The following is a 72,089-nucleotide window of genomic DNA, read 5'->3' as shown; positions in this document are numbered from 1 at the left end:
CTGCGTCGAGCTTAATCTCTTAAAGGGGCAGTACAGAATTTCATTTCACTGCAGGAAGAAAGATCGGTTCTTTACCACCCGACTACACTGAACATCTTTTTTTTCTCTTCTTTCTGTTCATTAGCACAGGTGATGTTTAACCTCTATAACTGTTACGCCTCCTAGTGGCCAGAGGACCAAGGCGCAACATTTACCACAACAGAACAAACCAAATGTGGGTGCAGCCTCACAAAACCACAACTTAAGCAGGATGAACCACAACGTGAGCAGAAAAAACCACAACTTAAGAAATATTTAATACAAAAACACAACACGGGGACACAGGGCGCTAATCAGTGGCACCAAATAAACTATAAACTGAAGAGAAAACCCCTCCCCCCTTAACAGGCGTCAAGCGCCCCTAAATACATGGGTTGGTGCCCACCACTAAACTAATGAAGAACAAACAAACTACGTGTAAAGTAAATGTAGACCCCAGGGTGTCTAAACTTACCAACTTACCCAAATGTCCCCTATGAGCTTAAACAAGAAAAAGAAAAACTAACCAGCAAACAAACAGGCTGATCAGAGGTAAACTAACTCATAGTCTTAATCAAAAACAAGACAAACATAAAACCCAACCAACCAACCAACAAACCGCTCGCCTCCTGATACTGCCACTACCCAGGAGAACGAGAGGGAACAATGGAAAAGCTAGGACTATATATAGGAGGAGGAGCAGGGCGTGGCTAATTGGTGATACGGAGCAGGTGTGTTGATAGACAGTGGCTCCAAGCTGCAGCTTCTGTAAGAAAGGGAATTATGGGGACACTAGGGGGAGACAAAACCACAACACACCAGGACAGAGCGACACATCCATACAACATGCAGGCCTGCATACATTAAACACAAAAACAATACGGGACGTAACACTCCCCCCCATAAAGAGTCAGCCCACGGCTGACGACACCAACACCCCTACCTCCACTACTACTCCATCCAACAACCAAAACTTAAACTCTAGAAAGGGCATCCGCAAACACATTGTCAGTGCCCTTCTTGTGCCGGATAACAAGGCTATATGTTTGCAGCATAACAACCCAGTGCATTAAGCGCTGGTTGTGATTGTACATTTTATCCAAAAAGACAAGAGGGTTGTGGTCCGTAAACACTACCACAGGCTCCTTACTGGAGCCAAGGTACACTTCAAAAAACTGGAGTGCCAGCAGCAGCGCCCACGTCTCCTGTTCAAGGGTCGAGTAGCGCCTTTGGCAACTGCTAAACTTCTTGGAGAAGTAACCAACAGGATGAAAGAGACCATCCGCATCCATCTGTGTTAAAACTGCACCAGCTCCAAGGGAACTGGCATCTACCTCGAGAGAGAAAGGGGCAGAGAAATCAGGCGCACTGAGAACCGGTGCACTGCACAGGAGGGCTTTACAGCTCTCGAAAGCTAACTGGCACTCATCAGTCCAAACAAACGGAACCAAGGGACTAATCAAATCAGTCAGAGGTGCTGCCACTGTCGAAAAGTTCCGACAGACACCCCTGTAATACCCTGACATCCCCAAAAACCGACGTAACTCACGCCTAGTACTTGGCACAGGGAACGCAGCTATAGCCGCAACCTTGTCCTCTAGAGGGCGCACCTGACCCCCTCCCACCTGCTTACCCAAATATGTCACTGTTGCCTTCCCAAACTCGCATTTTGCTAAATTGAGAGTGAGCGAGGCATCAGCCAGTCTCTGGAAAACCGTCTTCAAGGAAGACGCATGGGCCGGCCAGTCAGACGAATATACCACCACATCATCCAAATACGCGGTGCAATTAGGCACACCCGCAAAAACGACATTCACCAGCCGCTGAAAGGTAGCGGGCGCATTTCTCATGCCAAATGCCATTACCGAATACTGTAGAAAAGCATCAGGGGTTACAAAGGCACTTATTTCTGCGGCTCGAGATGAAAGTGGCACTTGCCAATAACCTTTCAACAAATCCAGTTTAGTTACATAGGAGGCGGAACCTATCGTATCAATACAGTCATCGACCCGGGGCATGGGAAAAGAATCAGGGACGGTGATTTTGTTTACCTTACGATAGTCCGTACAAAACCGAACAGTGGAGTCAGGTTTTGGTACCAGCAAACAAGGAGAGGTCCACGGGCTGGTACTAGGCTGGACTAAATCATGTTTTAATAAATAAGCCACTTCCTTCTCCATCAGCGCTCTCTTCGCCGCATTCACTCTGTACGGATGTTGTTTTATAGGCCGTCCCCCACCCACATCTATGTCATGTTCCAGAACCGTAGTGCGAGTAGGCACGTCTCAAAACAGACTGGGAAAATCAGAAATAAGTCTAACAATTTCAGACTTCTGCTCATTACTCAAATGAGGCATCAGAGAAGGCAGATCCCTCAACATCTCCGAATTGCACAGCCGAGGGGTCTGTTGCTGGAGTTTACTCAATGCCAAGCCATCCTCATCCCGCTCGGGAAGAGGAGTGCATATGATTTCGGCCGGCGCTGCAGTGACGGTCGTGAGCACCGCAGCAGGCATAGGCCTACTTAGCGCATCAGGAGACGTCTCGGACGCTCCATCCCCTCTAGCGCAGTAGCGCTTCAACATGTTTAAATGACAGACCCTGGCTTTCCGTCTTCGATCAGGAGTTCTAACTACATAGTCCGAATCACTCAATTTCCTGTCAATGCGATACGGACCTGCGAACCGAGCATGTAGAGAAGAACCAGGGATTGGAAGCAAAACCAAAACGTCATCACCGGCCTGCAATGACCGCTGGATGGCCCCCTTGTCAAACTTGCGTTTCATCCCGACTTGAGCATCAGAGAGACTTTCCCTTGCCATTTGACAGGCCTCATGCAGCCGCTCACGAAAGCGACTCACATAGGTCAGCACATTCTTTTTAACAGGCGAGCTCCCGCCCGTAATCTGGTCTTTCAAAACCTTCAGAGGCCCCCGGACAGTATGGCCAAACACTAGTTCCGCGGGACTAAAACCCAGGGACTCTTGTATGGTCTCCCGCACTGCAAATAAAGCCAACGGGACCCCCTCGTCCCAGTCTCGCTCCGTCTCCATACAATACTTGCGCAGGACGGACTTAAATGTTTGATGCCAGCGCTCCAGCGCGCCCTGTGACTGAGGATGGTAAGCGCTGGATACCCGGTGCGTAATGGACAATGTTTTCATTACTTGTTCAAAAATGCCTGATAGGAAGTTAGTACCTTGATCAGTTTTTACTATTTTCGGCAGCCCAAATGTAGAAAAGAACTTGATCAGGACTCTTACTACTGTCTGCGAGGTGATCTTCCTAATAGCAATAGCTTCCGGGTATCGGGTGGCAACGCACATTATAGTGAGCAAGAACTGGTTACCCGATTTGGTCTTCGGGAGAGGACCGACACAATCCGCCAACACATGCTCAAAAGGCTCCCCTAACGCTGGAATAGGATGCAGGGGAGCAGGTGGAATCACTTGATTCGGTTTCCCCGTTACCTGACAAACATGGCAAGTGCGACAAAACCTGGCCACATCTTTTTTTAACCCTGGCCAGAAGAAATGTTTTAACACCCGGTCGTAAGTTTTCGTTACCCCCAAATGTCCAGCCCAGAGACGGTCATGCGCTAAGGACAGTACGGACTGGCGGAACGGAACCGGCACCACGACCTGGCACACAACACTCCATTCACAATCTGAGTGCAAAGCCCACCTCCGCATCAGAAGGCCATCCTCCATAAAATAAACCACCTCTTTCGTTTTAGCCGTCTCTGGAATACGAGCCATGGCAAAACATTTAGAGAGGCTGTTATCTGCCTTCTGAGCTATAATGAGGTTTTCTCTTGTCATTGGTAGAGACTGTGACTCGGGAGGGGATTGAACACACTCGGACTAATTTTTACATTTAACACTCTCCTCGAAAACATCCAGAGAAGGCACCATGTTGCATTGTTCATATTTATGTCACGGATGTCTAGCTACATACTTGTTTGGTATGTTAATATACTTTTGTAGAGTTAGACTGCAGGAGCAAACATTAGACGTCCAGTCGTACTTGGTGGGGCAGGAAGAGAACTTTATTGCACATGCGCAGAAGTCATACACACACGGATACCCGCAAGGACCAAAATAGCTGCTTATAGCGCAGTAAATAATACAGTGGCTGACTGGCTGTATATGTGAGACTGCACATTATGTTCAACACCCTCACTCAGGCTCACCTTTACAGACTTGCATGAAAAGAAAAACAGGTCTTCCTTAAATGTGTTTGGTACCCCAAATACAGCTCTATAAAAATAATCCACATCTTGCTCGTCAGTACATTCTGCTTTACACTGGTATTCTTCAAGATATTTTGGGGTCTTCCTCTCTCTAGTTGGGTAGCGGTTTCTGCCCTCACTATCCCCCTGGTTATTAGAAAGTGTACCACTTTCACCTCCTGTACCTGTAATCTGGGGCTGCTCATCAGTCCTAACTGGTACTACATCAGGCCCGTATGAGTCTATATCCTCATAGCTGTCTCCATCGTTGTGTGGACCTGTTTGTGTCTGGCAGTCTCTGTTGCTCTTCTGTATGAACTTAACTAATCTATGCTTTGACACTTTTCCTGTTTTTGGATAATATACATTGTATGCAGGGCTGTATTTATCATATCCTATGAAAATGCCCTTCTCGCACCTTGGATCCAGTTTCTTTTTGTCTTGTCTATAGGCATAGCACTCAGTGCCAAAAACCATCATATGGGAAATATTTGGTGTTTTCCCTGTGAAAGCACTGTATGGGGTTTGCTTTAATCGCTTACAATAGCACCTGTTGCGTATCTGTGCAGCTGTCTGCACCGCAAACCTCCATAGCTGTTTTGGCATCTTACTTTCTAGCAGCATACATCGTGCCATGTCAAATAATGTTCTCCAGTTTCGTTCTGCCGTGCCGTTCTGATGCGGCGAGTAGGGGGCACTAGTTTGGTGACTAATTTTATTTTCTCTCAGCAGATCTTGGAAACATCCTCCAGTGAACTCGGTACCATTGTCAGACCTAATGGTTTTCACCTGCCCAAAGGAGGCAGTGTCAGCTAAGAATTTTTCGGTAGCCTTAGCTGTATCACTCTTTGACCTCATGAAATATGTCCATGTCATACTGCTATAGTCATCTGTGAAAGCTATGGCGCATTTATACCCATCTTTATCAGTAGGCTCGATCGGGCCGCACAGATCTGTATGGACTAGTTCAAGTATTCCTTTAGCTTTGCTATCAGCCTGTCTATTTCTAGACTCCACAAATTTTCCTTGTGTACATGTTTCACAGTTGAAGTTAGATTTGTCATTTTTCCCCTTAATCATCATTCCTTCAACTACACATTCTAGTCTTGAAACATCATCTAAGTTACAATGACCAAGGATTCTGTGCCACGTTTCAATATCATGACATCCTTTGTATCCGTCAACATTATCATCAGTATTATTAGCTGTAGACAAATAATACAGTTTCCCAAATACTTCAATGTTAAACTTGGTACCCTCGTTTTTATACCCCATCCAATTTTCACCTTCCTTGAAGTGGATTTCTGCTCCGTTACTTGAGGCTGCTTTAACGGAAAAAATGTCCTGAGGAAACGTCGGGATATACAGGGCCCTCTTCAGTCGTGCTGTCACCTTTCTTCCTTCGCTGTCAATTAAGGTGACTTCAGCTTCTCCTCTGGCCTTGGCAACTCCGGTAGCCTTTGTCCCGTCTGCAAGTTCAATCACGTGACTCTTGGGCTTAAAGCCTTTATCGACTGTTTTGAACTTTGTAAAGTCATTTATCATGTGTGACGTCGCGCCACAGTCGACCATCAAACCTCTGTTGTTCACAGTCCGCCTCACCGGCCTGGTGTCCTCTTTCATCTTGAAGCAATATGACCTGCCTTCCCGGTCATTGGCGTCCGCCTCTATTTCTCGGTGGGTGCCGTCTGTCTCTCGGTGCGCTCCCCAGCGTCCGTCCTGGTCCCCCGCTGCACCCTGCTCTGCTCCGGTCACTCCCGCGATGGCGTCTCGCTGCTTCCCCCGGCCTCGCGCGTCTCTCCTGCGTTCCGCTCTTCTTGGTTCAGGCATGCTCGTACATGTTCGAGACATATGCCCTTTTTTGTGGCATCTGAAGCACTCAATTTCGGCCATGCTCTTTCTCTCTCTACCTCTTCCACGAGAGGTGGTGGCTGCTGTGGCAGCTCTTATCACTGTCCCCGTCATCACCATTACTCGGCTTGTACCTTTCTGTGTCTTCAAAGCTCCTTAGTTTTGCCTTAAATTCACTGAATGTCAGGATGTCACTACTCTGAGTAATATGAACAACGAACGGTTTGAAAGAGTCCAGCAGTCCTTTCACTACCATTCCCACTTGCAACCCGTCACTTATGTTCTCGTCGGCTCCTTTCAACCAGAATGTTGTCTCTGCACGAACAATATACTCCGTGACGGTCTCGTTGCTTTCCATGCGAAGAGCTGAGAGTTCACAATATAAACTCACCACGCGCGGTTTCCCTTTGCCCGCGTAATGTTGCCGAAGTATCTTCAATGCTGCCCTACCGTCGGCTGCTGCATCCCGCATAATTAGTGACAAGCTCTTGTCTAAAACTTGCATCAGCTCCGCGTACGCTTGTTTTTCTTGACGTCTGCTTCTCTCAACTGAACAGCATTTTCGCCCACAGCGATAACTGGCACGTTCAGTAGAGTCTCGCTGAGTCCTCTCAACTCCATGTGGGCTAGGAAGCGAGTTTCCCATAACTCGTATCCTCTCTCGTCGCCGTCGAACAAAAGTCTATTAAATCGCTGACTAGACATGTCACTGGGCCCATAACCTGTTGCATTGTTCATATTTATGTCACGGATGTCTAGCTACATACTTGTTTGGTATGTTAATATACTTTTGTAGAGTTAGACTGCAGGAGCAAACAGACGTCCAGTCGTACTTGGTGGGGCAGGAGGAGAACTTTATTGCACATGCGCAGAAGTCATACACATGGATACCCGCAAGGACCAAAATAGCTTATAGCGCAGTAAATAATACAGTGGCTGACTGGCTGTATATGTGAGACTGCACATTATGTTCAACACACCAGCGGGGAAACAGTCCCCTCAGAGAACACCGGAGAAAACACGGTGTCGGCTAAGTCAATCTCAGGCGATCTCCGTGCCTGTGCACGAGTGACTGCACAAATAGGAAATATTTCTGGAAAGTTTTGAGCCAGCGTATCTGGCTGCAGAACAACTGGGCGATCTAGAACCTCCACAACCGGAGCTACCCTGCCACCCACAATGTCATTACCTAAAAGGAATGAAACACCTTTCAATGGTAGCGAGGAGCGCACACCCACCTTGTGAATACCACTGGCTAAACTGCAGAATAAGTGTATCTGGTGAAGAGGCACGGACTTGTACCCCATTTCAAAACCCTGCACCAATACACTAGACCCACACGAGGAGCCCTCGGAAAACGGCAACACGTCGGACAATATAAAAGACTGGGCAGCTCCGGTGTCGCGCAAGATGCGCACCGAAGGCTGATCAGACTCATCTCCCGAGAGAGAAACTTTCCCGTCCAATAGGAACGGTTTAAACACAGGGTTCACTGGTGAATCACAACCCCTCACCGGAAGAGTAGTCACTAATGACACCTCTTTTACGCGTTTGGTCTGCACCATCTTTTGTTTTAATACTGGGCAGTCTGATTTTATGTGACCTACACGATGGCAAAAATAACACTCCCGCTCCTTATTGGAGGGGGAAGTGGGGCTGGGCAGACTTGACTGCACTTTAAGTGGAGCAGGGGACTTAGACCAGCTCTTGTTGTCTTGACGAGAAGCCCCGAACGTGTGTTTGTGCGTTAGCACAAACTCGTCAACGAGGATAGCAGCCGGAGCTAACGTGGTGACTTTCTGCTCATTAAGATACGTCACCATCCTGCTATTTTCTAAGCGGTTTTTAAAATCCTGGAGGATTAGTTCAGATAATGCATCAAAGTCAGTGACTCTGCTAGCCTTGCACCAGCGCTTATACAGAGCTTCTTTTTCACGGGCGTACTCCACAAATGTTTTCCCGGGTGATTTTCGGTGATTTCTAAACTTCTGTCTGTACGCCTCCGGCACCAGCTCGTAAGCGCGGAGCACGGTAGCTTTAATAGCGTCATATGACAAACTGTCATCCAGAGTGAGTGTGGCTATTACCTCCTGGGCTTTTCCTGTCAATTTGCACTGCAATAATAGCGCCCACACATCTCTCGGCCATTTCAGTGCGTGAGCTACCCGCTCAAACGCACCGAAATAAGCGTCAACCTCATCCTCACGGAACTGAGGGACCAAAGTAATGTTTTTGGTCACATTAAAGGCTACTGAAGAATCCGCGCTACTATACTTGAGCGCACAGGGCTTCTCTGCTGAGGGGAAGACTTCACAGTGGCCGCAGCAGCCTCCAACTCTATTCTTTTTAACTTCACCTCCTTCTCTGCAGGCATTTCTAACGCCATCCTGTGTCGAGACATCTCCAGTCTCTGGAGAGACAACAGATGGGTATATTCCCTCTCCTGTGCCTCACGCTGAAACTGATCCCGTGGTTAAGTGCGCCGTAACTCCTCACACCAGTAGACGAAGGCATGGTGGAAAACCGTGCCATAAATGGTCTCTGTTAATACAGAAGCCCCGCCCAACATGGGCTTCCCAAACAACTCCCCCTTAGCCTCCTCCTACTCTACCTCCCCTTCTCCCTCAGGGCCCTCATGGCTCTCCTTAGAGACATCCCCCGAGACCTCCTCAGAGCCCACTATAGGGTCATTCTCGGACGTAGGGAAGGGGGAAGGATCAGGGTCCGCAACATCGCCGGCGCCAAGCACCTGCTGTTCCACCAACCCATGAACCACTGCTTCCCGCAAAGCAGGTTTACTCAACCTCTTGGACACTGCAATCCCATAATGGGCGGCTATGGCATACAGGTCAACCTTCTTACAGTGGTCAATCAGGTCCACAGATGGACTACTGATAAACCCATCCAGGCTGAATACACTCATGGTCAATACTACACAACCACTAATAGAACAACCACAGCACAAACAGCCAGCACCACCTACCCTCTGCCAGCCTAAACGTACGTGTGCACTACACACCAACATATGGCTCGTATCTGTTGTGGGTGAAAAGGATCAAAGAGATCCCGGACGAGCCCCCATTAAATGTTACGCCCCCTAGTGGCCAGAGGACCAAGGCGCAACATTTACCACAACAGAACAAACCAAATGTGGGTGCAGTCTCACAAAACCACAACTTAAGCAGGATTAACCACAACGTGAGCAGAAAGAACCACAACTTAAATATTTATTTAATACAAAAACACAGCAACACAGGGACATAGGGCGCTAATCAATGGCATCAAATAAACTATAAACTGAAAAGAAACCCCCCCCTTAACAGGCGTCAAGCGCCCCTAAATACATGGGTTGGTGCCCACCGCTAAACTAATGAAGAATAACATAAACAAACTACGTGTAAAGTAAATGTAGACCCCAGGGTGTCTAAACTTACCCAAATGTCCCCTATGAGCTTAAACAAGAAAAGAAACAAAGAAAAACTAACCAACAAACAAACATAGGCTAATCAGAGGTAAACTAACTCATAGTCTTAATCAAAAACAAGACAAACACAAAACCCAACCAACCAACCAACCGCTCGCCTCCTGATACTGCCACTACCCAGGAGAACGAGAGGGAACAATGGAAAAGCTAGGACTATAGTATATAGGAGGAGGAGCAGGGCGTGGCTAATTGGTGATACGGAGCAGGTGTGTTGATAGACAGTGGATCCAAGCTGCAGCTTCTGTAAGAAAGGGAATTATGGGGACACTAGGGGGAGACAAAACCACAACACACCAGGACAGAGCGACACATCCATACAACATGCAGGCCTGCATACATTAAACACAAAAACAATACGGGACGTAACAATAGCAAAAGCTCATCTTTGGTGTTCGTATCTAGCAGGAGGGGCTGCATGTCTATCCTGATACTGTCATTCTGCACACCATTAAGTACTGTGTGTAAACACATGCGCTGAACTAGGGCTGGTTCATACTTAAGCCCAGATTCCGACTCGTGGGATGCAATAGTACTTTCTGCCTCAGATCTAAGACTCGCATTAGGAAGCTTTGAGGTGTGTCTTTGCTATGCTGTGCTTCTGAAGCTAGCTGCTTATTGTGGTGTTCCCAACACAGAATATTAACCAGTGTGGTTTTATTAGTTTTGAATACACACAGATCAATGTGATTGGTACTGAATAAGGTGGAGGTCATCTATTGGTTGTTCCTGAATAGTATATAAGGCAGAATCGCCACCAGGGCGTTCTCTTGGTACTCCGCTCTACTCTGGATAGCTAGGTTGTTACAGTGTAATAATAAATATACTATGTTACTGTCATAAGTCTGCCGTGTGCACTTTCCAGTTATCTGCTTAAACAGCTTAGAACAGTATTCGTGTTTCATACACGACAGTTTGGCGACGAGGATGGGATGTTTAAGTTGGAAGTCACAGAGTTAGCATGTCAAGCAGCTCCAGCGAGGCAGAAGTCAACGACGAACAACCAGAGAGACGTTCGGTGAGTGAAAGGACCGTCGAACAGAAGATGGCATTCGGTAAGCCAGAAGATTTCCACCTCGAGGAAAGTGAGGAAAGTTTTGATAGTTATCGCCAGCGGTTAGAGCAGTACTTCGCAGCAAATGGATTGGACACTCGAGATGAGAAAACCAAAGCGGTATTTCTTACGGTGGTAGGAAAAAGGGCACATAGCTTGCTGATGGATTTGTGCGCGCCAGATAAGCCATCGGGTAAACCATATGAAGTACTGGTGGGAATGCTAGAAAAGCACTACATTCCGAAAACCAACTTTATTGCCGAGAGATGCAAGTTTCACGGAAGAAACCAAAAGGAAAATGAAACAATAAGTGAGTACCTTGCAAGTTTGAGAAAGTTAGCAGCCACATGCAAATTTGGAACATTTTTAGATGAAGCACTGCGTGATAGGTTTGTCTGTGGAGTTAAGAGCAGTGAGCTAAGAGATCGGTTACTCAATGCTGCTCACACAAGACTTAACGTTACAGCTCGCAGTTGAAATGGCGCTTTCTTTTGAGGTAACAAAAGGCAACAGTGCGCAACAGTTTGCACAGAAAGGCTATAAAGCTAAGGTGGTGGAAAAGAAGGCTAACATAAAGCATAGAGAGACTACGGTAAAGTCTACCGCTAACGGAAAGCCCTGGTATCGCTGCAATGGAAAAGGCCACAGACCGGAAGAATGCAGGTTCAAGGACGCAGAGTGTCACCAGTGCAAGAAAAAGTGACACATCGCAAAAGCATGCCGTTCACCTAAAGAAGGAAGCTATGGCAAGGCATCGAAAGGGACCATGAATTTGTAATGCTGCCACGCTCTCAAGCACGAGACATGTACAAACTCCAGCATTATCAAGCAGCAGGGAAGACTTGTTTGCAACGCTCCTCAGCACGTGGACCAGAGCAACGCTCAGTCTTCGGGCAGATGGAGATCCTATCCAGCCTCAGCTCTGCAGTGCCAGAGACAACTGCTGTGTGCCGACAAGGTGCATGGTGGATGCTGTACAGAACATTGACACTGGTCAGACATTGGACAGTGGAAGGGCCAAACTTTTGGCCTGTTGTCTAAAGAATTTAGAAACCCTACTATGTGTTCCTGAATAGTATATAAGGCAGAATCGCCACCAGGGCGTTCTCTTGGTACTCCGCTCTACTCTGGATAGCTAGGTTGTTACAATGTAATAATAAATATACTATGTTACCGTCATAAGTCTGCCGTGTGCACTTTCCAGTTATCTGCTTAAACAGCTTAGAACATTATTAGTGTTTCATACATGACACTTATAGAGCTCTGTGGTGCTCTTCTGGAAGTGGGAGCGCAGGACACACCTGGGTGTAGGAAGAGTTAGATGTGGTTTTCCTTCCAAGTAGCTGCGCAGCTGGGAGCCTGGAGAGATAGCCCTGATTACAGCATCTACTATTTCTACCTCAGGATAACCTCTGTTTAATCCATTTTTGATCTGATGAGCAAGGCTGGAAAATGTCAGCTTATCTTTCTGGCCTGGTTCACCTATTTGATCAGCGATTTTGAAATCCTTGCACCAGTATGGGCTTGGGTGCAGCTGAGCACTGGCTAAGGGCTGTGTGCTTACTTGAGGGCTGACAGTGTGTTGGGGCTGGTGCAGAGAATCATTAACAATGGCATTAACTGTAGTAGTTTGCTTGGTTCCTAATTCTTGTCGTTGATTTACAGTCCTCGATTCCTCCACTTCTCTCCGTGTCCCTGCCATCTCTGTATCCTGTTCAGTTTGTATTGTTTCATTAGCAATGCCGCTGATCATGTCTGTAATTTTGTCCTTCAGTAACAACAACTCTGACATCTTCTAGCTCTGCCAGCTCTTCTCTTTCAATGTACTTCATAATATGAGTCAACAATGATATATGGGATTTCTTTTTAACATCTGTTCTTTGTTCTCCTGATATTTTGAGAAAATTACAGATTCCCAATAAATTGTCTTTATTTAGGTTGTGCAACACATATACTACCTCTTCCTGTAGCTCTTCCATGGTTGTCATCATGTTGACAGGCCAGGAGGGACTTTGACTGTGCAGGAGTCAAGTGAACTGGGAGGTCTTTACTGCCCCCAATGATCTCTGACTGGCCTCAGATGACATATACTCAACCCCCAGCTTCCAGCTCTCCTTAAGCAGCAACGCTTTCCTCGCTGCAGCCTGCCTGGGTTAGTGTGAGGATTTAGCTGGCTCAGAATTCAGGGAACAGGCTGTGGACACTGGACATCTGAACAGCAATCCCAGTGGTGCCGCCAAAATGTTACACCTCTGAAAAAAGGGTGAAATAATCACTTAAGTGATAAGACGGGTGGGGACAAAAGCAATCAATCTCAGACTACCAGATCAAGATGACTCTGTAGATCACAGTTCAACACCATCACAGCTCAAATTGCACAACAAAGAACAAAGCAAGCAATGCAAAACAAACATGAACCCACTGTATTGCTAATTTGCAAGACTTTGAATGCGCCATTCATCCCTCCAACCTGTCACCCAGTCAGTTGTGACTGAAGAGGTCACTTAGATGAGTGATGAAATGTATCTGTCAATAAACGTTATATCCGGATTAACTGATTCAATCTTCTTTGACATTGATATTATCACAGAAAGTTGAATCAGTTCATCTGAACTTATACAACTTTCTGGGATGTAAAGATGAGGTTAGCCTTGTGTACCTGCGCTTCATCTGGTTATGGTACTGCACCAGAAAGTAAATGTCCAAACCGTGTATTTGCTTCAACCATGTTACTAAACCAGCTGATTTCATTAACTAGTTTTTCCTACCTAGTTGAGGAGTGGTGTTGACTAGAATCTGCTGGTGTCTGCATGAGTAGGGCAAATACATGGTTCGGACTTTTACTTTCTGGACTTGGTTTTTACACCTCTGTACTGCACCCACCGGGTGAGGATAGAGGTGTGTTACTAGTGGTTAATGGATACATGTGCCCAAAAACATCATTCACAACACATTCATGCATTCATTCACATTCTCTCTCTCACTCACTCAGAGAAACTACAAAAGCATCTGAGATTGTTTTATTTCATAAGCTTTATTCTTATGTAAACAAAGAATCAGTGACACAGCAAACAGGGTGGAACTGTTGTTACTGTCTTTATGCATGCTCATTAATCCAGGTAAGAAAATCAAAGAAGGTTGAATCAGTTCATCTGTAGACTGCAGGGTCCTGGCCTCTTCACAGAAGAGCTAACGTGTCTACACCCATCTACAGGCCTGTGGCCATTCTTTCAAGGATGAGGATGTGCACATCCTTGATAGGGAGGAACACTGGTTTGAACGGGGAGTCAAAGAGGCCATCTATGTGAAGAGGGAACAACCATCCCTGAACCGGGGCGGGGGGGGGGGGTCTAAGAGTACATCTGTCGCCATCTTACAATGCTGTGATTGCAAACATTACCAAATCCTCTGTGAATAGTACACATGGCCATTGAAACTCTAGTTAATGCTCACACCCATATTTGAATATGAGAGTGATCGTTTGTTTCGGTTGTTATGCGACTGTATTGTACTGTACTGTTTATAAGGGTGGGGATACCTGCAGTCAGTTTAGACTGAAGATGTCACTTAGATGAGTGATGAAACATATCTGTCAATAAACATATTCAGATCAAAGAAAGTTGAATCAGTTCATCTGGATACAATGTTTATTGACAGATACGTTGAATCACTCAACTTAGTGACATCTTCAGTCTAAACTGACTGCAGGTATCCCCACCCTTATAAACAGTGCAGTACAATACAGTGCCTTACGATCGAAACCAACGACCAGTTTCATATGCAAATATGGGTGTGATTACGGATCATGTGTACTATTCATAGAGGACTAGGAAATGTTGCAATTACAACACTGTAAAATGGCGACAACCAACAACCAGTTTCATGATCAAATATGGGTGTGCCCGTTAACTAAAGTTCCGATGGCCCTGTGTGCTATTCACAAAGGGTTGGGGAATAGTCGCATTGTAAGATGGCGACAGATGTACTCTTAGCCCCCCCCCCCCCGGTTCAGGGATGGTTGTCCCCTCTTAACACCGATGGCCTTTTTGACTCCCCGTTCAAACCAGCGTTCCTCCCTATTAAGGATGTGCACATCCTCATCCCTGAAAGAGTGGCCACAGGCCTGTAGATGGGTGTGGACTGCAGAGTCCTGGCCTGATGTGTTAGCTCTTCTGTGTTGTGCCATTCTTTTGGCCAGCGTCTGTTTAGTTCCTCCAATGTACAAGTCACGGCCATCCTCTTGACACTTAACAGCGTACACTATATTGCTCTGTTTGTGCCAGGGGACCTGATTCTTGGGGTGGACCAACTTCTGGCGCAGCGTGTTTTGGGGTTTGAAAGCAACTGAGGGCGTGGGGATACCTGCAGTCAGCTTAGACTGAAGGTGTCACTTAGTTGAGTGAAACGTGTCTGGTTGTATCCAGATGAACTGATTCAGCCTTCTTTGATGTTTTTACTGCGTTCACAAATGCATGCTGACAAGCTTCTGTTTTAAGCAGTTTCTAAAAACGCATCCTTTCAGGCAAGCCTTTTTATAGATCCCCACCCCTGCCGGCTGTTCTGGTTCATTTTTAGCTTGGTCTGTTACTCCCTATGCCATGTTTTATATTCATTCAATTCATTTTATGTATTTATTCATATTTTGTGTATTGAGTGTAAAGCACCTTGTAACTGTGTTTTTAAAAGTGCTATATAAATACAATTTTGCTTGCTTCACCTGTGTACACGCACACACACACACAGACACAGACACACACACACACACACACACACATGAACAAACAATAGATACAGACATGCAGCTGAAATGCATTTGCAAAGGGTTTGTATTTGTTAAGTCATCAAAAAAAACAGACTGAAAATATCCATCCAAGATGTGTCGATGTATGAGGTGTACATTGTGGCTCTTCATTTCGGTATATCCGTCCATCTGTCTCTCATACACACATACTTTTTGGTAGAAATAGCATAGCAGAAGACAAAAACCTCCAATCCCCAAAGTTTTATTGTTCAAATTCTTATTCATCCTCCAACTATTGACAGAAATCTGTACTCGCAAAAAAGTCTTCCCTCTTTCAAATTTTTCCTTTCTCCTCCTCACTTATGGGAAGAAGACATGAAGTTGCTCGGTTGCCATGTTGTCCTCCTTTCTCCTCATTCTGAGATGATTGATGGGGACACAGTTGATTGTGTGCCCATCATAGTCCTTTCACTCTTTTGTTCTCAGACAGGTGTGGTCCTCCTGTTGGCAACACAGTTACCAGGCAGCATCTCTGCATTGTTGTGAGCCACTGCAGAAGTCATATTGTTGTGGGCCATGTCTATTTTATCATCACCGAGAGGTGAGGCTATGGTGTAGAGCATAAACTCAGAGCCCACCGGCACTGGGTTTGCCAAATTAGACATAGGCATAGCAGTGGCCTTTAAGTCAGTTGATAGGGGTGGGTCTCTGTCTCGCAACGAGGATGTACGAAAGATTTGCGGAGTCACCTCACCAGCACTGTGATTGCTCCTGCAACTATATCTACGGCTGCGGTTATGGTAGTAGCGGTTACGGTAGTAAGATGAGCTACGGGAGAGGGGCGGCTTAAGGAGGGAGGGCCGGCCATTAGTGCGCAACTGCCTGTGCTTTTCTATGAACACATGCACTGCCAGCACGCCAACCATCTCAGCCAGCACAAAGGACAGAGCTCCAAAATAGAAAGACCAGCCGTATGAGTAGCTCTTCTTATTGTCACTCTGGCTGGGGTCCCCCGAGTTGGCCGATATGTAGACGATGATGCCAATGATGTTACTCAGACCTGAGAGGAGTGGGAGGGGGCTGAGATTAAATCAGCTGGAATTGTATACAATTGGTATGCATGCACACGCAATGCATGTGAGTGTGTGTTTCTGACCTGCAGAGACAAAGAGTATACCCGCACTGAGAATGACGTTGTGGCGTGACTTGTAGAACTCACTGGCAGCAACACACACGCCTCCCAGGAACAGTAAGCCCACACTGAGGATGGGGAAGAGACTAGATGCACGAACTGCTCCTGGGAGAAGGGCAGAGGAGATGAGAGTGGAGAAGATGGGGAGGGGGGAGATGAGGTTCAGGTATAAAAGGGTGAGAAGATAAAGAATTGAAAAAAGGCTTGAGATTTGAATGCTTGAAACATAAATTTTTTAATTTGATAACTGTATTTTTTCGTTGCACATTTCTAACTCACGTAGTAAGTACTCTGCAGCATCCTGCTCATAGTCTGCATCCTCAGCAAAATGATCAATGTCTTTGCATACACCCCGAAACGTTCCTGCAAAAAGACAAGAAGAAAGGTGAGTGTGTGTGTGTGTGTGTGTGTGTGTGTGTGTGTGTGTGTGTGTGTGTGTGTGTGTGTGTCTATGTGACATGACTGCTGTACTCTCTTCAAACAACAGGACATTTACTACTGTGATGAAGATGTCATGGTGCTGTGCTGGGCACTCGAGCCATGCTGGAGGTGGCTGTGTAGTATGTTTTACACTTAGAAAGTAAATAAGCTGTTAGGCAAGAGCACTTTCAGATATTTTTTAAAAGAATGCTAGACTGTTAATTTTTTTGTTTTTGTTTTTAATCTAGGGTGGCATGGCTCAGGAGGTAGAGCAGGTCGTCCTGTAATCAGGTCATTGGTTCATTCCCCGGCGCCTTCAGAGAGCGTGTCAAAGTGTCATTGAGCAAGACACTGAACCCCTAACTGCTCCGGATGAGCAGGTTGGTGCCTTGCATGGCAGCTTCCTCCATCAGTGTGTGACTGTGTGTGTGAATGGGTGAATGTGAGGTATGCATTGTAAAGTGCTTTGAGTGGTCGGTAGACCAGAAAAGCGCTATATAAATGCAGTCCGTTTTGAAATATCCGTTATGAAATATTTCGAAACTGGCGCTATTTGATAGCTTCATCACATGTAGTTGTTTGAATTTTGCCTGAGGACTAGAGAATTGTTTCCATTCAAAAGCAAAGTGCACAATAAAGTGTCTTTATTGTAAGCTGCTTTGGATAAAAGCATTGGCTAAATGACTGCAATGTAATGTAATGCCTGGGTTTGGCACCAATTTCACTATGGATTCGGAGGTGAGAACAAAGAGATGGTTGGGTTGTTAACTGTTCTATGTGAAATGCATTGTAGTGTTAACATCTGCAGATGCTGCTGCTCTGGAAACCTGACTGTTTTTTTGTTTTGTTTTTTTTTCCCTCAATAAATTATGTCAAAGTTATCGCAGTACTGGTTGGAATCCCCATGTTACCACCGGTTTGGTCAGGTGTTCCTACAGTCACAATTGGCCATGTCTGCGGGTGGGAAGCCGGATGTGGGTATGAGTCTTGGTCGCTGCACTAGCGCCTCTTGGGGGGGTGGGGGGGAACTGGGGGGAATAGCGTGATCCTCCCACGTGCCCTGTCCCCCTGGTGAAACTCCTCACTGTCAGGTGAAAAGAAGCGGCTGGCGACTCCACGTGTATCAGAGGAGGCATGTGGTAGTCTGCAGCCCTCCCCGGATCGGCAGAGGGGGTGGAGCAGCAACTGGGATGGCTCAGAAAATAAGATAACTGGCCAAGTAGAATTGGAGAGAAAAGGAAGAGGAAAAAGCCAAAAAAAAAGTTATTGCAGCTCAACTGAGGTGTTAATGAAGTAGCAGGATGCTTTTTCCTGAGATTTGCAGTGCAACTGAAAAGAAATGAAGGGTTATTGTCGTCTGCCTCGGTGAAATCAAGCAGACTGCATCTAAAACTTGTTCATACAGGTGTCCTCTCAGCCTAGTCAATGGATTTTTGTTGTAGTGGTTTGCCACTTACACTTTAACTTATGAGCTGCTTTCCAAAACGCCCATTCCATGCCATCGGTATGTGTGTGTGTGAGTGAATTAATTAATTGTAAAGCGCTTTGTTGCAGCTAGAGAAGCGCTATAAAAATGCAACTTGATTAATTGTTCTTAACTCAATTTGCAGTTTTTGTTTTTTTTGCCTCTTGCTTTTTCATTTTACAAGGGGGTAATGCTATGTCAAGCATGGAATGAAACTGTCCATTAAGCAACTCTGTCAGTTGACATCGGTACCATACTGAATTATTTTGTTTCTGCAAAGCGTTTTCTTCCCAAATATCAACCTTAAATGCACAGCTAATTAAATCATTGCAGCAGGATCACTGGGATCATACTCTCTGAGCCATGACCATGCCCTGCAGCTCATTAACGTCTAGTCCAAACTTTGTTTAACCTGATCAAACTTTCCTCTACTCTGTCCTCTCTCATGCATTCTCCTCTCCCCTCCTTCCTCCCACCCCTCCCTCTGCTGCCCCACTGTCACGAAGCTTCAAAGTGGTTTTAATGGGGAGTTAACGAAGCATACAGTGTTAAAAGGGCATCGATATTGCAATAGGTTTAAGTGTGCGTCTGTCTGTCTGGCCTACTTATCCCCGTGTTAAAGACAAAGTCAGGCAGACAGATCGTAGGCTCACTGTGTGCTTGTGCTCATTAATAATATCATTATTCAAAGAGCCCATCCGTCCTTCAACCCCCGTAAATTCAGATTTTTAGGGTGTGTGTGAGGGGTGACTACGTTCATATAAGCACTCATTCGGTTTGGTAAAATGGCCCTCAGCTGGTGTCTTTCAATGTGCCTGACCCACCGACTCATGAACAGGCCAGAATAATACGGCCCGCTCTGGCTGGGGTTTGAACAAGAGCTAACCCCCCCCCCCCGAAAAAAAAAGAAGAAAAAAGTTTACTCCTGGGTAAGAGTAGGGAGTTATATATGAGTCATACGTGCCAGGGGTGGAAATGATTTTCATATTTCTGTCACATTTGTATCTCTGCCTTACTTTGTGTTTTTAATACTTGAGCCGATCCATAACCACTTACAATATCTGTTATTCCCACTATTAGCCACATCACTTTCCTCTCCAGCGGTCGTTTCTCTCGTTTTGTTTTTCCCCCTTTTGCTTGCATGAGTGTGGAAGCTGCTCCTGCTGACAAAGTGACTGAATGACTTTTGTATTCGTAACCATGGCGACGCGCAGTCAGCCCATCAATACTGGCCAATCGATGCACCACATAAGGACACATTTATCAATACCTCCCTGTGTTTGTAATGTCAAAAGACACTAGTGAGCCACAGTTTACTGAGAGAGCCAAGCGGAAGTTCAGCTCAGCTCAGTAAGATAACATTTTACCACCGACACCGACAAAGCGCCACTTTACAAAAGGACAACTAGTATTTATTTTCCCCCTCGGTGATAGAAATGTCAGAATGCCCCTGCAGGTCAAATTAAACTGCCAGAGTAGATTATGTAGCCTAGACCCGCGTCAGGTTGCAGACAGCGGTGGAATAAAGTGCAGGTCAGAGGTCGTTTCGAACACGGCTAAGGGCGTTCTCGGATCTCCCGCACGTAAATATAAGTTTTACACAAAAACATATATATCTATATCGTTGAGGGTAAGACATCGGTCGGGGTAGGACCGTCAGCCGCCACCTACCTTCGGTGCAGCAGGTGCGCCATAGGCCGGAGTGGGTCAGGACCTCCTCGTTCTTGCGAATGGTCTCGTTGTCGCCGGAACTCTTGGAGCGGCACATCCCCCGCGAGTAGAGCCAGTAGTCCGTCCCGACGGCTATCGTCATGAGGCTGAAGGCGCAAAAAGCCCCCGCCGTGGTCATCAGCATCATCACACCCCGGTTGCACACCCTCATATCGCCCAGAGACGACCTCTCCCCGCCGTCGCTCCCTCCTGTCGATTCGTAGTTTGTGAAAAAAAAAAAAACAAGACAAAAACAAACAAATAACAAAAAACACCTCTCTTGAAATCTCCAGTGATGAACTTCCGAGCCGATGTGATCGGTTAAATTAAGACACAGCGCGCCCACTAACACCCTGAGCTGCCTCCCCCTGCGTAAATTGTAAGCTGCCTGGGTTTCCGGTGGTCCGCATAACTTTTGCTGGGGTTTTTTTCCGAATTTTTTTTTTTTTTGTGCCTTGCAACATGAGAACGAAGAAGGGCGATTGGGGAAGGGAGAGCCGAACAAATACGAGAAACACGAGAAAGAGACGTTTTTAACCGTGGTTTAAAAGGGGCGCAGAATCTGAGGTCTCTCCACCACGTTGCCAAGCCCGCATCCGCATGCCGCCAACTCTCCGCGCTGCTAGCCAGCCGCCTGTTAGGTTAGCCGGTTAGCCTGTCAAAGTGGGCGTGTCCCGTTCCTCTTAATGGCACATAAAGCACACCAAGCCGTCAGTACCGGCGACCGCTCCAAGCGTGTTGTCCAGATGTTCAGCACCAAGGAGAGCGCATATGTTCTTTGCAACTGGCCGTTTTCTTTCAACTTAAAAAAAAGGACCATACTGGTTTTTTTAACACTTTAGCCCATTTATATCATTTATATACAAATCCGTGTTTTTTCAGTTTTGTTTTTAATGCGTATGCCCTCCAGGTAGCTGTTGTTTTCCATTCATTTCACTTGAAGCGTAATGCAGCACAGAACATTTATTTATTTAGCTATGTATGATTTATTCATATTTCAAAGTTGCGTTATCGTTGCGGGATGACGCAATTGAAAGCGCAGGTTGATTTGAGCAGGAAAAAAGATCGATTTACAAACGAAACTCAGGCGACTTCATCGTGATGACATGATGGATGTCCGCCGGAGAAGCGGAGAATCTGAAGGTGGATTATCACGTGGGTATGTAGGATTAAAAGAAATAGGGAAATTGGGTAATTTCTCAAATCCATAACTTAAAAAAAACCATTATGCTTAAAAAAAGGTATAGGGAGTAAAGTATAATCGATTTGTAATAAATGAGTTAAACATACAAAACATCGTTGTTGTTTTTTGTTTTTCAACAGTTTATCCAGACGTCTTGGCATACTGACATACAAATAATTCCATTCAAATAATCTGTCTTTGTTGTTTCACCGACTTTGACAGTAATATTGGTACCTGTGGAGCCTATTTGTTTTTGATCACTTTGAATCCCAGAGACCCTTTTGAAATAAAGATCCACCCCCCCCACACACATATATACAGTGGTGCTTTAAAGTTTGTTAACACTTTAGAATTTTCTATATTTCTGCATAAATATGACCTAAAACATCATCCGATTTTCACACAAGTCCTAAAAGTAGATAAAGAGAACCCAATTAAACAAATGAGACAAAATATTATACTTGGTCATTTATTTATTGAGGAAAATGAGCAAATATTGCATATCTGTAAGTGGCAAAAGTATGTGAACCTTTGCTTTCAGTATCTGGTGTGACCCCCGCAGCAATAACTGCAACTAAACATTTCTGGTAACTGTTGATCAGTCCTGCACATCGGCTTGGAGGACTTTTAGCCCATTCCTCCGTACAGAACAGCTTCAACTCTGGGATGTTGGTGAGTTTCCTCACATGAACCAACTGCTCGCTTCAGGTCCTACCACAACATTTCGATTGGATTAAGGTAAGGACTTTGACTTGGCCATTCCAAAACATTAACTTTATTCTTCTTCAACCATTCTTTGTTAGAACGACTTGTGTGTTTAGGGTCGTTGTCTTGCTGCATGACCCACCTTCTCTTGAGATTCAGTTCACGGACAGATGTCCTGACATTTTCCTTAAGCATTCGCTGGTATAATTCAGAATTCATTGTTCCATCAGTGATGGCAAGCTGTCCTGGCCCAGATGCAGCAAAACAGGCCCAAACCATGATACTACCACCACCATGTTTCACAGATGGGATAAGGTTCTTATGCTGGAATGCAACGTTTTCCTTTCTCCAAACATAACGCTTCTCATTTAAACCAAAAATTTCTATTTTGGTCTCATCCGTCCACAAAACATTTTTCCAATAGCCTTCTGGCTTGTCCACGTGATCTTTAGCAAACTGCAGATAGGCAACAGTGTTCTTTTTGGAGAGCAGTGGCTTTCTCCTTGCAACCCTGCCATGCACGCCATTGTTGTTCAGTGTTCTCCTGATGGTGACTCATGAACATTAACATTAGCCAATGTGAGAGAGGCCTTTAGTTGCTTAGAAGTTACCCTGGGTTCCTTTGTGACCTGGCCAACTATTACACGCCTTGCTCTTGGAGTGATCTTTGATGGTCGACCACTCCTGGGGAGGGTAACAATGGTCTTGAATTCCCTCCATTTGTACACAATCTGTCTGACTGTTGATTGGTGGAGTCCAAACTCTTTAGAGATGGTTTTGTAACCTTTTCCAGCCTGATGAGCATCAACAACGCTTTTTCAGAGGTCCTGAGAAATCTCCCTTGTTCTTGCCATGATACACTTCCACAAACATGTGTTTTGAAGATCAGACTTTGATAGATCCCTGTTCTTTAAATAAAACAGGGCGCCCACTCACACCTGATTGTCATCCCATTGATTGAAAACACCTGACTCTAATTTCACCTTCAAATTAACTGCTAATCCTAGAGGTTCACATACTTTTGCCACTCACAGATATGCAATATTGGATCATTTTCCTCAATAAATAAATGACCAAGTATAATATTTTTGTCTCGTTTGTTTAATTGGGTTCTCTTTATCTACTTTTAGGACTTGTGTGAAAATCTGGTGATGTTTTAGGTCATATTTATGCAGAAATATGGAAAATTCTAAAGTGTTCACAAACTTTCAAGCACCACTGTATATCGTTTTTTTCTACTGGAAACCATCAATGGTGTTGATAAAAGTGCTGAACAAATGAGGAGTGGAATATTTAGAAGTAGGAAAAAAAGTAATGCATTTCAGTACAAGCTTGTTCCGTGCGTCACGCACTCATCAGCTACCAATGTGATATATATCGATCAGCCAAAACATTAAAGCCACAGACATAAGTGAATAACATTGATTATCTGGATACAATGGCACCTGCCAAGGGGTGGGATATATTAGGCAGCAAGTGAACAGTCAGTGCTTGAAGCAGGAAAAATGGGCAAGTGTAAGGATCTGAGCGACTTTGACAAGGGCCAAATTGTGATAGCTAGACGACTGGGTCAGAGCCTCTCCAAAACAGCAGGTCTTGTGGGGTGTTCCCAGTATGCAGCGGTCCGTACCTACTAGAAGTGGTCCAAGGAAGGACAACCAGTGAACCGGCAACAGGGTCATGGGCACCCAAGGCTTATTGATATGTGTGGGGTGTGAAGGCTAGCCTGTCTGGTCCAATACCACAGAAGAGCTACTGTAGCTCAAATTGCTAAAAAAAAAAGTTAATGCTGGCTATGATAGACAGGTGTCAGCAGTGCATCACAGATTGCTACATATGGGGCTGCATAGCTGCAGACCGGTTAGTGCTCATGATAACCCGTCCATCGCCAAAACCGACTACAATGGGCATGCGAGTGTCAGAACTGGAACATGGAAGATGGTGTCCTGGACTGATGAATCATGTTTTCATTTATATCATGTGGACAGCGAGGTGCATATGTGTCGTTTACCTGGGGAAGAGATGGCACCAAGATGCACTATGGGAAGAAGGCAAGCTGGTGAAAGCAGTGTGATGCTCTGGGCAATGTTCTGCTGGGAAACTTTGGGTCCTGGCATTCATGTGGGTGTTATTTTGATACCTACCACCTACCTAAACATTGTTGCAGATCAAGTACACCCCCTCATGGCAATGGTATTCCCTGATGGCAGTGGCCTCTTTCAGTAGGATAATACACCCTGCCACACTGCAAAAAATGTTCAGTAGTTTGAGGAACACGACAAAGAGTGTTGACAAACAAAGAGTGTTGCTTTGGCCTCCAAATTCCCCAGATCTCAGTCCGATCAAGCATCTGTGGGATGTGCTGGAAAAACAAGTCTGATCCATGGAGGCCCCACCTCATAACTTACAGGACTTAAAGGATCTGCTGCTAATGTCTTGGTGTCAGATGCCAGCGAACACCTTCAGAGGTCTTGTGGAGTCCATGCCTCAACGGGTCAGAGCTGTTTTGGCTGCACAAAGGGGGGATCTACACAATATTAGGCAGGCGGTTTTAATGTTTTGGCTGATCAGTGTGGCTATATATATATATATAATCAATTCATTCCTGTTAATCCACATTGAATAACAGGAATGAATTGGCCAGCAGTTGCAGACGGATATAAGCACCTATTTTGTAATTACAAATAAATCATGACAATAGACAAATACCACCCCACCCTCCCCAAATTGGACCGTTAGCAATCGCGTGTTTTTGAAATTTGAATCGCACCTCCGTTAGCGATCACGTGTTTTTGAAAATTTTGTAAGTTGCACATCTCCCTTCCCTATTGGATAATGTGCATGATGAAGTGCATGACGAAGCAGTAGATGGTATGTCCTTCCTGGAGTGGTTTTATTGGCAGCTGATGATTGCTTATGGCATGAAACAGGCTTGTACTGTCTCAGAGAATTTACTTGACTCACTGGATTATCGTTGTCAAAAGAAACACTCAATGGTAGCGAAAGTGCTCAACAAATAAGGAGCAAAAATAATCCAGTGATTCAAATAAGAATTTACTTGAATCACTGGATTATATATATAAATATATAGACATACGTGTGTGTGTGTGTGTGTGTGTGTGTGTGTGTGTGTGTTGATCTCTCCCAAGTATATGCCTTTATGAAGTTCATCACAGGGTCTTGAAAAAAAAACTATCGCTTAAAAAGGCCGACTGGGCTGGTTCCAGGACCCTCGGCCTTTGTTATTCTCTGTTTCCCTCTCAGTTTTTAAGTCAAAATAAAACACAGGAGGCGAAGTTATTCAAAACAGCATTCATCATAATGAGCTATTTTAATGTAGATATCATAGTACCATCAGGTATATTTTCACATTCAGGTAGACACGGCGCATGCAACACATGACCACTGTCCTGTTACACGTTTCTTTCACTCCCTTCATGAAAGGCTGAACTCCTCCCCTCTTCACCTCCCCTCTACTCCTCCCGGTTTGCTTTCACTCCTCATCTTCCCTTTTGCATAGTAAACACTTTATTCTCTTCTCCCTCTCTTCTTACTCGTGACCTTCCCCTCGCCCTCGCTCCCCCACCTCCATTTCAATCACGCGGGACGGAGATGGACTGAGGATCCCTTTGCCCTTCTCATGGAGGACAGAAGGAGAGGCGGAGGGAAAGAAAGGGAGATGATCATGATCAAATGTAATAGAGGTGTGAGGTAAGGAAACGTTAGAGGACAGCAGTTGAGGAGAGTGGAAGAGAAGTAAGAGAAAAGCAGCAGAAGACAAGACTTTTGTTGGAAAATAAGGATGAGATGAAGCAAGAAGAGGCTAAAAAAAAAAAAGAGAGACTCATGGTTGACGGTATGGAACAAAATTTGTGCCAATAAGAAACGCAATTGAAATGACCCAATATACTGAAATGCAATAATGCAATGCACACGTGATTGTCTTTTAATGCATCCACACAGTTATAGTGCCGCCACGTTTTACTTTGAATTTCCACACAGTGAAATACAAATGTGGCAACATCCTTAATGAGATGCGGCTTCTGTGCCCTTCTGAAATCCAGTCCCTGTAGCCATTGCATTTCACTCCCCAAGTGCTATAATGGTGACACAACTGAGAGAAAAGATCAGTGCAAAGAACACCTGTTTTTCTATTCTGAGGTCACATATTGCGTTTCTGCATAATCGCGCCTAAATTCAAAGTCAATCCACTGTCCACAGGCCAGGGGTGCTTTGGTTAGTAGCATCATCAAAGAATAGCCAGGAAAGTTAAATCAATACACTCATGTGCAGGTGAACCCGACAATTACAAATTATTAGGAGGAGATAAGTTTGCCTGCTTCAACTAGTTGAGAGTGAAAATACACATATGTACATCCCCAGTCTAGGGCGCTGGACTGAGAAGCCTCAACACGCCTTTATAAAAGGCTATTAGATACACAGAAGGCTTTTTAATAACCTTCTATAAAGGCGTGTTGGAGCATATTAGGTGTGCAGATTTTTTTGTTCTTCCGCTGACCACTTGAAGGAGTTAGTGACTATCACCGAGATGTACTTAAGGTGTGAGGTAGCGCTAATGCGACTCTGCATGTGTACGAAGAGAAAATTCTGCTCGGCTAACATGGCACATTTCGGTTTTTGCATGTGTAAACTGCAGCTGATACAGGGTTGCGACCATTTCACATTTCTGACCCGATTGATATGCATTTTTGGGCTATCAGAAGGCACAAAACTTAAGAAGGGTTTAATGCAAATAATCATAATTGCACCCTCTGTTTGATTAACAAAAGGAAAACCCCCAATTTCTCCAACTGGCAAACAGTTTTTAAACCCCAGGGACAGCATATCTTATTTTAGGCACAAACATGGTTGCAGTAATTTGGGCAGAGGGAGATGAAGAGGACAAACAGGACAAGTGTGTTTCATGCACACATTGCCCTGTTTGGCATGTCTGAAGGTGAGGTAAGAAACAAGTATAGGTTGCCAAACCATACGATTCTTTCTCTTCTGGAAGAAATAAAAGATGGGATCGCAGCCCCAGACCAGCAGGAGCCATGCGATAGCTGCACCACCCAGTCCTTTGCCGACTCTACATATTTTGCTTTAGGGTCTTTGCAGTACAGGGTGGCTTATAGAGCAGGAATGTAATTTTGCCTGATAAAACCCAGGCTGATCTCTCAGTTTAGATAGCACCTCTGGAATTTATACTGGAAAATTGCTGCAAAACTGTGGTGGCGCTGCATTTAGTGTGACCTGATAGCTGCCTGCTTGCAAAACTACCAAGAGTTGCCATTAATTTTTTCAGGGGTACTACTTGTTTGTATGACTATGCAAATCTCGGGGGCGTGTGGTTTGTTTTAGAGCGAAGTGGTTGTAGGAAAGAACGGGACAAGTGGTACCTGTCACAAGCAAAAATGGCACAAAAATCACATCTCATTTCAGCATCGTTGGATCACCGCATTTGCATCTCATTGCGTGTAAAAATTCAGAATAAGATAATTACATCTGTATTTTGATTTTACTTGTGGCTTTATAACTGTGTGCGAATGTTGGAAAACAACCACACGTGCATTGTATTTAAAAATGTCGATTGCATACCGTGCTTATATGCACAATTTCTGTTTCGTACGATCAAAGAGAGAACGTGAGAGCTGGAGAAAGGGAGGGCAGAGAGAATCAGAGAGGAGCTGCTATATGGAGGAGAAGTGTATATTAACATGAGAACCACCTCTAGCGCTAGGCGTTGATTCTATTTACACATATGCAAAACACAAATCATACAGAAATATTACACACTATCTTATATTGTCATTTTGTTATCATGTATAGTCGCAACACTCATTCAGTTTAATTTAAGTTTGTGGATTTGAAATATCTCACAGAGCATTTCTGAGTGGAATCGGAGTAAAGCTTGATTTGAGCATGGATTTGTAAGCATTGATTTGCTGTGAAAAATTCAAGACATTGAGATTTATCCAAGACAGCAAAAGCAAATCTTTAAGAACCAACAGCTAATATGTCATGCATAGAAGAATTGCACCACAAAAGTTTGTATAGGCCTACACAGCATTATGTCACTGCATATACCATGCTAAAAAGAAAGGGAGTGAGCAAGACAGACAGAGACAAGACGGGGGGAGGGGGGGGCAAGGGAAAGACATACATTTTAAATCTGTCTAGCAGGTATTTGAAGGATTTTTTTTCTTTTTTTGCATCAATTCGGAAGACACGACTTGCTTGGACTAAGTTCCAAACTAACTTAGACGGCTTATAAACAAGGATCTTCAAAATACATGACATCCCTCCAACCCCAAGCCTACACAGAGACTTGTGTGTGGACACATACATGACCCATTGATCATGGAATGTTCATGACATAACTTTTTACAGGCTGAAGAGAAAGAATCAAGTAAACAGACACACACATCTGTTGGTAATCAATAGAGCACAAACATAGCTACATGTTTACATTGGGTCTGGCTGCTAGCCTTGGTACTGACCTGTTCCCTGCTGGGTACACACATACACACACACACACACACACACACACACACACACACACACACACACACACACACACACACACACACACACACTGCTCGCTGTAATGTTCTTTTGGATAAAGCTCAGTCCAACGGATCAATCAGTAGCTAATTCCATTTGCATTTCTTTTTCAAATATGATCGCTTGTAGATGTGTTTGTGCGGAGGGGACTCGGGTGTGAATCTGTGCTACGCCCGGCAGGCTAAGAGATCACTGTCCAATTGAAGTGCTGGTGTGAGCAAGTTTGAAGTCTGGACAGCTAAGGGGATGCGTGAGTGCTGGGCAATGTTGTGGCTTTAGCTTGGGTGGGTCAGGTCAGGTTAGCGGTGTGGGACAACAGAGGAGGTTTCCATGAACATAATTGAATTTGATGGGTTCTGAGTTAGTCTTGGCAAGGCTAGATCTTCGTGGCGGGAACAATCATACTTGTATAATGAATTCAGGGTTGGTGTAGGAGAAACCTTGAAACTCATTCTGGTCCAAATTCATGATGAAGAGCTTGTCTGTGGGTGTCAGCTCCACTGCCATCTTGGTGAATTCCTTGTCAAAATTTCCAACGTCACGGCGAGATTTCTGACAGTGGAAGAGAAAGAAACAAACAGGATGGTTTGGATCAAGAAAAGTACAAGGCTGTAGGTGTTACTTCATTTAAAGTGCAATTTCAATTCAAAAAGAGACAGAAAAGGTTGGACAATAGGCAAAAGAAAAAGGAAAACCCCTCCACAGAAGCACACTGATGGCAAAGTCTCCATCTTTACGACAGATAGGTGGACAGACTGTACCGACTTGACGATGCGGTGTGGACTCGATAAGACACACTAATGATGTCATAACGGACTGGAGCGGAAAAAAAATCGACAAAAACATGACACACCCTACCGACAAGCCCAGGAAACACAGTTTAGATGGCAAAAGACCCGAGATCCACAACAAACCTTAAGAGCCAGAGATGAAAATGTTCAACAGCAGATAAGAGTCAACAGTACAGGCCGGTTGAGACCAACCACGGCCAGAGAGGATTGGACACTAGACAACCACTACAAGGAGGTGAAGTGGCGAGCCCCAGGCAAGACACACATACAGGTACACACATACACATACACTGTTGTTTCCTACCTCCTCATTTGTCTCCCCGCAGGGACTCAAGCTGCTTTGAGTAGGGGTCTGGAAACTTTTCCCAACTCTAGTCCCTGGTCCACCTGACGCCTAGTCATCTCACTGCCTCTACTTCGGCTCATACGGGGCCATTCGTGAGAGGCAGGTGTGTGTGTGTGTGTATGTGTGTGTGTGTGTGTAACAAAGCAGACACAACAACAGCAGTCTGGTAGGCACCAGTGAGTATATTGTAGGTTTCCAGTCGTACAGGACAATTACACAGTCCACCACAGTTGACAATCTCTCGCTCTCTCATCCATGTAATCTCTCTCTGAACATCACTGATATTATTTCACTGGATTTGATATGGATATCACTTTCTCTCGTGCTGTTATTTTTTTTTTTTATCATTCCAATATCACAAACCACTTCCAGTATCACTTTTACATCCATCGTCATCACAATAATCACTCACTTTCTTTCGCCCGTTTCCCCGTTTAATCTTTATGGTAAAATGTCATTGTAGAAAGAGAGAAGCAGTGATGCTATTTCTCTCTCTCACTGTCATGTGAGTGTACCACCTACATTTGATACAAGCTCAGAGAACGTGATTTGACACATTGTTCCAGTTACAAAAACGACAAGTCACTTTACTGGCAACAAAATGCACATTCTTTTACACTATTCACCTCATGTACTTCAAGACTTTAACTTCCGAGGTAATTGACTTACCAGGTATTCAAACTAGGCTGCATAATTCAAATGCAGTCTAGTTTGTGGTATCCGAAAACAAACTAGGCTTCATTCGAATTATGCAGCCTAGTTTGTTTTCGGATAACACAAAACAGTATTCTATTGTTTTTTTTTGGTTTTTTTTTTATTATCTGAAAATAAACTAGACTGCATAATTCAAATGGCACTAGATGGCTGCCCCTCACCACAGTCATAGTGAAGGACGACGCTTTTTCCTTTCCACATCCCAAAAACCCTGAACCCTGTTTTTGGCACCGTTGGACATACTGTCTCCGTAAGCTTGTAAACATCCCATTAGTTCTAGGGCTCGGCCATGTATAAATAACTAGAGTTGTTGCATGCCCGTCACTTTTTTTTTCTTCCATTGCCTCAAATTTTCAGATACTTACCCACAGTTTAACCCCAAAACCACTATAACAACACAGAGTAATACAGTGAATACTTCCAGCAATGCACTGGGAGGTGTTACGGGCTTTCAGCTGCAAAACATCCTGACAACTCCACAGCGGTGAGTCAGAGGAACGTTCAGTTGAGCGGGATTTGGTCATACGGATAAAAGTAGGACATCAACATGAGGAAATTAATTAGTACTCATACAATCATAGTGATGCGGTTGGTCAGTCCCCCCCCTCCCCCTTATATATATTATCGCACACTTACACTGTGTGACTTGCGCAGATATGTGGTCAAAGTACACTTTTGAATATTACTGATAGGTATTCATGATCAATATATGAACTGAGACACTGTGTCAGAGCAGGTACAGGTTGTCCCTGAGGTCAGACTGGTTCATGCGCCCTGGCTGGCCCAATTGAAATAGGGGACAAAGAAGTGACTCCATATTAGCACCTCAGGGCCTACCTGCACCTGCTTGTGTGAGCAGCAGGGTCGCATTCGGGAGGGAGTGCCGCCAGGGAAGCTGATATGAGGTCTGCACTATCACAACAACAGCACCCTTCTCACATGCTCACCCACAGCCAACAAAAAACTGAAACCCTAGTCTCAGGTGAACACGGACCTCAGTCTGCTTAGAGCGACTTAACAAATGAGTAAATGTTTGCTTTTCATTTATTTTTTATGTTTATCATTCCAGATGAGTTTTATAGACCGCTGTCTGCATTTCTATCTGAGCAATGTTTGGAAATGTCCTACTGCCAAACGTGACATCATGATGAGTCTGGGGGCTGGAACGGGTGGGGGTGCGGTGGTGGTGGTTGTTGTTATTAGAGCAGCACTGTGAAGATTTGGCATGGTCAGTGAGTCGTGTGAGGGTACTCAAGGTTAACAAATGAGAAGCCTTGGAATTCTTCCTGGTCCAGGTTGGCTATAAGCTCCTGGTCTGGGGGGGTCAGCACTGGGGGGTGGCGTGTGAAAAAACGATCAAAGTTCTCCGCATTACGCCCACACTGCCATGGAAAAGAGAGAGAGAGAGAGAGAATGAGAGAGATGGGGAGAAATGAAGGGATGTGGTGAGTATGACGGAGTGATGTAAGAAAAAAGGACAGCAACAATGACAGTGATGACAAAGAGAAAAAGGGAGATAACTAAAACGTGATATCAACCAATTAAATCATTCACAGCCGAGACTGCGGATTTCTATTGGTCCATATGTGAACAAATGACGTCTCAGTTTCATCATTGGTGACTACATCCACAAAATATTGCTCGCCATTTGTTGGAGTAGTGACCAATAGCCAGATGATGGTTAGGTTTGGGAGTAAGGACGAGTGAGCCAATCACTGTCTTACTTACCTGAGGTTACCGGGAAGGCAAGGCTTGCAAATGTGATTAAATGTGTGTGTACGACTGCACTGGACATTTCTTCGCTTTCTGTAACTAGCGCCTGTGGTAATCAGTGTTATTAGATCTCTTTTGATTTTTCTTTTGCAGTCTGAAGTAAACATGTCTTTGTACACAGTGTACTCACAGCTTTAGGTTTGAAAGGAGGTTGCACCTCTTTGTTCTCCAGTTTTTCCCAATCTATATAGCGGAAGAAGGCATGTTCCTTGATGTCTCTCTCACCCTCCGGACCACAGCCTAAACGTTTACCAGGGTGCTTAGTCATCAGCTAAAATACACACACACACACACACACACACACACACACACACATAGAAAAGTAGGATGAGTTGAGATAAATGCATGTGCTAGTTTCAGTGTAATAGAGAATGTGTGTGTCACTTTGTCCTCTTACCCCCTTGCAGATAGCAACGGCCTCTTTGGACATTGCTTTGGGGTAGGAGACATGATGCTCCATTATAGACTGGAACAGTTCGTCTTCATCCTCCCCATCAAATGGTGGCTGGAGAGAGACAAGCACAGTTCATGTTCTTTCGCTGATACAAATTAGGTTCTGGCTGCAGTTTCTCCCTCTCAAGAGGTAAACAAATTAGACATCAATTTGGTTTTCTTTTTCTTTCCCACAGACTTAAAAATACACTCACTCACGCACCTGTCCTGCCAGCATCTCATACAGCAGCACTCCATAGGCCCACCAGTCCACAGACTTTCCATAAGGTTGGTAGGCTATGATCTAAAGGAGAGAAAGTGGGAAGAGGATGTGTCATTTTGTGATGTTAGGTGATGGGAAAGAGTTTTACCTATTTTCCATCACCGAGAAGTGAAATCATCCCATTTCCGAGCCCAGATCAGTAACACACCTCTGGGGCAATGTAGTCTGGTGTCCCGCAAAATGTTTTGGTGGTAACTCCATCGCGCATGTTTTCTTTGCACATGCCAAAGTCAGCGATCTTTATATGACCCTCAGAATCCAGCATCACGTTGTCTAGCTTCAGATCTCTGCATCAGAACACACGCACACGTATGCACGCACGCACACGCACACACATACACACATATGCATGCACACGCACACACACACACACGCACGCACGCACGCACGCACACACACACACACACACACACACACACACACACACACACACACACACACACACGCAGGTGTTATACATACCTGCATCCTGCATCACAAAAACTTTGGTAAGTAAGAAAACACACACTGACTAACCTAGCAATAGCATCCCCATGGGGGGGGGGCACTGTGCTAAAATTACTGGCCCCCCAACTGTCTAACCCCAGTCATTGTAAGCTCTTTGCAATGGCAAGCTCTTAAAAATCTGATATACATTCAAGATGGAACAACTGAGGTTCTGGCCATGGCATTACAGGACAATTTTAATAGCGCACACAATTTCCTTGTTTTTTGGCCAGGACACCGTTATCTCATTTTGATTTTCGGCACGGGTTCAACACATGTTGAGGTGAGCTCAATTGACATTACAAGACAGCCATGCTGGAGGAACAGAACGCAACAACTGAGTATTCATTATTATCGATTGAACGGGAAATATGGGGGAAAGTGGTTTTTAATATGCAGTGCTCAAGATAAAAAAAATCTACCCAATAAAAACGTTTTGCCTGTCAGTCTGTGGATGTGCAGCCTGCTAGGGGGAGACTCACGAATGTGACCAAGTCTAATAAGAACTTGCACTTTCCAGAGAGAGCGAGAGAGAGAGAGAGAGAGAGAGAGAGCGAGAGAGAGAGAGAGAGAGAGAGAGAGAGAGAGAGAGAGAGAGAGAGAGAGAGAGAGAGAGAGAGAGAGAGAGAGAGAGAGAGAGAGAGAGAGAGAGCGCAGCGGTGGTCGAGCGAGCTAGAGGGTAAATGGAGAGAGGGAGCGGCGGCACCGAAAAACAATATGAAATTTATTATACACAATAATATAGTGTCTTTACTGTTACATTAACTTACATACCCTGAAATTCCTCTATGCTGTATAGCCTTTTTAGTGTGCCACCCCAAGATTTTCACTGGCCCTATCTGCCCCCCCCCCAAATATTTTCTGCAGGCACCACAGTAACCTAGCCTACTCACCGGTAGACAATGCCTTTGGAGTGTAGGAAGAAGAGTCCGATGGCAATCTCTGCTGCGTAGAAACTGCAAGAAAGACAGACAGACTGCATGCTTTCTAGCATACTGTGGTGTCTTTGTGTTGCATTGTGTTCAGCACATGGCATCTACGTCTACAGTGTGTGTGCTCCTGTGTGTGCACTCACACAGCATGAGGCTCCTTGAACTTGCCGACCTGTTGGATCTGGTACATGAGGTCTCCTCCATTAATATACTCCATCACGAAATACAATCGGTCCTAGATGAAAAACAGAGAGGTAAGGCTGGACCAGAAGATGAAAGCGAGGCAAAATACAGACCCCATTTTCCACATCACGGAATTGTCTCTCATTTTATCTCAGAAGTGTGCATGTACTTGAGTGTGTGTGCATTTGTGTGTGTGTGTGTGTGTGTGTGTGTGTGTGTGTGTGTGTGTGTGTGTGTATGTGGGTGTGTGTGTGTGCATGTATTTTAGGTAGGGTAAGGTAAGGTACCATGGTCTGGAAGCAGGAGTGTAGCTGAGTGAGGAAGGGCGGCTTCCCTGATAGAGCGAGCACTCTCTTCTCCACCATGGTGCACTCCACATCATCATCCTGGATCACCACATCTTTCTTCAAGATCTTTATGGCGTACAGCTCCTCAGCCCCCTTACGTTCAGCCAGCATCACCTATCAGCATCAACAGCAAATAAACAGATGTATCAAACAGCGGTTTAATTTTTTTTGAAATTCTCTCAGCTTATCCTAATGAAAAATGCATACATTCAAATTGATGATCATAATATTAAAAGGGAAACAGTTACAATTTTTCAACAATATCTCCATAACACTCCATTAGCAGCCATAATACTGAGCAGTATTCAGTGTTTCTCTGAAATGCCACAGACATTGTGCAGTAAAATGTAAGCTAAAAATATTTTTTTTAAAAACTAGAATTACCAGATCGCCATCGTTAGTTGTACTCACCATACCGGCTGGTTGTAGTGTTGTTATTCACATTTTCTTATACAGTTTTGTCAAATATGATGTGCACCCCCCAATGGAAAGAGGCAAGCCATGGATTAAGTGTAGTTTTCACATCAATGGTACACTTTTCTGCAGTTTCTGTGGCATTTCAGGAAGACCCAGAGGACTGCTCAGCATTATGGCTGCTACACCATATATACAGAGATGATGTATAAGATCGTTTTTAATATAGAAAACGTTTCCATTTAAGGTTTCTCTGTCTTAAGATGCTCATTGGGAGACCTCTGTGAACATTGTGTGTGTGTGTGTGTGTGTGTGTGTGTGTGTGTGTGTGTGTGTGTGTATGTGTGTGTGTGTGTGTGTGTGTGTGTGTGTGTGTGTGTGTGTGTGTGTGTGTGTGTTACCTTGCCAAAACTGCCCTTGCCCAGCACCATGATGAAGTTGAAGTCAGAATGCTTGACGCGGTCCTGGTTTCCATTGCTGTCATACTTACCCATGGTGGAAGAGGAGGAGGAAGAGGAAGGGTCGCTGGGTTTCCCTGGACCCACCCTCGCCCTCTGGAGAGAAAAGAAGGAGGGGAAAAGGGAAGAAGGTGGGGGCAAGGAAATTACAGGGGAAAGGTTGGTGTAAGCCTCGTATAGAAACATTCGGGATGCCACCTGCTGAACCCATTGTTGGTCCCTTTCTGTGCGTGGGTGACTCACCTCAAATCTCTGTCGTAGTTCCTCATTGCCATCTTCTCCATCGGGCTGAACGGGAACATTGAAATACTCTCCCTCCTCCTGAGAGAGCAGTTTATACCTGACCCATCACACACACACACAACTGGGTCAGGTAAATCCAGGACTAATGCCAGACAGTCACACTAAAGAACTCAGTCTGAATTTCCTCCGTTTTCTCTTTACATCTGCATGCTTTTCCCCAACTTACATTATAAACTGGTACTCGTCAACTGGAAGAAGACCAATAAAAGACAAAAAAAAAAACACCTGATCCCTTTGATTTTGTCATACCCCTCCAACAGTTTTCTAATCTTCCCCCTGCATCCTTCCAGTCTGTCTTACCATCCATCTATCCCTTGTTTCTGTAACTCCGAGATGCCAAAGGAGAGGGAGCCCATGAAGTCGTTTCTGCTGGTCAGGTCCCAGTCCCAGATCTCCACTGACAGGCGGCGGTCTTTGTCAGTTTCTTTTAAGTTGCTGAGGGAAGTCAAGAGAGAGGGAGGAGGAAAAGTATGTGGACAGAAGAGAATAAGAGGAAAACAAGCAGAGAAAAACACTCTATGAGGAAGAAACCAATAGAGAATGGCACTAGTATCTGCGTTTAAAAGACACCGTGATGACAAATAAAGATCCAAACACCCTAAAGTGACGAAAAGACATTTCAAGAAATCATTTGGAGTACGTTGCTATACTACATCATTGTGGCTTTTACATTTACAAACAGTATTAGATGAAGTAGACTTAAAATATTCACAGATTTCGAAGCTGCTAAAACACTTTCCAAATACAGGACCTCGTGTGAAAGGTCAATTGTTGGGGAAATACTCAAACAACAATTCGAAAACAATTCAAATTTTCTTCGTGAGATCTCTGATGGTCAAAGTAGCCCAAAAAATTGTTTAGCTGAGGTAAGGGTTAGGTGGTCAGGAGAATGAGGACAAAGTCATTTCCTCCAACTAAACCTCCCCTCAAGTGACTAAGAATGAGGTCGGATGAGTGTGACCATAGAAAGGGGTTTCTTTCTCAGGATGCCAGATGTACATTACAAACGGTAGATCCACAATGGTCCCGAAAATTATTCATCTTGACCAACATGCCTAATTTTGTTTTAAGTCAGTTACAGGAGGTTGGGGTAAAGCCACAGTCACTGGTAGCCTAAGATATTAGGCTAGATACTAAGATATTACAAATACTGGGAGATGTCTCACAAAGTGAAGGTCTCGTTCCAGGTGGGGTTGAGGCAACATTTGATGGTCTTGGTCTTCTGCTTGCTCTCACTCTTGGGGTCAGGGATCAGCTTCAGCTTGACGTAGGGGTCTGACAGGCCATTGGGGTCCATAGGCACAAGGTTCCTAGCCTCTTTGACTGGGAATGGGAGGAAAAGTTGATGGCGGGAGGTGAACAAGAGGAAACCAAACTGACATTAAGTAAAAATTTCAGTCTCTTTCACATTCTTTACAAAAGGGAATGACGGGACACGAACCTGGAGCTGGCTTATGTTGTGCATATGTAGTTATGTTAGAACCTCATCTCTCTTGCACCTACTCGTATTAAAAATGGATGAAGGTGTTGACATGATACAGAGGCATCTAAAAAAAAATCTCTGAACCGCTGACCAAAATTGACTCATTTGTGTTCTGATATGACGAACTTGGTAGAAAAACCATAAATCTTCCCAAACTCATGTTTTACAGCGTGATATTGATGTAGGTGGTGCTTCTCCGAGAAAACAACATGGTTATTGTGTTAGTCTGCAAAAATTGCAACATAATAATATCGCAGAACATACGTATTCGTCTTCGTTTTGCCTTTTAATTGCTGAATTTGATGGGTCTTGATTGCTTTTGCACACATTTCCACAAAGTACGAGGGGTCACTAAATCAGACCATTTTCCTTAACGGCACAGGATTGAAGTGGTAAAGTGCATATTTTACTACAAAGCTCAATTTGTTAAAAAGGTCACCGGAAAGTTCCCTCGACTTTGTGCAAAAAATAAATTTCTGTACTTGTGTCCCAACACTTTCCTGCAGCATATCAGCAGGTATAATGCACTGGTCATTTTCTACTGGATCTACAACATCAAGTCATGAGACATATTTTGATGACTTGGTTGTTTATTCAGACTTACAACCTAAGTATATTGGACAGCTTCGAGTTGTATTTGATCGTCTCTCTGCCATAAATCTCATATTGAATGGGGCCGTGGCCAAATGTGAATTCAATAGTGTGACCACAATAAGACAAAATCATGGGATGAGGGCAAGTTTTCCATGTTCACTCTAATGGAAATTATATCCCCCCCTTTTTTTTTCTCCCCAATTATATCTGGCCAATTACCCTGCTCTTCCAAGCCATCCCGGTTACTGCTCCACGCCTTCTGCCCATCCGGGGAGGGCTGCAGACTACCACATGCCTCCTCCGATACATGTGGAGTCGCCAGCCGCTTCTTTTCACCTGACAGTCAGGAGTTTTGCCAGGGGGACGTAGCGCGTGGGAGGATCACGCTATTCCCCCCGATTCCCCCTCCCCCCTGAACAGGCGCACCGACCGACTAGAGGAGGCACTATTGCAATGACCAGGACACGTACTCACATCCGGCTTCCCACCAGCAGACAGCCAATTGTGTCCGTAGGGACGCCCGACCAAGCTGTGTTGGTAGGCAATGGAATAGACCGCCACGATACCTGGCGGGAAATTATATCTTGTCATTTCCTGCACCCACATCTCAGAGACAACTGAACCATTTTCTGGGGGATTGCATACTATTACAAGCTCAGTTCTTGGCCCCCTTCTCTTTTCTATATACATGCTGCCCCTTGGTCAGGTCATTCAAAATTACCATGTGCTCTACCATTTTTATGCTGACGACACTCAGTTATGCATGCCACTGAAACCCACTGATCCTAGCACCCTATTAAATCTCACAACTTGCCTCACCAACATTAAATCCTGCCTGTCAAAGAATTTCCTTAAATTTAATGATGATAAGTCTGAGGTCATTCTGTTTGGTCCCGAAAATTCCATCTGCCCTTTTGTTACTAATCTTGGTGGTCTGTCAGGTAGTCTTAAACAGGCTGCTAGGAATCTTGGGGTAATATTTGATGCTAATCTCAGTTTTGACAATCAAATTAAACATGTTGCTCAGTCATGCTTTTTCCAACTCAAGCTAATCTCCAAAATTAGGTCATTTTATCAATTGCTGATTTGCAAGAAGTTGTACATGCTTTTATCTTTTCTCGACTCGACTATTGTAATGCACTTTATTCTGGTATCAGCAAGGGCTCACTCCATCGTCTGCAGTTAGTACAAAATGCCTCTGCTCGGCTCATTACTGGGTCAAGGAGGCATGACCACATCACTCCCCTGCTTGCCTCCCTACACTGGCTCCCTGTTATATTTTGAATTGATTTTAAAATTTTACTGCTCACTTTTAAGGCTTTAAATGGTCTTGCTGCTACATACATTTGTGATTTATTGACTTGATGTCCCCGCTCGACCATTAAGGTCTGCAGATGGCGCCATGCCGGTTATTCCCAGGTCTTGGTTGGTTACAAAGGGTTGATGGGGCTTTTGCTATTAGAGCCCCCACACTATGGACCTCTCTTCCTGTTGAAATAAGACAAACCAAGTCTTTAGCTTCTTTTAAATCTCATCTCAAAACTTTTCTATTTATAAAAGCTTTTACAAATGTTTGATATTTGTTTTTATTTTTACGGTTTCTATTTTTACTCTTATTTGATCTTACTCTTATTTTTGCCTTGTCTGGTTTTATCTGGGGTTTTTTGCGAAGCACTTTGTAACATTGTTTTAGAAAAGTGCTATATAAATAAAATCATTATTATTAAGTTTTTTTTTAATAAAAAAAATCTTCCCAGTTGCTTCTGCACTAAAAGACTTGCTAAGCACTTAAGTCATATTTAAATGGTCAGAGTAATGTCAGTCTGCTTTCGAGAGGGTTAAGGTTTACTGATAATCTGTCCTGTTCTCTCTGCACCTGACTTTAAGATGCCTCAGACTTGCAGTGGATGCGACAATATGGAGGCAAGCACTGTCCATTTGCAGGACGGTACTGATGATGTCGAGCATCCTCCATCGTACTTTCCCAAAAAGTTTCCTATCCATCAACGCATGCATACCGTGAGGTAGAGACACTCAGCTCTTGTGCTGGCTTTGAAACCTGTTGAGGTATATGTCAGTGTAAGTCCAAAGGTGGTTTATCCTGACTGTAATCCTTTGGTGTTCCTCAATCAATTGGGGGGGGGGGAAAGTCAATTAAAGACTGATGTGCAGTTCATAAATTTTTTACTGGTCTTGAATCAGTCAAGTCCGCAGAAGGGATAATATCTCGACTGATGCATTTGTTGCTCATTTGCCTTTTATTGTGAATATCGATTTTCATTGCCAGCGTACCCTCTGGTGTTGGGGTTTTTGCTTAATGTGCGTTTCTTTTATGTACAGATAACTATTTGAAATTGATTGCCGGTTGTTCTCCACCTGAGATGCCTCTATGAATAAGACCTCTGCATTGAATTTGTAGCAGGCTGGGGGGAAAGAACACACACATACAACATATTTCCCCATTTTTTTGTTTTGAGTTTTCAATCTTTTTCCCAGTTATTTTTCTTTTCGGGAAGGAGAGACTTGGTATTCCTGTTTTTCGGGGGGGGGGGGGCTGTTAGGTTAGATCTTTTTTAATCACTTGATGGATTAAAGGCAGGACCCACTGCATGGTTAGCTCAGTGGCTTCCCCCTCCTTCTGTGTTGTTTTAGGCTAGCTGTCATTACACTTACATTTTTTTTCCTCTCGATTATAATTCATAGGATCTTTTTTGTCTGTCAAATTCTGTAATACACGGAGGGCGTCCAGGTAGTGTGGTAGTCTATTCCATTGCCTACCAACACGGGGATCGCCGGTTCAAATCCAGCTTGGTCGGGCTGTCTGCGGGTGGGAAGTCGGATGTAGGTATGTATCCTGGTCACTGCACTCGCACCTCCTCTGGGCCGTCAGGGACGCCTGTTCAGGGGGGAGGGGGAACTGGGGGGAATAGCGTGATCCTCGCATGAGCCCTGGCGAAACTCCTGTCAGGTGAAAAGAAGCAGCTGGCGACTCCACATGAATCAGAGGAGGCATGTGGTAGTCTGCAGCCCTCCTCGGATCAGCAGAAGGGGTGGAGCAGCAACCAGGACGGCTCGACAGAGTGGGGTAATTGGCCAAGTACAATTGGGGAGAAAAGAGGGGGGGGGGAATAAAAATTTCCAAAAAAAAATCTGTTATCCACCCATCCATTATCCAAACCACTTATCCTGCTGTCAGGGTCACGGAGATGTTGGAGCCTATCCTAGCAGTCATTTGGGTGGCAGGCGGGAAGACACCCTGGCCAGGCCATCACATGGCACACAAATATATATATATATATATAAAAACTTTGTTAAAAGAAACACTCAATGGTCAGAAAAGTGCTCAACAAATAAGGAGCAAAATAATCCAGCGATTGCTTATGGCATGAAACAGGCTTGTACTGTCTCATAAAGAATTTACTTGACTCGCTAGATTGTGTATATACATATATACACTCACCGGCCACTTTATTTATTTATTTTTTAATAAATTTATTTCTGATTTTTCCCTTTTTTCTCCCAATTTAGTGGCCAATCGATCCCTATTTTAATTCAAACACCCACCCTCGCACTGTATGCGTTCACCAACTGCATCTCTCCGGCCGGCAGTCTCGAAGGAGACCGCCTCGCCACTTTCGTGACAAGGCGACTCCAAGCCGAACCACTGTTTTTCCGACACACACAGAGACGCATTCACGTGACGAACACAAGCCGACTCCGCCCCCCTCCTGAAGACAGCGTTGCCAATGATCGCTGCTTCGTCGAGTCCGGCCATAGTCGGATCTGACGAGACCGGGGCGCGAACCCCAGTCCCCAGTGGGCAACTGCATCGACACAGAGCCGATGCTTAGACCGCTACACCACCGCGGACCGACACCGGCCACTTTATTAGGCACACCCGTCCAACTGCTCGTTAACGCAAATTTCTAATCAGCCAATCACATGGCAGCAACTCAATGCATTTAGGCATGTAGACATGGTCAAGACGATCTGCTGCAGTTCAAACCGAGCATCAGAATGGGGAAGAAAGGTGATTTAAGTGACTTTGAACGTGGCATGGTTGTTGGTGCCAGACGGGCTGGTCTGAGTATTTCAGAAACTGCTGATCTACTGGGATTTTCACGCACAACCATCTCTAGGGTTTACAGAGAATGGTCCGAAAAAGAGAAAATATCCAGTGAGCGGCAGTTCTGTGGGCAAAAATGCCTTGTTGATGCCAGAGGTCAGAGGAGAATGGCCAGACTGGTTCGAGCTGATAGAAAGGCAACAGTAACTCAAATAACCACTCATTACAACCGAGGTATGCAGAAGAGCATCTCTGAACGCACAACACGTCGAACCTTGAGGCAGATGGGCTACAGCAGCAGAAGACCACACCGGGTGCCACTCCTGTCAGCTAAGAACAGGAAACTGAGGCTACAATTCGCACAGGCTCACCAAAATTGGACAATAGAAGATTGGAAAAACGTTGCCTGGTCTGATGAGTCTCGATCTCTGCTGCAACATTCGGATGGTAGGGTCAGAATTTGGCGTCAACAACATGAAAGCATGGATCCATCCTGCCTTGTATCAACGGTTCAGGCTGGTGGTGGTGGTGTAATGGTGTGGGGGATATTTTCTTGGCACACTTTGGGCCCCTTAGTACCAATTGAGCATCGTGTCAACGCCACAGCCTACCTGAGTATTGTTGCTGACCATGTCCATCCCTTTATGACCACAGTGTTCCCATCTTCTGATGGCTACTTCCAGCAGGATAACGCGCCATGTCATAAAGCTCGAATCATCTCAGACTGGTTTCTTGAACATGACAATGAGTTCACTGTACTCAAATGGCCTCCACAGTCACCAGATTTCAATCCAATAGAGCACCTTTGGGATGTGGTGGACCAGGAGATTCGCATCATGGATGTGCAGCCGACAAATCTGCAGCAACTGCGTGATGTTATCATGTCAATATGGACCAAACTCTCTGAGGAATGTTTCCAGTACCTTGTTGAATCTATGCCACGAAGGATTAAGGCAGTTCTGAAGGCAAAAGGGGGTCCAACCCGGTACTAGCAAGGTGTACCTAATGAAGTGGCCAGTGAGTGTATATACTATATATAAACAGGATTTTTTTGCTGGCAACTAGGGCTGCATGATACATTGTTTCAGCATCGTCATCACAATGTGTGCATGTGCAACAGTCACATCGCAGGACGTGCAATGTGAAGTAAGGCAAATGAAGTCAAACACCTCATGCTCCAACTTGTTGCTGCTTGATACAAAAGGAAAAGTTGCACGGTTCTCATTTTCCATGACTAATCTGCAAAAGACGTCTGTCTGACAAAACGTCATTTACTCTGATTTAAAGGTTCTTGGATACACGGCGTTTGTTGCTAGTGAGTGTCATGCAGGCTCTGCGTGCACAAAGAACAACCAATCACAATCATTATTGATCAGTTTATCAAACAACCAAAGCAGGCTCTGCTAGTTGTCGACCCACCCATCCATCCATCCATTATCAAAACTATTTATCCTGCTCTCAAGATCGTGGGGATGCTGGAGCCTATCCCAGCAGTCATTGGGCGGCAGGTGGGGAGACACCCTGGACAGGCTGTCGGGTCGGCCGACACACACCCACACACACACACACACACACACACACACACACACACACACACACACACACACACACACACACACACACACACACACACACACACACATTCACACCTAGGGACAATTTAGTACGGCCAATTCACCTGACCTGCATGTCTTTGGACTGTGGGAGAAAACTGGAGCACCCAGAGGAAACCCATGCAGACACAGGGAGAACATGCAAACACCACACAGAGGATGACCTGGGACGACCCCCAAGGTTGGACTATCCTGGGGCTCAAACCCAGGACCTTCCTGCTGCGAGGCGACCGCACCAACTACTTCACCACCATGTCAGCTACCTCACAATCACATTGGCCAAATCTCAGAAAATGTGTTCCACTTTCTATGGGGCCAAGTATTATCCAAAATTGCAATTTTTTTTTTTTAGGGAATTGTTCCTTATCCAATGTGAGGGTCTAAGGACAGGATGTTGTGTTACTGTGAAGTTCCTTGAGGCAAATTTGTAATTTTTGATATTGGGCTACGCAAATAAATTTGACCTGACTTGACTTGGTGGCCGTGGCCTATGACCTTTTCTCCAATTCTCAGTTTGTGAGCAGGTGATTGCTTTGAAACTTGCTGAACTCACAAGACATCATCATTGGAACCTCCCTACAAATTTTCGTACAATTCCATCACTGTAAAGCTGTAAAGCCGTCGACCACAACCTGAAAATAAGCGAGGAAGAGGGGAAAAAAAACGGAAAAGGAAGATTTGGATGCAAAAAGAAAAGCAACATCAGTTGTCCTGCTCCTTTTCGAACATGTAATATTTGTTGGATTCTCTATTGAGAATTCTTTTGTTGAATTCTACTGGTTTTATTTTTATCATTTGTCGTTTTTTTTTTTGGAGTTTTTTTAATGCTTGGTCATTTTTTCTTTTATTTTGCATGTTCAAAAAAAAGACATTTGATTTGATTTGAATGGATTTTTAAAATTTCAAATTATCTTTAAGCCCAGGTGGGGTTTTTTTTTCATCTCTCGTTCACTGTTGTTTTTATTTTGATGAAGTACAGACTACATATGGTGAATTTTGGCCCATGCGTGTATTGGAGCCTTTATTTCCAACCCGTGTCAGGATGGGCATTTGTCCGCTGTTGATCCTTCTCTGCCCTTGAAGTTTTAAGCTCTCACGGTAGGATGGCCACATATTTACACACTAATCTTCAACAAAAACCAAAATCTCCACAATTAAGCTTTTTATTTACTATTATTTTTATTTCTATGCAGTATGTAGTTGCTCTCCCCTACAAAATTACCCCCAATCATTCTAGAACAATTAATTCTTTCCTAATAGAGATATTCAAGTTATCTGGTGAGAATTCCTGTATTTCCTTTTCATATCACAAAATATATCACAGAAAAAAAAATACACAATGTGTGTTTTTTTTTCCCCAATATCGTGCAGCCCTACCGGCAACCTTTTTTATGTTGCGGTCCTTATTGATCGAGATGATCGATACGATAATAACTATAATGTTAGTGCGATACTTCTGTCAGCTAAGTTGCACACCTGCATCTGAATGGACGGACCACTTGGGCCTGCACCGAACATCTCTCACTGCATTTGACAACATTTTGTCTCTGTTCTACAACCAATCTACAGCTGAGAGAAAGAGCAAGGGACAACGAGAGAGAGAGATGAAAGAGGGCGCGCACACGGATGTGTCCTGATAATGTGGGTCAATCATTGGCTCATTGATCTACTAATGGACTTTCTAGTTCCAGTCTTACCTAAGAGAGGCTGATATTGAGGCTCTCTCTCTCAATATTAGAGAGAGAGAGAGAGAGAGAGAGAGAGAGAGAGAGAGAGAGAGAGAGAGAGAGAGAGAGAGAGAGAGAGAGAGAGAGAGAGAGAGAGAGAAAGAGAGAGTACTCACTAGTGACAGTGAGTTTGTCCTCCCTGATCTGGGCAGAGATGTAGATGCGGCCTCTCCTCTCAGTGTGATCGGTCCCACAGAGACTAGGAACATTGGTCACACACCGCTTATGGATGTTCATCATACAGTCTGAAATAAAGACACACGCAGACATGCACACATGCACGCAAGCGTGCACACACACACAGTTTTTTGAAAATATCAAACATTACAAATCAAATGTATGCATATCACTATGAAAGGCAAGACTCACAGATTAAAAGTCTTTTGCAATAATAAATTATACTTTTCCCCCATAAATACTGCAGAGGCAAACATATTTTGCAGAACAACAATTATAAAGTATCTACATGATTGGAAAAACATCGAAATACCTCATCCACAACTTTTTCATTTACAAAATTACACACACATGCACACACTCAATGGTCTCCCTTCTGGGAAGTGGTACTGAACATTAAAATCTAATACAATTAGACAAATGCATTGTTTTTTCCCCCATAAGAAGTGGCCCGCATCAGTTACTGAACCAAACACACACACACACACACACACACACACACACACACACACACACACACACACACACACACACACACACACACACACACACACACGAGGATTGTATTCTGCAGATTAACACATATTACTGGCAATATGTTCCAAACCATTGCGATTTCATACACTGCTCAGACTGACAGTTTGTAATTCTTGTTGTATTTGTGAGCGAGCTAGATTTTTTTTTGCACTGTATATTGTAAGCCTTCTTATGTCCTTATCGCTTCACTTTCCTTACCGACACAACATACATATTCTGGTTTAATAATGTCATTTCACACCCTCTGTGTCTTTAATTTCTGCAGCCTCCTTGTTTTTGCTTTTGTGACTTGTAAAACGCATTGCATATATTTCTCCTTTCTGTCCACTAGATGTCAGGCTGCTATGATTTACAGTCTAGTTCACCTTCAAGCCTTGCAGGATATGCCATCTCTTCAAATCGTTGCTTTCTGCACTTGTTCCCTTAAATCGGTGGACAGTATGGATGCATCTGAATAAGTGTTGTCAACATTTTTAAGATTAGGGGCATTTTCCTACATCTTCCCTCAAATAGCATCCATGTAGAAAGACACTGTGGAATACTAGAAAGAGCAGTGAGCTTACTGAAGCCACAGAGAAGAGGAAACACATGCTCGCTCACACAAACACAAAAAAAAAGAAACAAAAAGGAAAGATGTGTACATACGGTCACATTTCATGCCCTGGTGTATCAGCCCGTAGAGAAGCGAGCCACAGTGGTCACAGAAAGTGGGGCTGGAGTAGGTGTGAACCTTAAACCTGTGTTTACTACGAGGGTCCTGCAGGGTGGACAGGTGAGGGAGAGACAGACGGGACAAGAAAAACAGTTGATGGGAGGGTTTAGTATCACGAGGCATTGTCCCTGATAAAATGCATGAATCTTTTTTTTAATGTGCTCAGAGGCTGAACATCAGTGACCACGTTCAACACCGCTGCACTGTGAGCATGACTGAGGGTTCAATATAATTTACCTGAGAGTTAGAGAGAGAGAGAGAGAGAGAGAGAGAGAGAGAGAGAGAGAGAGAGAGAGAGAGAGAGAGAGAGAGAGAGAGAGAGAGAGAGAGAGAGAGAGAGAGAGAGAGAGAGACGGACGGACAAAAAGAGACAGAGGGATAAAGAGAGACGGAGGGATAAAGAGAGAGAGACAAAGAGAAAGAGAGAGAGATGCACATAAAGAGAGACAGAGGGAGCGGTAGAGAGACGTGGAGAAATTGGTTCACTGCACTAAAGCAGCCAGGCAGCAAAATTCCCTCTTCAGTGAAATTGCTCTACTTGTTTTTTGGCAGTCACGGCAGCAAACAAAGCAAAGGACAGAGGTCATCTGTACATGTGTGTGTGTATGTGTGTGTGTGTGTGTTCCCTTGCACTTACACACACACACACACACACACACACACACACACACACACACAGAGCGAGTGCTGACTTTGCAAACTGTATATTAATAGCCATGTCATTTAAAGGAAAAACATTTAATTAGTGACCGTATGAAAAGTCACTGATTAACATCAGCATCACTGATTAACAGATAGTTACAGCCATCCTAAACTGGCCCACACCCACTCCCTCTGCAGGTGTAGCAGGACCTAGATATTGCACCTTGCACATGCTTCAAGAATAGTTATTTTTGCATGCACCCAAGGCAAACGCAAACGAGCACAGTTAAAAGGAGATTATTGTCTAATGGCGACAACAAAAAAAAAAAAGGGGGGGGGTTCATATATTCTGATTTTGCATGTGTTGTTTCAAATCAAAAGGATATTTCATTGGGCTTCCGGTTATGGCACTGTGCTGAGCGGACGTGTGTCAGAGCTCCGCGGAAAAGTTTGGGGAATAAAGCAACCAGATAGCCTATACAAAATCTGTCAACTGTCACAATTTCTTGTTTAAAGTAACGTAGCTGCTCAAATGGCACCAAAACCATCAGCAAAGGCTAAAAAAATCTACAAAATCAGACACCATGTGCGACCCAGTGCAGCAAACTAGCACCGATGCTAGCAAAGAAGGTGCGGCTGTGGCAGCTAGCTCAAGTCAAATCCTTAACGCTATTCATACAATGGAAAAAGACTTCGTATCGAGATTTGATGGGCTATTAAACGCTATACGGAGCATACAGGGCGAATTAAAGGCAGTCACGGTGCGTAATGCAGAAGCTGAAGACAGAATTAGCACCAACCACAATGATATTGAGTCCCTGAGAAACCAGAACACTATGATGAAAGCGGCGATTGAAGCGTTAGTGCTTAAAATGGACGATTTGGAAAACCGAGACTGCCGTTCTAATCTTCGCCTGGTGGGTCTGCCAGAGAAGCAGGATGGGACTGATGTGCATACTTTTTTGGAAAAGTGGATCCCTGAGGTGCTTGGTGAATATAATTCCCAGAGCCCCTGCTGATTGAAAGAGCAGGTAACACTTTATAATAGCTACACAAATGAAGCATTAGTTAAGTACGGGAGCGTGCCTATGTTCCCACAGCCCTATGTTCCCACATTTCTACGGTTTTTTTCAAAATTAGGCCCTACGTTCCCACATTTCTACCCCTGGTAGTTGAGGGTTCGCCACTCAATCCCGCGGCTGGCGATTTGAAGGAGAGAGCTAGCTTTCAAACTCTCTCGAGCTCAACACCGCTACTCCAACATGGGGTTGCTGTGGAGTGATGAACCCTCATACCGAAATTAAACTCACCTCCATGAAAAACAGCCATTTGAGCAAACACTGTGGACCAGGGGGGGTCGGTCCTGTCCGCTATAGCTCTTCACCAAATATTGTGGAAAAAAATTACTCATTCATTTACTATAAAATGCTTCCTAAAAATTTTTGTGGGAGGATAGGGCTTAAATTGAAGGGAAATGTAGGAACACAAGACCTAATTTTGAAAATGTCCTAGAAATGTGGGAACATAGGGTTTCATTTTGAGAAAAACCTTAGAAATAAGAAAAATCTTAGAAATGTGGGAACATAGGGCTGTGGGAACAGAGGGCTGTGGGAACATAGGGCTGTGGGAACAGAGGGCCTAATTTTCAACATTTTCAGTGAAAAAAAAATTCTTAGAAATGTGGGAACATAGGGCTGTGGGACCATTGGGCTGTGGGAACATAGGGCTGACCCCATTATGTACTACTGTCCAAAGATAGTAACCACAGTCCAAAGACATGTAGGTCAGGTGAATCGGCCGTACTAAATTGTCCCTAGGTGTGTGTGTGTGTGTGTGTGTGTGTGTGTGTGTGTGTGTGTGTGTGTGTGTGTGTGTGTGTGTGTGTGTGTGTGTGTGTGTGTGTGTGTGTGTGTGTGTGATGGCCTGGTGGCCTGTCCAGGGTGTCTCCCCACCTACCGCCCAATGACTGCTGAGATAGGCTCCAGCATCCCCGCGAACCTGAGAGCAGGATAAGCGGTTCGGCTAATGAATGAATGAATGAATAGTAACTACTGAATTCATCATTTGTAAAGCATTTGTAAAGCAAGACATGCACCAATGGTTAGTGAGTGTGTTAATAGATGTTTTATAAATACTTATTAATACTGCAATTCATGATTAATTCATGCACAAATCTACATCTAAATAGTTTGCTAAGGCGTCCGCAGTGGTGGAGCGGTCTAAGCATCGGCTTTGTGTCGATGCAGTTGCTTATTGGGGACCGGAGTTCGCGCCTCGGTCTCGTCAGATCCGACAATGGCGGGATTTGATGAAGCAGCAATAATTGGCAGCGCTGTCTTCGGGAGGGGGGCGGAGTCGGCTTATGTCCGTCACATGAATGCGTCTCTGTGTGTGTCGGAAAAAGCAGTGGTTCGGCCTGGAGTCGCCTTGTCACGAAAGTGGGGAGGCATCTCCTTCGAGACTGCCGGCCGGAGAGATGCAGTTGGCGAACGCATGCAGTACGAGGGTGGGCATTTGAACTAGAATAGGGAGCGATTGGCCACTAAATTGGGAGAAAAAGGGAAAAATCAGAAATACATTTTAAAGAAAAGTTTGTTAATCATGTCCTTACACTTTCTAAAGAAAGTGATCCTTTAGACTTTTGTGCATGTCAAGGTAATGCTGGCCTTTCAATCTCATTTGTAAATGCTTTGTAAGGCATAGATAGTCCTCACTTTATATAGATGAAGTCATACAAAATACTTAACAACTAGTAACTACCTGAATTAATCATGAATTGCAGTATTGAGTATTTATGAACATCTATTAACACACTCACTAACAACTGATGCATGTCTTGCTTTACAAATGCTTTACAAATGATGAATCCAGTAGTTACTAATACTTAACTAATGCTCCATTTCTGTAGTTATTATAAAGTGTTACCAAAGAGCGCACAGAATTGGCAAAACTGCCGAAGCTGACTCACGGTATGCTGTGCAACCCAGGGTGATGATAATAAAATTTCTAAATTATGCGGATAAGTCTTGGGTCATGAAAGCCGCCAGAAGCAAGGGTCAAATATTTTGTTGTAACCAGAGAGTCATGTTTTTCCCAGACATTTCTGCCAAATCGCTCAAGTGAAGGAAAGTTTTTGACACAGCGAAGAAGGAGCTGGCCCCCCTCTCTATCCCGCACCTGCGATACGGAATAATTCACCCTGTTAAACTTCTAGTGACTTTCAAGGGGAAATGGCATATTTGTGCGTGGACTGAAGGTTTTACAGTCAGGAGGCTGGAGCAAGTGACACAACACGCTCTGAGCATTGACTTTATGTATGTATTACCTCATGGACATTATCTAATAACAGTGGCATTAGATGTAGGCTAATAACGGAACTGGTTTAAATCGTGCAAAGTGTTTAGGCTGTTTGGTTGTAATTGTTTCCGCTACTGATAATGTTACACATGGGGCTCTGTTTTGATTGCTAAGCATGCTGGACCAGTTAAGCTCCACAGTTAGACTCCCTTTTGGGGCTGTTTGGATGAGTTTATTGTTGGAGGGGTGGGTGTATTTCAGCTGGGGAAGTACACTTTTTATGTAAGGCACATTTGTTTTGATTTGTCTTTTTTTTTCTTTTCTCCCAGCCCATCCAAATCTGCTCAACTCAGTTTGGTTGATATTATAACATGTCCTCGGAACTTCAGTTCACTTCTTGGAATGTAAGAGGTTTGAACAAACTTGTCAAATTAAAACAAGTCATGAGTAGGATAAGACAATTAAAAGCCAAAATAGTTTTTCTCCAGGAGACTCATTTGACTTCTGAAGATGTAGTTAGAGTGAGAAGAAGATGGCTGGGTCGAGTATTTTCGGCTTCCTTCAGTTCACACTCACGTGGCGTAATCACTCTGATACATAATTCGCCTTTTCACCTTATTAGTGCTAATGAAGATCGATTTGACAGATACCTCATTATTCAGTGCAAAATTCTTTCAATTAGATTAAATCTAGTCGATGTGTATGGAACAATAATGATGACCCATCCTTTTCTGACACCTGTTCTTATCTCTAGCTGCTTTGCCTCGCAATTTTATCATAGGTGGGGATTTAATTTTGCACTCCAACCTGAGATAGACAGCTCCACGAGGACAGATACCTCTCATCATCGGACAAGAAAGGAGTTATTACAGTATATTAAAGATTTACATTCAGTTGATGTGTCGAGAAGAGAATATCCTGATCAGCTAACCTTCTCGTGTTATTCCAGTACTTGTCAGACATTCTCCAGAATTGATTACTATTTGGTCTCTGCTACTTTAAGCTCTACAATTACATGTTGCTGGTATGATAGCGAAATAATTTTGGACCATGCTTCGGTTTCACTTATTTTGAATATGCCCAACTCTTTGCATTACTCCCCAAGATGGTGTCTTCAGTCATTCTGGCTTAGGGACCCAGAATTCATGGATTTTATTGGAGCACAAATTGATTATTATTTTGAATACAATAAGGACCAGACATCTGCTGCTGTACGATGGGAAGCTTTTAAAGTTTTTTTAAGAGGCCAGATGATAAGCTTCACAAGCTTTAAGCAGAAATCTTTTAAAGTGGAAATGGAAAAAACTTGAAAAAAGAATAAAGGAAACTAAAACAGATTTTTCTCCAGAATTCCTCCCAACAGTTATTTGTGGAACTAAATGAGCTAAGAGCTAAATATAATGTTCTATCTATAAATAAGGCAACTAAAAGCTTGATGAAATTGAGGCAATCTTATTATGAGCAGGGTGAAAAAAGCTAGTAAGCTCCAAGCCTTTAAGCTGGAAGCTGAAAGGGCAATAAACTCAGTTCAAGCAGATGAGGGTGTGGTGACCGCGGATCCCAAAGAAATTAATGAGGCTTTCTCGAGTTTCCATCATAATTTGTATAGTTCAGATTATTCAGCCTCAGCTCTGCAAAAACAAAAGGAATTTCTGGATTTGTTAGACTTCACACCTCTAAATGAAGACTCCCTGTTCTCTCTAGAGCTCGACCTAAAGGCTGAAGAACTGTCTGAGGCTATATGTAGTATTATGGGAGGGAAAACCCCTGGACCAGATGGGATCCCAATTAAAATATATAAAACTCTCCAGACAAAAGCAATACCGCCTCTGCTTCATATGTTCCAAGAATCTTTTGATAACAGATCCCTTCCTCCCTCTCTCAATATGGCAGCAATTACTCTACTGTTGAAAGCAGGGAAAACATCAACCCTTTGTGGATCTTATAAGCCGACATCGCTTCTTAATAATGATACCAAACTTCTTTGTAAGGTACTAGCTAGAAGACTAGAGGTACTCTTGCCAAAAAAAATGGTTCATTCTGACCAGAACGCATTTGTCCAGGGAAGGCAAGACTGTCACAATATTCAAAGAGTACTCGTTTTTGAAAAATCTGGCAGCACAGATATTGCTATTCTGTCATTGGATGATGCGACCCAGGTCGTTCGCTGACACAGTGAAATCCGGGGTTGAGGGGAAGTGAGCAGGCCCCAGCGACCAGGATTTGGACTCGGTGGAGCAGCAGGTGGTGGAGTTCCTCCAAGACAAGGGAATTAGTATATCCTAGGACAGTATAGAAGCTTGTCATCCTCACCCCCAGAAAGAAAAAAGCAAGCCAGCAACCATCATCATAAGATTTGCAAATAGAAAATTAAAAATCAATCTTCTGCGACAAGTTAAGATGCTCAAAGGAACAAATGTTTACCTTAATGAACATTTAACCAAGAAAAACACTGACATTACCAAAACAGCTCGGCACCTATGCAATGAGGAAAAAAAAAAAAAACAAGCGACACAGACTTCCAACTGCAAAATTTACATAAAGCTAAATAGTACACCTGAGCAGGCAAATGTTTTAATGATCAGAAGCTTGAAGGATTTGGACAAATTTATACAGTAGTGCAATTTTGTTATTCTATTCGCGTGTTTTTGTGTTTTGTTATATGTTTCTGTGTTTTGTGTTCTTTTTTACTCTGTTGTTTTTTGTCGGTCTGACATCTCTTTTCTCCAACTTCACAACTGATTTTACTATTCTCTGCTCCACTCGTACAACTCAAATTGGTGGTTATAACATCAATCAAATGTGCCCTGTCCTTTTGCCTAAACTAAATGGCTACTAAACTCCCTAGAAAAGGGCTTAAAGTCACCCACTTGAACATCTGTAGTCTGAAAAACAAGGTAAATGAGTTGCGTACCATAATGTTTGAAAATGATTACACAGTCGCAATTTCTGAAACTCATTTGGATGAATCAATTGACAATACTGGAGTCACTATACAAGGTTACAATATAATTAGACTTGATAGAAACAGACATGGTGGAGGAGTGACCTTTTATATACAAAATCACATTCCATCAAAAATAAGAAGCGATCTTAACTGGCCAGATGTGGAAGCAATCTGGATTCAGATTCAGCTGCCGCATTTCAAGCTATTACTAGTATGCTGCTGCTATAGACCACCTAACTCTGACGCTGCATATCTGGAAAAAAGCTGTACAATGCTTCAGAATGTTTCTGACACAGACAGAGAACTTTACTTCATAGGAGACCTAAACATAGACTGGCTCTCAAAAAACTGCCCTATGAAAAGAAAGCTTAATGACATTGCCTCTGTCCATCCATTATCCATCCATCCATCATCTTAACTGCTTATCCTGCTCTCAGGGTCGCGGGGATGCTGGAGCCTATTCCAGCAATCATTGGGCAGCAGGGGGGAGACACCCTGGACAGGCCGCCAGGCCATCACATGGCCCACACACACACACACACACACACACACACACACACACACACACACACACACACACACACACACACATTCATTCCTAGGGACAATTTAGTACGGCCAATTCAATTCACCTAACTTAAATGTCTTTGGACTGCGGGAGGAAACCAGAGCCCCCGGAGGAAACCTACGCAGACACGGGGAGAACATGCAAACTCCACACAGAAGACGACCCGGAATGACCCACCAAGGTTGGGACTACCCTGGGGCTCGAACCCAGGACCTTCTTGCTGTGAGGCGACCGCGCTAACCACTGTGCCACCATGCTGCCTCTTCTGCATTGTTATCAGCCATGCTAACAACATACATTACCACTGTATGTAACTTATCCCAAATGGTAAACCTACCAACCAGAATAAACGTCAACAAATCAGGTGTATTATCCTCAACTTGCATCGATCATCTTTTTACAAATTCAGCTAATAAATGCTCAAAAGTTGTTTCGGTGTCAATTGGATTCAGTGATCACAACATGATTGCTATGGCAAGAAAAGTTAACGTCCCCAAAGTGGGGCCTAAAATTATTTATAAAAGAACCTATAAAAATTTCTGTGATAATGCATTTATTGAAGACCTGTATAACATACAGTGCGACAGTGTATTTGAATCTATTAATACTGAAGCTGCCCTACATGAATTTATGAAGTTATTTTCCTCTGTGACAAACATGCGCCCATAAAAAAAACTCACCATCAGTTCTGTTAAAGCACCTTGGCTTGACTCTGACCTGAGAAGCGACATGAAAAAAAGATCAACTGAAAAGAATTGCTGTAGATTCAGGGAACTCAGAGGACTGGCTAGCATGTCGCTCTTTAAGAAACAAAGTGACCAAATTAAATAAACAGAAAAAGAGACTATACTACCAATCTAGAATTGAAGAAATTAAACATGACAGTAAAAAACTTTGGAGTACTCTCAATCAAATCATGGGTAAAAATAAATTGGGCAAAATGCCATCATTTATTGAATCAGGTGATGGCTTCATCACCAAGTCCCTAGAAATTACAAATTATTTCAAAAAGTATTTCATAAGTAAATACTGTAAGAAATAACATGCTGCCTGTAAATGGTAAATTACCTGATTCAGTTATAAAAAAAAAACATATCATGCAGGACAAAAAAATTTGAATTTGAATTTTCGGTCACTAATATCTTGGAAATTGAAAAGTTATTGTCTGAATTAAAATGCAACAAACCCTTTGGTCATGACAATCTAGACAGTAGACTCTTAAAGCCATCAGCTGGAATTGTGGCTAGTCCTAGATGTCATATTTTCAATTTCATTTTAATGAAGGAATTTATGCTCAAGTATGGAAAGTAGCTAAGGTCACTCCTCAACCGAAAAATAGAAAAGAATCACTCACTGGACCAAACAGTAGGCCAATTTGTTTTTTTGTTTTTTTTTTAACCTGTATTGAGTAAACTTATGGAAACAATAGTATTTAAGCAAATTCAAAATTACTTCTCTATTAATGGCATCAATTCTGACCTTCAGCATGCTTATAAAACTGGCTATTTAACATGCACAGCTCTTACACAATTGACAGATGATTGGCTAAAACAAATTGACAGTAAATTATTAGTTGGAACAGTGCTGTTAGATTTTAGTGCAGCTTTTGATATCATAGACCATGAACTGCTACTTATAAAACTAGCAGCTTATGGCTTCAAACTCTCAGCTATTGACTGGATGAAAAGCTACCTATTCAACAGACAACAATGTGTCATGTTTTATGGAACTTTGTCAAGTACTAAGACACTACAATGTGGCATTCCTCAAGGAAGTTGTCTTGGAGCTCTACTATACTCAATATTTGTAAACAATATGCTACATATTTTCAAAAATGTTCGCACAGCAATTTACACAGACGACGCTACAATATATGCTTCCACAAAGAATGCCACAGACTTGTGCAGTCTCCTCCAAGATGAGTTAATGCAGATTTCTAATTGAGTCACTGAAAATAAGCTGAAACTGAATATATCCTTAACAAAATGTCTCATTATTTGCTCAAAGCATGCTCAAAGAAAGGAACACATGTATTTCTTTGCAAGGTGCTGATATTGAACAAGTTAATGAGGCCAGATTGCTGGGGGTTACAATAGAACACTCTCTTGGTCTACTCACATTAATAATATTTTAACAAAAATGAGCAGAAGTATTTCAGTCATTAGAAGGAGTGCCTACTTTCTAACTAACACAACTACTAAGCAAGTCATACAATCCCTAGTCTTGTCACATCTTGACTACTGCCCAGCAATCTGGTCAAATGCATCTAAACAAGAACTAAATAAAATACAGCTTACCCAAAATACAGCTGCGAGATTCACTCTGCACTGTTCAGTTAGGAAAAATGTTAAAAAATGCATAAAGAATCGTCATGGATGACAGTCAATGAGAGACTAGCTTGTAGCCTGATTCTATTTATGAAAAACATTTACAAGCTACATAAACCTGCTTGCCTCTCCTCTCAGCTGTTGCTTACGAGTGATGGTCATGACTATGACACTCGACATGCCTTGAGGCGGTCATTTCACCTTGCCTAAACCCAGAACTGATGCTTTAAAAAAGACTGTAATGTACAGGGCAATTACCTACTGGAACAGACTTCTGCAACATTTGGTTTCAATTACCAGCAGAGTTGGATTCAAGAAGAGGCTGAGAGAATATGTAAAGCAGAAAGAGATTGTTTTAGATTAGATCTATTTTTATGTCTGTTTACTGAATTCTGTTATGAGTGACGTCTGCTTTATTTTAATTAATTAAATCTTTTTTCTCATTTACAGTAATTGTTTTTGCTTCTGTATAATTGGGTCTGATGGGTATATAGAATTTCGTGTAGTGCTCAAAGCCGTTTGATAAGTTTAGTTTTGTGTGATATTTCCGGTTATTGCTGTTATATTGATATATGTTCTGTTTATGCTTGTTGACTTTTAAATTAACTGTTGTATTGTTAGGCCGCAGGAAGAATAGTCGTTGATGAGGCAGTGATTAATGGGGATCTGAAATAAAGAATAAAAAAAAGTTTTTTCAAACTTCATCTGGAACAACAAGCGTCCTAGGCTCAGGCTTTCCCTGTTATATTTACCATAAGATAGAGGTGGATTAAATTTACCAAATCTTTTATGGTACTATTGGGCAGCTCAAAGTAGAGCAGGAATGTTTTACTTTGTGAAGGACCACCCACCAACTTGGGTCTCAATGGAATCCCAATTAATGAATATTCCTCTAAACTTATATTTGCACTCAGCAGATAAAGGCAAGCTAATCAAACAGACTAAAAATCCTTTTCTTAAAAATACATTAATGATTTGGCATAGTGCTCTTTTGTATTTTGGAGAGACTACACAATTATCTCAATTTACGCCAATCTTTGGTAACGATGATTTCCGGCCAGGAAGAGTGGACCCAGGATTTGACTTGGGCAGCTCAGGGTATAGCTCAGGTATTTGACCTCTATAATGGCAATGATTTCATGTCATTTGAAGAACTTAAGGTCACATATGGAATTCCTTCAAAGCACTTTTTTAAATATCTTCAATTGCAAAGTTTTATATTGGCCAAGCAGTGTAATAGTTTGAAACTGAAACTTCCCCCTCTATCCACCGTAGAAGATCCATTCATCCACCCATTATCTGAACCAACCATCCCCTGCTCTCAAGATCGTGGGGATGCTGGAGCCTATTCCAGCAGTCATTAGGCGGCAGGCGGGGAGACACCCTGTACAGGCCGCCAGGCCATCACAGGGCCAACAGACACACACACACACACACGCACCTAGGGACAATTATGTACCGCCAATTCACCTGACTTACATGTCTTTGGACTGTGGGAGGAAACCGGAGCCCCTGGAGGAAACCCACACAGACATGGGGAGAACATGCAAACTCTACACAGAGGACGACCCAGGATGACCCACCAAGGTTGGACTACCCCGGGGCTCAAACCATGGACCTTCTTGCTGTGAGGCGACCGCGCTAACCACTGCGCCACCGTGCCGCCCTGGGGGACAGGTGTCCTTATTATACAATCCATTTGTAAGTAAGAGCAAAGAGTCTTAACACAATATATACAAGTGTGGAGAACAGATTTGCAAGAGACTTTAATGGAGGAAGAATGGTGTTTAGTTCAAACCCAGTCTGCAAACACACATTCTAAATTAATGTAGTACAATTGGATAAGCAGACAGTACATTACTCTAACTAGGTTGCATCACTTTAAACCTAATATTCCCAATACTTGCATTAAATGTAATCACCAGAAGGATCTTTGTTCCACTGCTTGTGGGAATGCCCCCAGACAATCTGTTTTTGGAAGAAGGTGCTAGATCTGTCCAGTCAGATCATTGATAAAGTGCCTCTTAATCCCAAATTATGTATATTGAATGTTTGTTTACCCAGATGGTTTTGTGACCTCTAAAAATGCAATATCCCTACTCAACATCTGCTTTTCGGAAGCTAAACAGTGTATAGCCCGCTCATGGATGAAACAAACAACCTGTGTAATTTCACAATGGCTAAAGGGAATTAGTTTTTACTTTGCTTTAGAAAAGATAAATTACATCACAAAGAATAAACTTGACAAATTTTGGGGCATTTGGAACATCGTCTGTAACTTCCTGGAAAATCATAATATTGAAGTAGATGAATGGATTGTTGAACTGTATTGAACTGATTACCATTTAGGGCTGTACCCCCCTCTTTTTTACAACAATAATTATTTGAATCTATTCATTATTGTTTATTCATCATCATCTGTGCTGTATTTTTGTACACATATACACCTTGTTTTGTGCTCCTTTTTCTAAAACAAAATAATTCAATAAAGAAATGTTTAAAAAAAAAGGATATTTCATTGATCAGTTTGAAATACATCACTTGAACGCTTTGGCGTGGAAAGGAAATGCATTGAGAACAACAGAGGGTTTTTTTTTCCTTTTTTTTTTTAAAGGAAAGTGGCCAAACCACTCGTCTTGTCTGTCACCTTTTTATTATTTATTCAGACCGAGGGAAAGCTGAGCTGGAGACCCGCAAGAGGGGATACAGGAGAGAAAGGATCTCGGCGGGATTCAATCCCAGACCAGCGGGATGACGCCAGAGGTGGCGGATGTAACCGCTACACCTTTAGCTCATCTCTGCACTCTTAATTGCAACCATCTCTGAGCACAACCAAAACAAATAACACACTCCTACCTAATGTGGACCTGGGAAAAAGCCTCAGAGCACAAATAGCATTGTTTAAAGATTTCTTTATTCAAAGGGAAGGGTTGAGATGCATGTAGAATATCATAAATTTGGGGGCGTCCGGGTACTGTAGTGGTCTATTCCATTGCCTACCAACACAGAGATCTCCAGTTCGAATCCCCGTGTTACCTCCAGCTTGGTCAGGTGTCCCTACAGACAAAATTGGCTGTGTCTACATGTGGGAAGCCGGATATGGATATGTGTCCTGGTCACTGCACTAGCGCCTCCTCTGGTTGGTCAGGGCGCCTGTTCAGGGGGGAGGGGGAACTGGGGGGAATAGCGTGATCCTTCCACGCTCTACGTCCCCCTGGTGAAACTCCTCACTGTCAGGAAAGAAGCAGCTGGCAACTCCACATGTATCGGAGGGAGCATGTGGTAGTCTGCAACCCTCCCCAAATCTGCAGAGGGGTTTGAGCAGTGACCGGTACGGCTCGGAAGAGTGGGGTAATTGGCCAGATACAATTGAGGAGAAAAGGGGGTAAAATCCAAAACAAACAAAAAAATTGTAAATTCAAACTCATCATATCATGTTAGAAGTAAATAGCTTGATAAACTTTCACTTATGAACAACACCGGGATTTAAGTACTCAAAATGAAAGATCACTCATACTTGGTGGCACAACCGTGGTTTTTACATTTAACAAACATTTTTAATCATGTTGAAAAGTTGTTGTTTTTTTAAATTTTGCATTATTAAAAGCAAGCAAAATGAAGAACAGCACTTTGAGCGGCAGAATGTGGCACAAGGATGGTTGAATTAAAAGCTGTATATTGTGAAATTCTGCAAAGAATCACTCAACTGTTTGAATATCATTGAAAGATAGATACAGTTTGTCATGATGTGCTGCATGGTCTCAACTTTTCTATTGCTAGCACTGACCACATCCTGTAATGGCAGATGTTGACTGACTGTGGGCATGTTCGACATCTCACCAAATGAATTATTTATGACATTCATAAACACGTTAAAAACTGATAGATGACGATGTGTGCACACATCATCATCCAATTAACTGAACTCGGTGAACTTTAGCACCTCTCAGTCTCAGTTACAAACTGGCACATTTACCAAGTGAGACTGGTCCTGTAAATGACAGATGTGTGAATGCTGTGTATGACTGAGAGCTCTGTGGTTGACCTGCACTGTCACTGCCACCTTTTCGGTCAAATGTGCAAAGGAAAAGAGGGATGGAACAAAAAAAAAAAAAAAAAAACAGTAGAAATCTTGGAGGGATGAATGCATGTTGTTTACTCACATCGGAGGCTGGGCCTTTGTCAGCACCCGGGCAGGAAAAGGTGACGAATTCATGACAGCGTTTATGGACCACAAAACAGCACACTAAAGAAAGAGAGGCCAAATGAAACATCAGGGCAAATTGTTAAATGGTGACGCAAAGGCAGCAATACATCACTTAGTCAATCCTGCAGTGTTAGTCTTTCCAACATCCTCATGGAACATCCCAAAATCATGTCCTGTGAGACAATGCCCACTACAATACCACTTATCCACAAACTGACAAAGGTAGCATGGGTTTCATGTCAAATATGATTATTCACCTGTTATTTACCTGTCTCCAATACAGATCCCTATCTTAAGCAAAAGTGTCCCTTACAAAGCCATTCACTACATATCAAAGGCCCAATAAAGAAGAATAAAATGCACACACACACACACACACACACACACACACACACACACACACACACACACACACACACACACACACACACACACACACACACACACACTCTCTCAAAGGATGATATTACAGACTGGTTTAATCTTAATTATTCACTTTATAATGTAATGAAGCCCTGTGGCGAGTCAGCAGTACGGTTCAGTTTTCTTGCTGTTGACATCGTGCTTTTCTTATGTGTGTGTGTGTTTGTGTGTGTGTGTGTGTATATGTGTGTAAACCTCATGTCAGCAGAACACTTCGACCAAGGGTATGGACACTGGCTTTTTTTTAACAGCAGCTACTTGTTGTATGCGAAAGGTTCAGTGTTTCAAATGGAAATAAGAGAGCACAGAAAGTATCAGCGACTTGACCTAGCTCCCTATCACACAGTACTGTGTATGTGAGCACAGTGTGAAGATGTCTACCCTAGAACCATTTTTAAACTATGACCGCAAACAAAAAAAGCCAGACACTAACTGCTAATGTGTTTTTGCCCGTTAAATATCGAGATAAAGACAGATATAGAATATAGATCGATAGATAGATAGATAGTGAAAAGAGAAAATGAGAGAAGGGAAAAATTAAGAGGCAATAAGGGAGAAAAAGAAAAATGTTTATTGATAAAACTGTTGTTGCACTTACGCATTAAAAGCGCTTTTTTCTCCTTCCCTTGATTGTGAAATATTTCTATATTGTAATGTATCGTTCTAACTGTTTTGGATATACTGTAACTGTATGACTATCAACATTCATATAGCGCTTTGGCAATACTGTATTTCATTATGATCGTGCCAGTAAAGCTTTTTGAATTGAATTTAGAAAGAGACAGAGAGAGCAAAACAGAGAGAGGTTGGTGGGTTGGAGGCAATGTGAGGGGGAGGAGGAATCATCTGTGTGTGTGGCGAGAGAAGAGAAGCCAAGATGGGAAAAAAAGAAAAAAGAGAGAGAGAAGAGAAGACAGTTAAGAATGGAGCCATGTAAGAAAGGACTATGTTTTAGGGGGGAGCTGTATGAATCGAATTCGTCAACCCAGACACTTGTATGCACATCTGGGTGCACGCACACCTTTGATGGACAGGCCCATTGACCTGCCATGGAGGTCTTTTTGGTGTGTTGCCTAGCAACCAGGCTGAGCCCTAAAGTCAAGTCTAGCCACAGCCTCAACCACTGACAGACGGCATTAGCAGCCAATCAGAGCGGGGCTAAAGAGAAAAAAACATCCCAGCAAATATCGGACAGGATGAGAGAGAACGGATGCCGTTTGATTGGCTTGAGCATAAGGATGCTTGAGAAACGGTCCTCTCAACTACAAAAAAAAAAGTACCCAGGCTAAATTTGTGTGCATTATTTGTCTCGATATTCTTATGCACCTAAGTAATCCACACACCATTCAGTATTATTTATACACACTAACCATGCATCCTGTGGATTTTTCATACCCAAGTTTGGTAAGCACTGTCAATCAGTAAAAAAAATAGCACATGCTACATTCTGATCTGCGAGTACCGACGAATGCCTACAATCGGTTTGGTGCAAGTGGTTTATTTTTACTATCGTTTGTGTCACACTGCATTATGGATAGTTTTCCTGATTGCTTCTTCCAGAACAGAGTAAATATCCTCCTGATTTACAGCATTTACAGTCCAACAACCAGCCTGGTGAACTATTTTCAGCTTTATGTTCTGTGTGTGCACAAGGACTAGCCAGTACTCGTCTGCTAATTCAAATATTATCCAAAGATCCATTTGTTTATTTTCTCAGTCACATGTATGTTGTAAAACCCCATTGTTGATCGGATTTGCCTGTCAGCCAGCCAATAGGAAAGCAACCCTCTCCGTTGTTTTCTAACGAAGAATCAATAACCATAATACCACTGTAAACCCCTGATACAATCAATAACATTAACTTTACAAGCTGTGGAAAACCAGGGTATATTTTTTGAAATGTTTGCAGTGTTACACAGTCAACAGGGTTTCTCTATTAGCATACCTACAGGGAATGTTAAATAAAGCCACTGACAGTAAGACTGACTGGCAGGATGAACAGAAAAGACTACTTGGTTTGACATCTCCAAACACCCAAACCTTTCTTCAACAATATCAGATAATTAGTGCACCTTGATGTGAATGTAATGGTTTTGAGTGACAGAGACCAAACCTGTGTATTTTGCTTATAAGGAGGGAGCTAGTGATGGATAAGAGTGATAAGAGCAGTTTAAAATCTTTGCCCACATTGCAATACTTCAATGAAATGTTTAAAGCTCGGGTCAATTTGTGGCAGAATGGTTAAGAGCCCATGCCAGTCATAAGGGCCAACCCTGCAACCAACTCTCAGAAGCAGCTTGGGAGCTGAGGCATTTAAATTAATATTGTTACATGTGTTCAATTCTTTCTTGCTTGGAATAAATATACTAATGAAGTCTACTTTCTAGTTTACTCACTGGTCATTTGTGAGAGCAGTTTTTCCCTGTCGATTTACTTTTTTTTTATATATAGCCAAATTCCTCTTTGAATACAATGCTGTTTTCGGTGGCTATGCATGAACTTACATAACTTGAAATCAGCTATGATGATGTGGTTTGGGAAATGTTCACTTCTCTCCAGCTAATGTGACACGATTGCAGACCACTGGCCAGAGGAAAACAGCCTTACAGCAATGTGATGCAGAGGGAAATTAGAGTTTGGACTGTCTTTCTCTTTTTCTCTCTCTCTCTCTCACTCTCTCTCTCTCTCAAAAGGGAGCACTTCCTCTTTTTCAGTCTACACTGACATGGACATTTCTGGATGTGTGTGAACTTTCACACACATTATATATATATAAAAAAAATTAAGGAAGAGGAAAATTACAAAGAAAATCTTTACCTGCAGAACAGGTCTAGCCTACTCAGTGGTTAGAATACACCCTTTTCCACACACACACACACACACACACACACACACACACACACACACACACACACACACACACACACACACACACACACACACACACACACACACACACACACACACACCCTTTCATACACACTCACCTCTTCACATGTCAAAACAAGTCTACACTAGATACTTAACATTCCTTCTGGCTCTGACTGGGCAGAGTGTGTGTGCTTATGTTTTGTTTTTTGTTTTTGGTATGTGTGTGACATAAAGGCCTCTACACACTTCCCTTTTCCACACAACCAACCAGTTGAAATGGACCTTTCCGTCTCCCTCCAGCTCCCTTTTTTTCCGTGCTTGATCTTGTTCCAACCCCTTAATCCCCCCTTTTCCAAGCCAAAGTTCCTAATAAGAAAGTTCACTGGAGAGAACTCTGTGCCAACACCCCCGTTCCAACTCAGTTGTAGCTGAGGCCCCACAATGCCCCGGTGTCAGATTTATGACCAACCAACCCAGACGCCAGGATAAAATGTTGGCATTCACCGTTTCTGCAAACCACAGATATGTTAAATCGTGACATTTCTTGAACCAAAAATGCATTTCATATCAACATTTCAACTTATAGCCAATGTTGGTGGAGCCTGCGTCCACATCATGTGACTGTCAAGTTTATATCTGTGAAAAGAAAAAAATGGCTGACATCCATTTTATTCTCAGTGGAAAATGCAGTATTTTAAGATATGCATTTTGGTAACATTTCTAGCAAGAAACATACATTTTATTTTCATAATCTTCGTTCAGTGAATGTATATGATCGTTAGTTTCTTAGTTATTATGAAGATTCTTTCAGGTCTCGCCAGAAAATTATTGGAAGACAGCGTTTCCGACGTTGAACACAACCCCAAAACTTATTTCCACAATGCTTGTGAAAATATCCTAAAAAAATAAATTTTTATACGCTTTAAAAAAAAATCAACACCTAAATGCAGTGTAATCCCCCCCCTTTTTTTCCCTCCCCAATTGTACCTGGCCAATCACCCTGCTCTCCGAGCCATCCCTGTTGCTGCCCCACCCCCTCTGCCAATCCGGGGAGTGTTGCAGACTACCACCTGCCTCCTCCGATACATATGGAGTCAGTCAATCAATCAATCAATCAAGTTGCATTTTAAATAGCGTTTTTCTAGCTGCAACAGCCACTCAAAGTGCTTACACACAAATACACACACACACACTCACACACGAGAGAGAGAGAGAGAGAGAGAGAGAGAGAGAGAGAGAGAGAGAGAGAGAGAGAGAGAGAGAGAGAGAGAGAGAGAGAGAGAGAAAGAGAGAGAGAGTCGCCAGCCACTTCTTTTCACCCGACAGTGAGGAGTTTGGCCAGGGGACATTGCGCATGGGAGGATCACCCTATTCCCCCCAGCTCTCCCTCCCCCCCGAACAGGCACGCTGACTGACCAGAGGAGGCGTTAGTGCAGCGACCAAGACACATACCCACATCCGGCTACCCACCCGCAGACACGGCCAATTGTGTCTGTAGGGACACCTGACCAAACCGGAGGTAACACGGGGATTCGAACAGGAAATCCCCGTGTTGGTAGACAACGGAATAGACCAATATGCCACCCAGAAGACCCGTAATTTACGTTTCAGCTGCAGTAAATATTTGATATATTCTGTAGATATATATTTTTATGACCATATTCTGGAGATATTTCTATTACCCTATCTACAACACTGTTTTGTAAACTGGAGGAACTACAGCTATGGTGCTGATTTGTATCAAGCAGCATGGCATGGCTCAAGGGAGTTGTAATTTTTACAAATAATGTATTTCCTAGAATTGGAAGCTGTAAATACTGAATTAAGAGTACACTGATATGTTTAAGGGGATGGGAAACACATTTGGGTGATCGGATTTTAAATATCTAATTGTTAAATGGGTGAAAATTAATTTTGACCATATCTGACAGTGCCTTCACTTGGTGACTATACCCTTATGGGCATAGACACATAGCTGAAGTCAAGAGCACTCTAACAGTCAGCCCCATGTCTGTAGCCCTTTCTGTTGCTGAATGACAAACCTTCCAATATGCACTGGGGTCAACGCTCAGAAGTCAATATTTCAAAGCAGGAGGCATTTACAATCTTCAGACTGACATAATGTTACTCTACACGTCAAGACCTTTCCAACGATGTATTATTTTAATCCTATGATGACAAAGTTTTCATTTTAACATTTGATGGTATCAGGGTGGCACGGTAGCAAAGTGGTTGGCACAGTCGCCTCACAGCAAGAAGGTCCTGGGTTCAAACGCCGGGGTTGTTCAACCTTGGGGGTTGTCCCGGGTCATCCTCTGTTTGGAGTTTCCATGTTCTCCCCGTGTCTGTGTGGGTTTCCTCCAAGTGCTCCAGTTTCCTCCCACAGTCCAAAGACATGCAGGTCAGGTGAATCAGCCGTACTAAATTGTCCCTAGGTGTGAATGTGTGTGTGTGTTTAACCTGTGATGGACTGGCGGCCTGTCCAGGGTGTCTCCCCGCCTGCTGCCCAATGACTGCTGGGATAGGCTCCAGCATCCCCGCGGCCCTGTGTAGGATAAGCGGTTTGGGTAATGGATGGATGGATAATATCAGTTCTTTGGAAGCCCGACACATGAAATGAGATGTCTTTAATTTTTTGTCTGTTTTGGTGGAAATAGCGATTAACGTCATTTAAGATAATTTATGACCAAACTAGTAGATTTGGCCTACACTGAAGCTTAGTTTCCTGATGCTTTCTGTTCAGTCCTAACCCTAGCCCAAGCAATTCAGGCCCCATACCTGTAGTAATGTCCTGGAAGGTCAGCAGGATTACAACATGTAAAGGTGACTAAACAAAAACAAACAAACAAGCAAAATAACTTTCATATCATGCATTGGACCTCCAAAGCATTGGCACAGGCCTAGCTTCAAAGAGCCCTTTAGAGGCCCAATACATGAAATTAGTTATTTTGCTTCTGATGGCCTGGCGGCCTGTCCAGGGTGTCTCCCCGCCTGCCGCCCAATGACTGCTGGGATAGGCTCCAGCGTCCCCACGACCCTGAGAGCAGGATGGGCGGTTTGGATAATGGATGGATGGATGTATTTAAAATGAGTCAACTTTACATATTATAATCCTGCTGACCCTCCAGGGCATTACTACAGGTATGGGGCCTGAACTGCTTGGGTTAGGGTTAGGTCTGAAAAAAAAGATCTTGCATTTCATTAGGAAAATAAGCTTCAAAGTTGTAAATTAGTCAAAAAGGATTACCGCAAATGATGTTTCATTGGAAAGGTCTCAGCCTGTGGAGTAACATTATGTCACTCTGAAGATTATAAATGTCTCCTACTTTGAAAAATTGACCTCTGAACCTTGAACTCAGTGAATGTTGGAAGGGTTGTCATTCAGCAACAGAAGGGGCTAAAGACATGCATAGAATAGAATACAGAATACACTTGATTTGTCATTGTAAATACATACAACGAAATGTATTCTCTGCATTTAACTCATCCTAGCTGTGTAGCTAGGAGCAGTGGGCAAACGCCGTGCAGCGCCCGAGGACCAACTCCAGTTATTTCTTCCTATTGCCTTGGTCAGGGGCACAGACAGGAGTATTAACCCTAACATGCATGTCTTTTTGATGGTGGGAAGAAACTGGAGCACCCAGAGAAAACCCACGCAGACACGGGGAGAACATGCAAACTCCACACTGAAAGGACCTGGGACAGCCTGGGGTTCAAACCCAGGACCTTGTTGCTGTGAGGCAACAGTGCTAACCACTGGGCCACATGCCACCTTACTGGGCCAACCATATGGGACCAGCTGTTACGGAGAGTTCTTGACTTCAACTATGTGTCTACACCCATAAGGGTTATAGTCACCAAGTGAGGGCACTGTCAAATATGGTCAAAATAAATATTCACCTATTTAACAGTTAGATATTTAAAATCTAATCACACAAATGTGTTTCTCATCCCCTTAAACCTCTGTGTAATCTCCATTCAGTATTTACAACTTCCAATTCTAGGAAATCCGCTAACATTTCAAAACCTAAAACTCCCTTGAGCCGCACCATGCAGCTTGATACAAATCAGCACCATAGTTGCAGTTCTTCCAGTTTACAAAATAGTGCCATAAATGAGGTCGTAAAAACAACAAAAAAAATTATATATATATATATATATATGAAATATTTACTGCAGCAAAAACACAAAACATACGTTACACAGCATTTAGGTGGTTTAATTGGAGGGAAAAAAAGCATATAAAAGTTTATTTATTTAGGATATTTTCGCAGGTTTTGTAGCAACAAGTTTTGGGGTTGTGTTTAATGATGGCAACGTTGCATTCTCATAATTTTCTGGCGGGTCCTGAAAGAATCTTCACAATAACTAACAAACTAAAGATCATATACAGTCACTGAACAAAGATTATGAAAATAAAATGCACATTTCTCACTAGAAATGTTATCAAAATGCATTTTAATTCGGAAACTATCTTAAAATATTGCATTTTCCACTGAGAATAAAAGGATTATCAGTCTTTTTTTTCTTTTCGCAGACAGAAACTTGACAGTCCCGTGACGTGGACACAGACTCCACCAAAACTGGCTTTATAAATTCTCATCTCATCTCATCTTCAGCCGCTATTCCGGGGACGGGTCGCAGTGGCAGCAAGCTAAGCGGGGCACTCCAGACGTCCCTCTCCCCAGCAACGCCCTCCAGCTCCTCCTGGGGGATCCCAAGGTCTCCCCAGGCCAGATTGGACATGTAGTCCCTCCAGCGAGTTCTGGGTCTACCCCCGGGGTCTCCTTCCAGTTGGCCATGCCTGGTAAACCTCCAAAGGAAGGCGCCCAGGAGGCATCCAAATCAGATGCCCGAACCATCTCAACTGGCTCCTTTCAATGCGAAGGAGCAGCGGCTCTACTCCGAGCTCCCCCCGGATGTCCGAGCTCCTCGCCCTATCTCTAAGGCTGCGCCCAGCTTTATAAATTGAAATGTTGATATGAAACATATTTTTGGTTCAGAAATGTCGAGACTTAACATATCCATGATTTGCAGAAAAGTGAAATGCCAACATCTTATTCTGGCAACTAGGTTGGATCAACACAAAACTTTAAGTAAACTTTGAATTTCACAGTGAATAGAGATCCAATTTAATTGTCATAAACAAATTGAAACATGCAGTTGGTTGTATGCGAGTCTGTCTATGAATACTTGGGGCAATGATTTTAATGTTGTTGTTGTTGTACAGAGTGTGTTTAATATTCTCTGAGCTGCCAAAGTAAAAAAAAACAAAAAACAAACAAACAAACAAATTGCAAATTCAGCCAGACTTTCAGCCATTAGCCATCCACCCCTAAACACAACTGCAAAAACTTCCAAATTTGGTGATACAGTCAGCTTTTCCTTCTAGAATTGTGTGTGTAGCATGTATCAGTGTGTGCACGTTAGAAGGAAAGTGTTATCAATTTGAGGTCCTTTACAATAAGCTCAACACACTCACTCACACACTCACACTCACACACACACACAGACACACACACACACACACACACACACACACACACACACACACACACACACACTAAAGGGATAGTTTTCAACACCCCCAATACATTTCCTGTATTATCACAAGAACTGTCAACAACGCTCAAGTCACAAGAAGAGCCAGAATGACTTTGCATCAGCTCCTTATCAGAAGTGAGAATGCACCATCTTGCGCAGCTTTAACAAACAAAGCGTGTGTATCTTGACCTGAGCTCTGCATAAATATCGTTTACACTGAAAATACACTTACTAAGCACTGCAGTTGCACACTCATCCGTAAATTTTTGAAAAAATGTGCACGGGGTGCAATCAGGTCACTTAAGTCTAATGCATTTTCTTGTTTCAGGAGTTTTCGAGAGAAACTTTAAAATAGTCATGAAATAAGTCATGTGATTGCATTACAAACAAGTACATTTATCTCACGCGAGGATTTTCCCCCCATTTTTTTATGAAGAACATAAATCATCTTAAAAGGATAGCTCAAGAAAACACTCAATACTGTATGACATATCCCAACATGTAACAGTTGTTGGCAGCATAATTATCTTGTTCTAAAAGTTCACCTGATGAGCTTGAGTCTTGTCCAAAAAATGATCTCAGAGCATGCAGGAGGAGGAAGGGAACTAATTATGTTGCTACAAAGGGCTCCAAAAGTAAATACCCGTTAGATTGTATCGCCATCCATAATTGCTTTCCATCAATGAATCATGCAGATCTTTTCCGCTTGAGCCTATCCCCAGTCTATCCTTTACGAAAATGAGACAACTGGACTCAGACAACTGGACTCACGAGACAACTGGACTTGACGAGCGTCTCTTAAATTCTACTATTCCCTCGTCTTACTCATGAGTCCTTGTTCTCGGCCTTTAAGGAACACCATCCTTGCCTGTGCCATTCCCCCATGCTCCTTATGCAACTAGCTTTGAGTTGGTCAGTTGTCTGCCACAACAACAGCTCCAAATGATTTGGCTTGCGAATCGAACTTCTACAAGACCCACGTATAACCCGCTATACACAACGCCAACACACACACACACACACACACACACACACACACACACAGAATATTCTCTCACACGCCTACAATCAAACAGAATGGGGATTTGTGAATGAACCACTGCACCTACCTTGGCACTGGAATCCCTGCTTCCCGAAGCCCCTGTGGACGAAAGAAAAGATGAATCTCCGAAATACTTAAAAACGCAACGCTCGCACGCGCGCGCGCGCACGCACGCACGCACACACACACACAATGAGCAAGCGCCAATTCGGTGACAAACACGCACACAGGCAGCAGCCTACTGTATGACTTCATGTGCCCTACACGGTGTATCTGCACACAGCTGCCACAGCGGGCCCTGGGTACCGTGTCTCTCACCGCGTCCCGTCCCACCACCTGTGCTCCAGTCACCGACACAGATGTCGGTTCGATGCGGTAAAACATCGGCCGGCTCAACAGCTCGGCGAGTACCGACGCTCACGGACGGCCCACGCACAAAACGCGCTGCTGTCGCATTGTGCGGAGGGGGGGGGGAAACCCCCCAAAAAACAAAACAAAACGGGGATTGGCGCAAGAAGAGGCGACGGTGAAAGTCAGTAACATACGAGCGGTGGCAGCAGCAAGTGATTCACCTGTGTCCTGCGGGTCTCTCTTAACCTGTCAGTCAAACACACACACACACATACGCGCGCACACACTGACCAGATGAAGTCCGTGCAGTGGCTGCAGAAGGTCGGCTGTTTGAAGAACCGCGCGATGAACTTGTGGTTCTTCACTTCGTGCACGTTCTTCTGGCGCAGGGCTCCCTGGCGGGCGAAGCCGCGCGCGCTCTCCGGCGTCTCCCCATCGCTGCTCGGGTCAGCCATCTTTACGAGGAAGCGACGGCGCGGAGGAGGGTGGATGGAAGAAGCAGGCGAGGGGAGGGGGGAGACGGAGGAGGTAGTGAGTTGCGAGCAGCGCAGTGTAATGTGCAGGTGGTGGTGGCGCCCCCGCCTCCTCTCCACGCCCGCCGCTGTACGCCTCAGTGTGGCTTACTGCTCCCTCGGTGTGCTGTCCGCCCGGCTGGTCCTGCTTCCGGCGGGTCCCCGTGCCGCGCGTCTGCTCGCTGCCCTTTTTTGCGCTCGATTGTTGTGCCCTTCGCTCGACACACGCTCTCTCTCTCTCTCTCTCTCTCTCTCTCTCTCTCTCTCTCTCTCTCTCTCTCTCTCTCTCTCTCTCTCTCTCTCTCTCTCTCTCTCTTTCTCTTTCTCTTTCTCTTTCTCTTTCTCTCTCGCTATCGCTCTCGCTCCCTCTCT

General features: G+C 43.7%; 2 protein-coding genes across 2 annotated transcripts; both read right to left on the bottom strand.

The window, feature by feature from the left end:
• Positions 1–15,845: 15,845 nt before the first annotated feature.
• Positions 15,846–20,463, bottom strand: LOC130113111 (voltage-dependent calcium channel gamma-3 subunit-like). Its single transcript, XM_056280628.1, has 4 exons — positions 20,125–20,463; positions 16,848–16,931; positions 16,533–16,673; positions 15,846–16,436 (listed from the first exon to the last, which is right to left on the bottom strand). Exons 1-4 carry the CDS (start codon positions 20,333–20,335, stop codon positions 15,859–15,861), a joined length of 1,014 nt encoding a protein of 337 aa, XP_056136603.1. The 5' UTR covers positions 20,336–20,463; the 3' UTR covers positions 15,846–15,858.
• A 9,457-nt stretch (positions 20,464–29,920) lies between these two features.
• LOC130113411 (protein kinase C beta type) lies at positions 29,921–71,660 on the bottom strand. The gene is made up of 17 exons (XM_056281004.1): positions 71,497–71,660; positions 70,922–70,953; positions 60,931–61,013; positions 46,920–47,031; positions 45,677–45,805; positions 37,244–37,400; positions 36,378–36,512; positions 36,018–36,114; positions 35,718–35,870; positions 34,843–35,016; positions 34,516–34,607; positions 34,334–34,396; positions 33,103–33,241; positions 32,895–32,975; positions 32,637–32,744; positions 32,370–32,510; positions 29,921–31,848 (listed from the first exon to the last, which is right to left on the bottom strand). Exons 1-17 carry the CDS (start codon positions 71,658–71,660, stop codon positions 31,696–31,698), a joined length of 2,013 nt encoding a protein of 670 aa, XP_056136979.1. The 3' UTR covers positions 29,921–31,695.
• Between the last annotated feature and the right edge of the window lie 429 nt (positions 71,661–72,089).

The sequence above is a fragment of the Lampris incognitus genome, chromosome 5, assembly GCF_029633865.1.
Source record: "Lampris incognitus isolate fLamInc1 chromosome 5, fLamInc1.hap2, whole genome shotgun sequence".
Lineage (NCBI taxonomy): Eukaryota > Metazoa > Chordata > Actinopteri > Lampriformes > Lampridae > Lampris > Lampris incognitus.
This window is presented reverse-complemented; position numbering and strand designations above follow the sequence as displayed.

Excerpts from the sequence above, each read along its gene's own strand:
- LOC130113111 (XM_056280628.1), bottom strand. The coding sequence starts at position 20,335 with ATGAGGGTGTGCAACCGGGGTGTGATGATGCTGATGACCACGGCGGGG. Across the intron at positions 16,674-16,847 it reads TGCTGCAGAGTACTTACTAC|GAGCAGTTCGTGCATCTAGT; the intron begins GTGAGTTAGAAA and ends CCCTTCTCCCAG. Across the intron at positions 16,437-16,532 it reads TATACTCTTTGTCTCTGCAG|GTCTGAGTAACATCATTGGC; the intron begins GTCAGAAACACA and ends CACTCCTCTCAG.
- LOC130113411 (XM_056281004.1), bottom strand. The coding sequence starts at position 71,660 with ATGGCTGACCCGAGCAGCGATGGGGAGACGCCGGAGAGCGCGCGCGGC. Across the intron at positions 61,014-70,921 it reads GCAGGGATTCCAGTGCCAAG|TGTGCTGTTTTGTGGTCCAT; the intron begins GTAGGTGCAGTG and ends CTCTTTCTTTAG. Across the intron at positions 31,849-32,369 it reads CTCCTTTCAAACCTAAAGCT|TGTGGGCGTAATGCGGAGAA; the intron begins GTGAGTACACTG and ends TTTCCATGGCAG.